This window comes from Odocoileus virginianus, chromosome 15 (genome assembly GCF_023699985.2).
Source record: "Odocoileus virginianus isolate 20LAN1187 ecotype Illinois chromosome 15, Ovbor_1.2, whole genome shotgun sequence".
In the NCBI taxonomy this organism is placed as follows: Eukaryota; Metazoa; Chordata; class Mammalia; order Artiodactyla; family Cervidae; genus Odocoileus; species Odocoileus virginianus.
This window is the reverse complement of record NC_069688.1, coordinates 57464859-57536947: the sequence shown is the minus strand read 5'-3', so window position 1 is coordinate 57536947 and position 72089 is coordinate 57464859. Positions and strand designations below refer to the sequence as shown.

At 39.3% G+C, this 72089-nt stretch overlaps 1 non-coding gene across 1 annotated transcript; it reads right to left on the bottom strand.

The window, feature by feature from the left end:
• Positions 1-36374: 36374 nt before the first annotated feature.
• TRNAY-AUA (transfer RNA tyrosine (anticodon AUA)) lies at positions 36375-36447 on the bottom strand. Its single transcript has one exon. It is a non-coding gene; the product is annotated as a tRNA-Tyr (tRNA).
• Positions 36448-72089: the final 35642 nt, after the last annotated feature.

Here is a 72089-nt window from a genome sequence, read left to right as displayed (position 1 = left end):
ATTGCATTGGTTTTGCCATATGTTGACTTGAATCCTCCATGGGTGTACATGTGTCCCCATCCTGAACCCCCCTCCCACCTCCCTCCCCATCCCATCCCTCTGGGTTATCCCAGTGCACCAGCCCCGAGCACCTGTCTCATGCATCCAACCTGGACTGGTGATTCGTTTTACATATGATAATTTACATGTTTCAAGGCCATTCTCCCATATCATCCCACCCTCGCCCTCTCCCACAGAGTCCAAAAGATTTTCAATTTTTCAATACAACTGTGTCTCTTTTGCTGTCTCGCATACAGGGTTATTGTTACCATCTTTCTAAATTCCATATATATGCATTAGTATACTGTATTGGTGTTTTCCTTTCTGGCTTACTTCACTCTGTATAATACGCTCCAGTTTCATCCACCCCATTAGAACTGATTCAAATGAATTCTTTTTAATGGCTTAGTAATATTCCATGGTGTATATGTACCACAGCTTCCTTATCCATTCATCTGCTGATGGACATCTAGGTTGCTTCCATGTCCTGACAGTGCTGCGATGAACATTGGGATACACATGTCTCTTTCAATTCTGGTTTCCTCAGTGTGTATGCCCAGCAGGGGGATTGCTGGGTCATACGGCAGTTCTATTTCCAGTTTTTTAAGGAATCTCTGCACTGTTCTCCATAGTGGCTGTACTAGTTTGCATTCCCACCAACAGTGTAAGAGGGACCACAATATGTAAGACAAATGCTAACAAGTATGAAAGGGGAAATTAACAATAACACAATAATAGTGGGAGATTTTAACACCCCACTCACACCTATGGATAGATCAACTAAACAGAAAACTAACAAGGAAACACAAAATTTAAATGATACAATAGACCAATTAGACCTAATTGATATCTATAGGACATTTCACCCCAAAACAATGAATTTCACCTTTTTCTCAAGCACACATGGAACCTTCTCCAGGATAGATCACATCCTGGGCCATAAATCTAGCCTTGGTAAACTCAAAAAAGTTGAAATCATTCCAAGCATCTTTTCTGACCACAATGCAGTAAGATTAGATGTCAATTACAGGAGGAAAACTATTAAAAATTCCAACATATGGAGGCTGAACAACACGCTACTGAATAACCAACAAATCACAGAAGAAATCAAAAAAGAAATCAAAATATGTCTACAAATGAATGAAAATGAAAACACAACAACCCAAAACCTATTGGACACTGTAAAAGCAGTGCTAAGGGGAAGGTTTGTAGCAATACAGGCTTACCTCAAGAAACAAGAAAAAAGTCAAATAAATAACTTAATTCTACACCTAAAGAAACTTGAAAAGGAAGAAATTATGAATCCCAGGGTTAGTAGAAGGAAAGAAACCTTAAAAATTAGGGCAGAAATAAATGCAAAAGAAACAAAAGAGACCATAGCAAAAATCAACAAAACCAAAAGCTGGTTCTTTGAGAAGATAAATAAAATTGACAAACCATTAGCCAGACTCATCAAGAAACAAAGGGAGAAAAATCAAATCAAATCAAATCAAACTCACTCCAGTATTCTTGCCTGTAAAATCCCATGGACAGAGGAGCCTAGCAGACCACAGTCCATAGGGTCACAAAGAGTTGGACATGACTTAGTGATGGAGCATGCATGCACTTACTAGTAAGACTTTTTATAAGCAGTGTTATGTTCACAGCAAAATTGAGGGGAAGGTACAGAGATTTTGCACATGCCCTGCCCCCACACACACATAGCCTCCCCCATTACCAATAGCCTCACCAGAGCAGTGCATTTGTAACAGCTGATGAACCTACATTGACACACCATTATCATTCAAAGTCCATAGTTTACATTACCATTCCCTTTTGATGTACATTCTATGGATTTGGATAAATGCAGAATGACATGAATCCATCATTATGGTATCTGCATTTATTTTTAAGGACAACTTGCCCTTTGAAACTGTAAGTTTAATTCTCCCCTCATTTTGGAAGAATTTCTGTAGCTACATTTCAGTGTCAGGCAGTATTCTAAAAATCATCCTTAATATTCCCCATTCTAATCTTTGGAACCTGTGATTATGATGACTTATCTCCTCCATTATTATGTTACATTAAACAGCACAATTTATCTCACAATAAGGAGTTTATCTGAATGAGTCAAATATAATCACATGAACCCTTTAAAAAGCAGAGAATTTTCTCAGTTTGATAGCAAAAGAAAAAGAGAGATTAGAAGCATAGGAATAATCTGATGTGCTATTACTGCTTTGAGATAGAGAGTAACCTAATGAGGAATGCAGGCAGCACTCTAAAAGGTGAGGGTGACAAACAGTTCACAGCCAAAATCTTTGAATTTTGCCATCAACCTGAATAAACTTGGAAGGTTCATCCCCAGATATTTCAGATAACAGTATAGTTGGTCAATGTAATTTCAGCTTCATGAAACCCTAAGCAGAGAATGCAGTCAAGCCATGCTGCATTTCTACTCCACAAAAACTATAAGATAATATACAGGCTATTAAGTTTTAAGCTATTAAATTTGTAGAATTTGGTGTGTGTGTTGTGCGCTCAGTCGTGTCTGACTCTTCGTGACCCCATGGACTGTAGCCCGCCAGGCTGCTCCATCCATGGTATTTTCCAGGCAAGAATATTGGAGCGGGTTGCCACTTCCTCCTCCAGGGGATCTTCCCAACCCAGGGACTGAACCCACGTCTCTTATGTTTCCTGCATTGGGAGGTGGGTTCTTTACCACTAGTGCAATCTGGAAAGCAGAATTTGGTATGCAGCAATAAAAAATGAAGAAAATTTCAAAGTACTTCTCCTATGTTTTATTCTCTTTTTCTTTGTGCTCAGTATCTATCCTTCTATTTTTAATCCTTTGTTCATCACCACTTCATCTCAATCCTGTCCTTATAGTTGGCCAAAATATTCCTTCAATTTTTAAGTTAAAAAAAAAAAACACATTTTTAATTTCACACAAGAACTTTATTGAGCATTGTAGTCAACTTCTGCATTTTCAGGCAACTTAGTAATTCCATCTTCCCAAAACTTTTTATCATTTTGAGCAAAGAACTGTTTCAGGTGCCTTTTGCAGTCTTCCAGGGAATAGAATTTTTTTCCCCACTAGGAGAATGTTATAATGACTGAAATAAATGAAATCCACAATGCAATGTCTGTTGAATACAGTGGATGAATCAGAACTTCCCAGCCAAGCTGTCAAAGTTTTTGCCTGGTCATCAAAGAAGCACATAGACTTGTTTTATCCTGATGGAAGAGTATGCATTTTCTGTTAATTCAGAATTCTTTTCATTAAGTGCTGTTTTCAGTTGGTCTAATTGGGAGCAATACTTGTTGGAATTAATCATTTGGTTTTCCAGAAGGAGCTCATAAAAGAGGACTTTCTTCCAATCTCATAATATACACAATAAGACCTTTTGGATGGGGATTAGCATTTGGTGTGGTTGGTAGTGGTTCATTTTGCTTGGCCTGTGATCTCTCCCATTCCACATTACTGTACAGTATCCACTTTTCATTGCCTATCAAAATTTGTTTAAAAATGGAACATTTTCATTACATTTAAGTAGAGAATCACATGTAGAAATATGATCAAGAAGGTTTCTTTTTGTTTGTTTGTTTAACTTATGGGGAACCCAAACTTCAAAGCGATGAACATAACCAAGATGATGCAAATGATTTTCCATGCTTTATTTGGATATTTTGAGTATATCAGCTCTCTCCCATGTTGTGTAACATTGATTGTTATCATTTAATGTCTCCATTGGATCCCTATCTCTCTCTCTATCTTTAATGGGTCTACCTGACTGTTGAGCGCCATCCAATCAGAAACCTCCAGTATGAAACTTCGCAAACCACTTTTGACACATTCAATCAGTCACAGCACCTTCTCTACACACTGCACAAATCTTCATGTATGTGTATATTGCAGTTGCATTTTTACCTTTCTTGAAATAATAAAGCATAACATGCCATAATGTTTCTTCTTTTCTTCCAATTTCAATATTAAAATGGCTACAAAAATTCACCAATTTTGATAAGCATTTTAATACATGCTGATACAACAGCTATCACAATACAATCTAACAAAATTGTTCAGAATGAAGTTAAAGATGACAAAGTGCTACTACAGTCATCTTGCAGAATAAAACCCAGCGAACTCTTGGGTCAATTCAATACTTTACATTTTCAATAATGCTGAGTTTTCCTTGTGCTACCTACAAGATGGTCTTTATAATGAGAATGCTATTTTTTCCCTTTTTTTAATTCTTGAAATATATCTGCTTCTGTTTATCTCCTCTTATTTTCATAATATCTCTCCTACACTCTGAAATTTCTACTTTGAATTCAAAATATATTTGAATATACTTGCAAAATACATCTGTTTTATAAGTCACAGGAACATATTTGGTCTCATTTTTTTAAACACCTCTTAGTAGCATTTCTCTAGTGGATATTCTTCATCTATCATTTATTTTATGTATTTCTTCTCCCTTTTTACTTTATATTTTTGTATTGATCCTATGCTTTTATGTAGTTTATATCATTTTTGAATGATAACATTTCCCCCTGGACCATAAGTTTGGAAGAGATCTGTGTAGAGAGGGAGACCAGGTCAAAATACCAGGCCAGCAGAAATTCTGTCTGGTACACCTTGTTATTGTTGTTCAACCACTAAGTTGTGTCTGACTCTTTGACTCCAGGGGCTGCAGCAAGCCATTTTCCTCTGTCCTCCACTATATCCCAGAGTTTGCCAAGATCCATGTCCACTGAGTTGGTGATGCTATTTAATCACCTCATCCTCTGCTGCTGCCTTCTCCTTTTGTCTTCAATCTTTCCCAGCATCAGGGTCTTTTCCAAAGAGTTGTCTCTTTGCATCAGGTGACCAAAGTATTGGAGCTTTAGCTTTAGCATCAGTCCTTCCAATGAATATTCAGGGTTGATTTTCTTTAGGATTGACTGTTTTGTTCTCCTTGAAGTCCAAGGGACTCTCCAGGGTCTTCTCCAGGACCACAATTTGAAGGCACTGATTTTTCAGTGCTCAGTCTTCTTTGGTCTGCTCAGTCCAACTCTCTCATCTGTACATGATTACTGAAAACAACATAGTTTTGACCATACACACCTTTCTCGGCAAAGGACGTCTCTGCTTTTTAAAGCACTGCCTAAGTTTGTCATAGTTTTCCTTCCAAAGAGCAAGCGTCCTTTAATTTCATGGCTGCAGTCACCGTCTGCAGTGATTTAGGAGCCCAAGAAAATGAAATCTGTCACTGCTTCCACTTTTTCACTTTCTATTTGTCATGAAGTGATGGAAATGGATGTCAAGATCTTAGTTTTTTTAATATTGCTTCAAGTCAGCTTTTTTAATCTCCTCTTTCACACTCATCAAGAGGCTTTTCATATCCTATTTACTTTCTGCCTTTAGAGTGGTGTCATCTGCATATCTGTGGTTGTTGTTATTTCTCCTGGGAATCTTGATTCCAGCTTGTGATTCATCCAGAACAGCATTTCACATGATGTACTCTGCATACAGGTTTTTTAAATATAAAGTATTGTGTATGTGAGTGAATGGTTTTAGTATTCACAATTCCCTCAGAACAGGTAGTCAGTGTAGGGCTGCTATCACACAAAGATACCCTCTCTCACTTTGCCTTTACTACTGTTCCCTGCAAAGATGGCATGTCTGTATTATTTCCTCACCATCCCCACTACACCATCCCCATTTCCTCATCCCATCATTCCATCTAAATAGAATGGAAGTTCTGGCTATGCTCTTGCATGCCCAGTTATGTATGACTCTTTGCAACCCCATGGACTGTAGCCTGCCAGACTCCTCTATATATGGAATTTTGCAGGTAAGAACACAAGAGTGGACTGCCATTTCCTCCTCCAGGGGATCTTCCTGACCTAGTGATCGATCCAATATCTTCTGCATTGGCAGGTGATCCTTTACCACTGAGATACTTGAGAAACCCTGGTCACTCACCTATATACACTGCTTTTAATTGTTTGAAATATGGGGTTATTTCTTTTTTTCTCTCTCTCCAATTGTGCTTCCTACTTTGTAGAGCTGTTCTCAACTAATTTTTTCTGAGATTTATGTCTTTCAGCATGCTTTCTAAGCATTTTTCTAAGCTCTCCTTGATCTTAACTCAATTAAGCCTGTATTGTGGTTTGATCCAAGCTTATAAGTGGAGAGTGTGTGAACAGAAAGAGATGTTGATCAGCTGTGACAAATTTCAAACTGTTAGAGTCTCATTGAGTTTTTTTTTTTAAGGCAAAAGATGGTTTTAAAAAAAAAGTATTTTTAAGAGGCTAAAACAGTAATGGATAAGGTATGTGGTAAGTGCATATATCTATCAGAAAAAGGGAAAAGATTGAATGATTAGTCTGTCTATTTGATAGGTATAAAATTTTCTAGAAGACAATACACAAATCATGAGCATCAACATTTTCCAAATACATAGTGTGAAGTTTTCCACATGTGAAAACTATGCTATGTAGGGAATAACAGAATATGAATGATATGAAGAACAGTTCAAAATGTACATAAAACCATAGAATATTAATGGACAGAATTTATTGGTAAAAATTGTAGGTGTTATCCAAACTATTCTTATGACCCTTAGAAATTATTAGTCTTGAATGTCAAATTTCAGATAAATCGATAAGACAGTGATGGTGACACTGCTTTCCTAATTACTGTAATCACACTGTGTTATAACAAAGAACCAAGTAACTGGTTTCTTTCCCTTCCCTGCATAAAAGTAAACGAATGGAAAGGAAAGGTTACAGAAACATGCAGAGATCTAAATAACCCAAACTGACTGTCAGATGTGTCACTTGACTTCCAGAAAAATCCTGCAGTAAATTTGTCAAAAGTAGAGTTCCTGTTAAGAACCTAAAGTTTCTGTTTATCTTGTGAACTATTTAGCAAGTAAGATCTCTTGGGAACTTTAGGGAAAAAAATCCTTTAAAGTCTCAAGTATCTGTGTTAGTGACACAAAAACAATTCTGCAGTTAACTCCAGCAGTCACATTGATCCACTCACCAACAGCATGAAAGGCACTTGGAAAGTAATTTTTTTATTCTTTTTAATTTTTGTGATTTTTTATAGAGTTTAAATATTCACTGTAGACTACCCAGATGTTCTTTAGACTATCTATAAGCTCATTTATAATTGTGTCTTAAAATCTTTTTGCTTTCATGTCTTTCTCTAACCAAACAATCTTCTCTTTTCTGTGTTACTTTTTGTCTTGAATGAATATATCAGCAATAATCTCATTCTTAGTTGCATGAGCAGAAGAATTTATTAAATAATTCTTTGGGAAATTTTCAATGACTTCCCACAGGCTTAGAAATAGTATTCTTCCTGACACATCTGCTACAGTATGCTTTAATCACATTTTTTTTTTTCACACCATGAGTGCAATGCAATGTATCTCATGAAGTCAGGAGTTAGTATTAAAACTAGAGTAATGCAATGATCTAGTTTAGCAAAGTGAGGAAAATTTGGGAGAAAAAAGTGAAGAGCAGAGAGTAAGCATGTTTGTTTCAAATAGGCAAATGAACCCATCCTCTCCCTGTCCTTTAGAAAGAAGTCCCTTTAGATTATTTAAAAATTAGAATCAAAGAAGTCAGGAGAGAATAAACTCAGGCCTAAATGAAAAGTCACTGAAAGCTCTAGAATAAGCCTATCTTTTATTTAATAAAGGGTTCACCGACTTCACTTCCCTCTTGGCAGTGTTTTTGTAATCAACGACAGATTAACCATAATAGAGAGACCAGAAATGCTCTGTCTAATGGAGTTCTTTTCCTAAATAGGTCAGAGGTTGAACAAGATAATCTCTTTGGATGTCTTTGGGTTTTGTCATCCCAGAAAATCTATTACTCTTCTGAAGTATGTAATTATTTAATGTCTAAGGCAGATGTAGCACAGATCAAGAAATCAAGGAGGTGACTTTTTCAAATAAATGTTCTCTTTGTCAGTCGTTTGTAGCAAAAGCATGTTAAGAGAATTTGAAATGATACTCACAGTGGTGAGATTATCAAGTATTTAAAAGATAGATGGAGATGGAGGGGGGAGCCTTCAAGATGGCAGAGTAAGACATGGAGATCACCTTCTTCCCCACAAAAATACATCTGCATGTGGAACAACTCCTACAGAACACCTAATGCTGGTAGAAGACCTCAGACTTTCAAAATGCAAGCAAATCTCCATATAGAAGGGCAGGGCAAAAGAAATAAGAAAAACAGAGACAAAGGAATTGGAACATAACCTGTGCCTCTAGGATGGAGCTGTGAAAGAGGAAGATTTTCTGCACACTTTTTACCAGCTAAGCCACAAGGGAAGCCCAAGAATCCTGGAGTGGTTAGCCTATCCCTTCTCCAGCAGATCTTCCCAACCCAGAAATCGAACCAGGGTCTCCTGCATTACAGGTGGATTCTTTACTAGCTGAGTTATCAGGGTAGCCCATGCACACTGGAAAACGCCCCCCAACTGGCAAGGACAGTGGGAAGCTTTGGAGTCTCAGATGAGAGCATAGCAACAATTGTAGTTTTTCTTTATATTGCATTTTCCCATGTTTTTGTTTTTTCCTTTGTTCTGCGTTGTTGCTATCTTATTTTAACTATATCTAATATTTCTCTGTTTTTGCCTTTCCTTTGATGTATTTTTTCATTTCCTTTTCATTTCAATTTAGTCATTATTTTTTTTCTTCTTTCAATGGTATTGGTGTGTTTATTTTTTGTTCTCTTGGCCTTTATTAGCTTGCTTTCTGCATTTGATTTGCTCTCAGTTTTGTGTTTTTGCTAGTTTCATTTTTAGTGTTTGTTTTATTTGTGGGTTTGCTCATTGGATTTACTGCACTTTTTTGTCTCCTCTTTTCTCTACTTTTTTCTTCTTCTTTTCTTTTAATGAGTGTGTGTTTCTTTGCGTGGTCTTCTCTATTTAGTTTTGCTTCAATCATTTGTCGTGGAGTTTTGTCTGTCCATTTTTGTTTGTTTGGCTCGTTGGTTTTTTTCCGCCTTCTCTTTTGTGCTGAGTGGCTTGCAGAGTCCTGGAGCTCCAACCAGGGGATGGGCCTAAACCTCTGAGTGAGAGACCCAAGTCCAGGATGTTGGGCCATCAGAGAACTCCCAATGGATTAATCAATGAGAGATCTCCCTAATGCCTCCAGCTCAACACTGAGACCCGGCGCCGCCCAATGGCCAGCAAGCCTCCGTGCTGGATGCCTCATGCCAAACAAGTAAAGCAGGTACACAGCCCGCTCACTAACAGACAGGCTGCCTTAAGTCACACTAGGCTCACAGTCACTCTAAAACACACCACTCAAGGTGGTACTGCCCAAAAGAGGAGCAAGATCCAGCTACATCCACCAAAGGACAGGGATTAGACTCACCCTACTAGTAAGTCTACACAAAGCACTGGTCCCACTCCACACACTGGGCGCTGACTCTGCAAGTTAGAGGAAAAGCAAGCCTACAGTTCGCAGAGACCACAAACACAGAAAATTAAAGAAAATGAGAGGACAGAGGAACATGCAGCGGATGAAGGAGCAAGATTTACCTGAAAAAAACTCAGAGCAATGAAAGCAAAGATGATCCAAAATGTCAGAAATAGAATGGAGGCACAGATAAATAGAATGAAGCCACAGATTAGGAAAATGGAAGAAAATTTTAACAAAGATATAGTAGAACTAGAGAATAGAAAGCAGAGATGAAAAGCACAATAACTGAGATGAAACAATACACTAGAGGGAATCAATAGCAGAATAACCGATGCAAACAAACAAGCAAAAAAAAAAAAAAAAAAAACAGATCGGTGAGCTGGAATATTGAATGGTGGAAATACCTGAAGCAGAGCAGAATTTGAAAAAGACTGAAAAGAAATGAAAACAGTTTCAGAGACCTCTGGGACAATGTTAAGGGCTCCATATATTTTTGAATTATAGAGGTTCCAGAAGAAGAGAGAAAGAAAGGGCATGAGAAAATATTTGAGAAGACTATAATTGACAACTTCCCAAACAAAGGGAAAATAAATAGGCACCCAAATCCAGGAAGCCCAGAGAGTCCCATACAGGATAAACCAAAAGAAAAGCAAACTAAGACATATTAATTAAACTAATAAAAATTAAACACAATGAAAAAATATTAAAAGGAAAAATAGAAAAGCAACAAATAACATAAGGAATCCCCATAGGGTTATGAGTTATCTTTCAGCAAAAAGTTTACAGGTCAGAAGAGAGTGGCTGAATATACCTTAAAGGATGAAAGGAAAAAACTTACAACAAAGATTATTCTATCCAACAAGGATATCATTCAGAATTGAGAGAGAAATTAAGTTTACAGAGAAGCAAAAGCTAGCAAATTTCAGCACCAATAAACCAGCTTTAAAACAAATGTTAAAGGAACTTCTCTATGCAGGAAATATAAGAGAAGAAAAAGATCTACAAAGCAAACTTGAAACAATAAAGTATTAGGTAATAGGATTATATATGTATATCAATAATTACTTAAAATTTAAGTGGATTAAATGTGCCAGTGAAAAGACACAAAATAGCTGGATGGAAACAAAGCAAGATCCGTATATACGCTGTCTACAAGAGACCAACTTGAGACCTAGGGACACATACAGACTGAAAGTGAGAAGCGGGGGGGATATATTCCGTGAGAACTGAATCCAGAAGAAGCCTGGAGTAGCAGTACTAGTATCAGAATTTTTAAAAAACTTTAAAACTACTCGAAGAGACAAGGAAGGACACTACATAACGGTCAAGGAATCAATCAAAGAAAAAGATATAACAATTGCAAATCTATGTGCATACAACATAGGAGAACCTCAGTACATAAGGCAAATGCTAACAGCTATCAAAGGAAAAACAGACAGAAAAACAGTAATAGTGGGAGATTTAAAAACTCCACTCACACCAATGGACAGATCATCCAGATAGAAAATTAATAAGGAAATGCAACCCTTAAATGACACATTAAGCCAGATGGACCTAATTAGTATATATAGGACATTCCATCCAAAAGCAGCAGAATAAAATTTTTTCTCAAGTGCACAAGGAACATTTCTCCAGGATACATAAAATATTGGGTCACAATTCAAGCCCTGATAAATAAATCATATGATGCATCTTTTCTGACCACACACTATGAGATTAGTTATCAGTTACAAAGACTGTAAAAAACATAAATACATGGTGGCTAAACAATATACTTCTAAATGGCAAAAAAACACATGAAAAGATGCTCAACATCACTCATTATCAGAGAAATGCAAATCAAAACCACAATGAGGTACCATTATACGCCAGTCAGGATGGCTGCTATCCAGAAGTCTACAAGCAATAAATGCTGGAGAGGGTGTGGAGAAAAGGGAACCCTCTTACACTGTTGGTGGGAATGCAAACTAGTACAGCCACTATGGAAAACAATGTGGAGATTTCTTAAAAAGCTGGAAATAGAACTGCCATATGACCCAGCAATCCCACTTCTGGGCATACACACCAAGGAAACCAGATCTGAAAGAGACACCTGCACCCCAATGTTCATTGCAGCACTGTTTATAATAGCCAGGACATGGAAGCAACCCCGATGCCCATCAGCAGACGAATGGATGAGGAAGCTGTGGTACATATACACCATGGAATATTACTCAGCCATTAAAAAGAATTCATTTGAATCAGTTCTAATGAGATGGATGAAACTGGAACCCATTATACAGAGCGAAGTAAGCCAGAAAGATAAAGACCATTACAGTATACTAACACATATATATGGACTTTAGAAAGATGGTAACGATAACCCTATATGCAAAACAGAAAAAGAGACTCAGATGTATAGAACAGACTTGTGGACTCTGGGAGAAGGCGAGGGTGGGATGTTTCAAGAGAACAGCATTGAAACATGTATATTATCTAGGGTGAAACAGATCACCAGCCCAGGTTGGGTGCATGAGACAAGTGCTCGGGCCTGGTGCACTGGGAAGACCCAGAGGGATTGGGTGGAGAGGGAGGTGGGAGGGGGGACCGGGATGGGGAATACATGTAAATCCATGGCTAATTCATTTCAATGTATGACAAAAACTACTGTAATGATGTAAAGTAATTAGCCTCCAACTAATAAAAATAAATGGAAAAAAAAAAAAACAATATACTTCTAAATAACCAAGAGATAACAGAAGCAATAAAAGAGGAAATAAAAACAAATGACAAAGAAATCATGATGACCAAAATCCTATGAGATGCAGCAAAAGCATTGTATTACTAAGAGGGAAGTTTACAGCAGACAAGCCAACATCAAAAAAAAAAAAAGAAAAACATCAAATTAAAAAAAAAAAAAACTGACCATACACCTAATGAAATTAGAAAAAGAAGAACAACAAAAACCTAAAGTTAGTTAGAAGGAAAGATATCATAAAGATCAGAGTAGAAAGAAATGAAGAAGACAATAGCAAAGATCAATAAAACTAAAGACTGGTTCTTTGAGGAGATAGACAAAATCGACACATCATTAGCCAGAACCATCAATTAAAAAAGAGAAAGAAGACTCAAATCAATAAGATTAGAAATGAAAAAGAAGTTACAACAGATGATGCAGAAAAACAAAGGATCACAAGAGACTACTATGAGCAGCCACATGCCAATTAAAAGGAGAGCCTGGAAGAAATGGACTAGTTCTTAGAAAGATACAGTCTTCCAACACTGACTTGGGAAGAAAAAAGTATATGTAAACAGACCAGTCACAATCACTGAGATCGAAACTGTGATCAGATACCTTCCAACAGGACTTCCTTGGTGGTCCAGTGGTCAAGAATCCACCTGATAATGCAAGGAACCTCAGTTTGATGCCTGGCAGAGGAATATTCCACATGACTCAGGGCAACTAAGCCCATGCGCCACAATTGCTGAAGCCCAGGCACCCTTCAGCACATGCTCCGCAGCAAGAGAAGCCACCACAAGCCTCTGCATCACAACTAGAGAGTAGTCCCCACTCACTGCAACCAGAGAAAGGCTATGCGCAGCAAGGAAGACCCAGTGCAGTGAAAAATAAACAACTCTTCCCACAAACAAAAGCACAGGGCCAGATAGCTTCACAGGCAAATTCTATCAAATATTAAGAGAAGAGCTAACATCTCTCCTGTTGAAATTTTTCCCAAAAATTTCAGAGGGAGGAACACTCCTAAACTCATTCTAGGAGGTCACCATTTTCCTAATACCAAAACCAGACAAAGATATCACAGAGAAAGAAAAATTACAGGCCAGTATCATTAACAAGCATGCATGTAAAAATCCTCAACAAAATAGTAGCAAGCAAAATCCAACAACACATTAAAAGAATCATACACCATGATCAAGTGGGTTTATCCCAGGGATGCAAGGATTCTTCAGTATACACAAATCAATCAATGTGGTATACCATTTTAACAAATTGGAAAATAAAAATTCATATGGTAACTTCAATTGGTGCACAAGAATGCTCTGACAAAATTATAAACCCATATGTGATCAAAACTCTAGAGAAAGTGGGCATAAAGGGACTCTACCTCAACATAATAAAGGCCATATATAAGAAACCCATAGCAAACATTATCTTCAATGTTGAAAAACTGAAAGCATTTCATCTATGATCAGGAAAAAAAGTGCCCACTCTCATCACTATCATTCAATAGAGTTGTGAAAGTCCTAGTCATGGCAATCAGAGAAGAAAAAAAAAAGAAATCTAGTTTGAAAAAGAAGAAGTAAAACACTCACTGTTTGTAGATGACAAGATATACACATAGAAAACCCTAAAATACACAAAAATAAACTCAAAATGGATTAAAGATCTAAATGTAAGACCAGAAACTATAAGACTCCTAGAGGAGAACATAGGCAAAACACTCTCCGACATAAATCACAGCAGGATCCTCTATGACCCACATCCCAGAATTTCAGAAATAAAAGCAAAAATAAACAAATGGGACCTAATGAAACTTAAAAGCTTTTGCACAACAAAGGAAACTATAAGCAAGGTGAAAAGACAGCCCTCAGATTGGGAGAAAATAATAGCAAATGAAGCAACAGACAAAGGATTAATCTCAAAAATATACAAGCAACTCCTCCAGCTCAACTCCAGAAAAATAAATGACCCAATCAAAAAATGGGCCAAAGAACTCAACAGACATTTCTCCAAGGAAGACATACAGATGGCTAACAAACACATGAAAAGATGCTCAACATCACTCATTATCAGAGAAATGCAAATCAAAACCACAATGAGGTACCATTACACGCCAGTCAGGATGGCTGCTATCCAAAAGTCTACAAGCAATAAATGCTGGAGAGGGTGTGGAGAAAAGGGAACCCTCTTACACTGTTGGTGGGAATGCAAATTAGTACAGCCACTATGGAAAACAGTGTGGAGATTTCTTAAAAAGCTGGAAATAGAACTGCCATATGACCCAGCAATCCCACTTCTGGGCATACACACCAAGGAAACCAGATCTGAAAGAGACACGTGCACCCCAATGTTCATCGCAGCACTGTTTATAATAGCCAGGACATGGAAGCAACCCAGATGCCCATCAGCAGACGAATGGATGAGGAAGCTGTGGTACATATACACCATGGAATACTACTCAGCCATTAAAAAGAATTCATTTGAATCAGTTCTAATGAGATGGATGAAACTGGAGCCCATTATACAGAGCGAAGTAAGCCAGAAAGATAAAGACCATTACAATATACTAACACATATATATGGACTTTAGAAAGATGGTAACGATAACCCTATATGCAAAACAGAAAAAGAGACTCAGATGTATGGAACAGACTTGTGGACTCTGGGAGAAGGAGAGGGTGGGATGTTTCAGGAGAACAGCATTGAAACATGTATATTATCTAGGGTGAAACGGATAACCAGCTCAGGTTGGGTACATGAGACAAGTGCTCGGGCCTTGTGCACTGGGAAGACCCAGAGGGATCGGGTGGAGAGGGAGGTGGGAGGGGAGACTGGGATGGGGAATACATGTAAATCCAGGGCTAATTCATATCAATGTATAACAAAAACTACTGTAATGATGTAAAGTAATTAGCCTCCAACCAATAAAAATTAAAAAAAAAAAAAAAAAAGAAAACCCTAAAGAGGCCACCAAAAATAACTACAGAGGAACTAAGGAGTCTCTTGATGAAGGTGAAAGAGGAGAGGGAGAAAGCTGGCTTAAATCTCAATGTTCGAGAAATGAAGATCATGGCATCTGGTCCCATCACTTCATGGCAAATAGATGGGGAAACACCGGAAACAGTGACAGATTGTTTCTTGGGCTCCAAAATTATTATGGATGGTGATCACAAACATGAAGTTAAAAGACTTGCTCCTTGGAAGAAAAGCAATGACAAACTTAGACAGCATATTAAAACAATAAAATAGGCTGAGCACTGAAGAATTGATGCCTTCAGACTGTGGTGCTGGAGAAGACTCTTGAGAGTTACTGCAAGGAGATCAAACCACTCAATCCTAAAGGAAATGGACCCTTTGAATAACCATTGGAAGGAATGATGCTAAAGTTGAGTCTCCAATACTTTGGACACCTGGTGTGAAAAGCCAATCCATTGGAAAAGACCCTGATGCTGGGAAAGATTGAAGGCAGGAGGAGAAGGGAACGACAGAGGCTGAGATGGTTGGATGGCATCACTGACTCAAGGGACATGAGTTTGAGCAAACTCCGGGAGAAAGGGAAGGACAGGGAAGCCTGGCGTGCTGCAGTCCACGGCGTCACAAAGAGTCGGACGCAACTGGGTGACTGCACAGCAACAGCAACAACAGTGGAGACACAGACATAGAGGACAGACTGACGGACGAGGGCGGGATGGGGAGGACGGTGGGGGCCCGATGCGTGGAGAGAGCAGCATAGCGTCATATATGCTACTATCTGTAATGTCGACAGCCAATGGAAATTTTCCGTATGACGTGGGGAACTCACACTGGGGCTCTGCAACAGCCTAGAGGGGTAGGATGTTTGGGAGGACGGCGGGAGGTTCAAGAGCGTGGGGACATACGTGCACCCATGACTAATTCATGCTGATGTGTGTGTTAGCCACTCAGTCATGTCCAGCTCTTTGCGACCCCATGGACCTTAGCCCTCCAGGCTCCTCTGTCCCTGGAATTTTCCAGGCAAGGATGCTGGAGTGGGTTGCCATTTCCTTCTCCAGGGGATGTTCCCAACCCAGGAATTGAACCTGGGTCTCCCATGTTGATGTATGGCAGAAATCAAATCAATATTATAAAGCAATTATCCTTCAATTAACAATAAATACATTTTTAAAAAATGCATGGAGAAAAAAAAATGCACGGTAGGAAAGAATCAGCAAGCAGTCTAGTGTTAAAGCAGAAGACAGTTGCTGCTAAAGAGATGAACCATAGCAGGAGGGCCTTATACCCTGTGAGTTATCTAGGAAACCAAGATTGTTGAAGGATCTGACAATATAAGAATTCTTATGGGGAACACAAGACAAAATATTTGAGAAAACAGCTGTTGTGAAAAATCTTGTGAGTGTGTGTGTGTGTGTGTACATTCAGTCATGTTGAACTCTTTGTGACCCCATGGACTGTAGCCTGCCAGGTTCCTCTGTCATGGAATTTTCCAGGCAAAAACACTGGACTGGGTTGCCATCTCCTTCTCCCCAGGATCTTCCCTACCCAGGAATCGAACTTGTGTCTCTTGAGTCTCCTGCGTTGGCAAGTGGATTCTTTACCACTAGCAAAACCTGGGAGAAGGCAATGGCACCCCACTGCAGTCCTCTTGCCTGGACAATCCCATGGACGGAGGAGCCTGGTGGGCTGCAGTCCATGGGGTCGCTAAGAGTTGGACATGACTGAGCGACTTCACTTTCACTTTTCACTTTCCTGCATTGGAGAAGGAAATGGCAGCCCACTCCAGTGTTCTTGCCTGGAGAATCCCAGGGACGGGGGAGCCTGGTGGGCTGCCGTCTATGGGGTCGCACAGAGTCAGACAGGACTGAGCGACTTATCAGCAGCAGCAGCCGCACTACCTGGGAAGCCACATTTTAGATGTGACCATATAGTTGCTCACAAATCTTTTTAAAATTATTCCTTTCATTTTATATCTTTGGTTTTTTTTCTGCCTCTAACATCCTTCCTCTTTGTATTTTTCTTTACCCATTATTTCTGGATTTTTGAAATGCAGCTCAATTGTTGCCTTCTTTTCCTTTCTCTTCTTTCCCTCAGTTTCTGCCCTACATACCACCTTGTTAAAACACTTAATGACATTTCATTGTAATTATTTGTTCACTTACTTTTTCAGTATTTTCTCCCCGACTATGGACATTTTGCAAATCATCATTATCCTTCATTCATTTGTCTACCAGTTTTTGCAGCAAGATAAAGAGTAAATAAATGCTACCTAAGAAATTGATTGTTAATCTGATTTTTAATCAATTTTTAGTTATTGTTATTCTAATTTTGAATTTATAGTTGCTTCACCATGATATTTGTATATAGTCTTGGTAAAAGATATTGAAAATAACTTCCCTATGCTATATCTACCTCAAGACTACCCCCTCTGATATCAAAATATCTATACAGTACAAAATAAAAGTTCAATGTTGAGCAACTATATGGCAACTGCATGGAACATCCTAGTTCAATTTGAACAATTTAGCACAGGAGAAAATAGCCCAGACATCTAAAATTTACTGACCAATCTTTTCTTCTTTTCCAATAAAGGTTTATTTCTTGTTAAGACACTGAAGTTTAAAAACCACCCTTCTTTCTTTCTTTATCTCCCAAACTGAGTTTACTCCTTAGTCCTACTTGGTTCCGTCAGTGAGAAATGTCTCCAATAATCAGAATGATCTCAACTCATGCCCTGTGGTCCTGATATCTCCCTGAGGTCATCCCCAGCCATTTCCCCAGGTTTTATTTGTGTGTTGTCCACATCACTTATTCAGTGTTCAACAAATATTTACTCTCACTGTGTTCAGTTCAGTTCAGTTCAGTTCAGTCACTCAGTCATGTCCAACTCTTTGTGACCCCATGGACTGAAGCACGCCAGGCCTCTCTGTCCATCACCAACTCCTGGAGCTTACCCAAACTCATGTCCATTGAGTTGGCAATGCCATCCAGCCATCTCATCCTCTGTTGTCCCCTTCTCCTCCTGCCGTCAATCTTTCCCAGCATCAGGGTCTTTTCCAATGAGTCAGCTCTTCACATCAGGTGGCCAAATTACTGGAGGTTCAGCTTCAACATCAGTCCTTCCAATGAACACCCAGGACTGATCTCCTTTAGGAGGGACTGGTTGGATCTCCTCGCAGTCCAAGGGACTCTCAAGAATCTTCTCCAACACCACAGTTGAAAAGCATCAGTTCTTCGGCACTCAGCTTTCTTTATAGCCCAACTCTCACATCCATACATGACCACTGGAAAAACCATAACCTTGACTAGATGGACCTTTGTTGGCAAAGTAATGTCTCTGCTTTTTAATATGCTGTCTAGATTGGTCATAACTTTCCTTCCAAGGAGGAAGTGTCTTTTAATTTCATGGCTGCAGTCACCATCTGCAGTGATTTTGGAGCCCCAGAATTAAAGTCAGCCACTGTTTCCACTGTTTCCCCATCTATTTGCCATGATGGGATCTCACTGTGTAGGGATCTGGAGATATGAAGTGAACAAACCAACAGACCCTGCCCTCACAGAATGCCCTGTCTCCAGGGGAACTGCAGACATACCTGGGAGAAACATGGAGTGCCGCAAGGGCAGAGAGAAGGGCATGTTGCCCCATATTTATCTTTGAGGGAAAGTCCCAGCGTCTGAATAATAAATCCAAATGAGTTTGGAAAAGGGAAGGAATGAGATGACAGGTTTTGAAAGAATGTATAAGTGAAAACAGCCAAAGCTTGAAGGTTCAAAGGTCGATAGGGGTTGGTAAACTGAGGACTGCTGCAGTGCCTGGAGCCCAGATGCAGTTAATGAGAAGCGTAGAGAGGCTCAAGAGGTGGCCAGGCCAGAAGACACTGAGCTTTATGCACCAGATTAAGGGATTCGGTCTTGGCTTTATGGTAACCATAGCACAGGATTCAAACTGGGTTTGACAGTTCAATTTTTGTTTAAGAAAAATCACTCTAGCCTCTCTCCAGAGAAGGGACTGGAGAGAGACAAAACTGAGGCAGAGAGAGCAGTGAAGAGCCTGTGGCACTGATACAAATAAAAATTTTTCATTCCCTAAAGTTATGTTCATAAAGATGGACAAAGTATATCAGACGACAGATATTTTGTATATAGAACACATCGGAACCATGAATAGTTGGGAGTGAAGAAAGAGAGAGGGTCTGGGGATGATGTTCTGGACCCCCCCAAAAATCTCTCCTTTCTGGTTACCACAGCCACTCTGAAGTTTTCACTTCTCGGCTTCTGGAAACACCTCACAAACTGTCCTCCTTTGGTTTGTGAGCTGAGTTCCATGCTTCTGCTACGGCTACTTGCTTATGTATATACTGATAATTCTACCCTTAAAATCTGATGAACTATGTATGATAAGGACTGTGGTTGGATTTATTGGTGATGTTTATCTTCTCTCTCGTAAGATATTTAAAAACCTCTCTTTGGGCTGGTCACTTCCTCTGTGAAGTCGGCCCTCATCCCCTGGCAAGACTTTCCTCCAAACTTACTGCATTAGGAACACCTCTTTCCTCACAACAGTTCTTTGCAATTGTCTGAGTCCCCACTAGATTGTAAGGTTTTAAGGGATGATTTCTTTTAGCTTTACATGGCCAGGGCCTACCAGAGAGCTGGAGAATATGGTACAAATTTAATATGCATACATTGAGTTAATATAATACTTTGTTTAACTGATACTGCGATTGCAGTTTAGAAAACCTTTTTTCCTGATACTGTGAGAATCTCTGCTAGAGCAAATAGCTGCTCTGTGTCTCTTAAGTCTATTGAGCATTTGTATCAATTTAAAATGAGTAAAAACTATCCTGGGAAATAATCCTAAATTGTTTCCCCAGCTATTTATTGTGTATGTTGATGGAACCAATAATACAAAGGGCAATGAGTATGAGTAGGTTATGGTTTCCTAATGTACTTCACACCAATCAGATGACTCTCCATGCAAGCCATTTATAATGTCCTTCGCTTTGTGTTCAGGCATTGACAATCAGAAACTAAAGATGAAATGCAATGATTCATTCAAAGTAGACCTGACAACCAAACCTTTCCCGAGGTGCTCATCTGCATAATTGTATGTGTTATTCATTTTCTCTCTCTCTCTCTGTCTCTCTCAGTCACTCCTTACTGTCTACCGTGAAAATGCCACGATAGTGTATTTGTCATCATGGCCCCTAAAGCCTAAAAATCAGAGCTGCAGGGAGAGAAAACAAAAATAAAAACACCCTGATAGCAGCGTTCACACCTTTCCTGCCAGACTGGCCTTCCATTTATGTCTGGGCGCCTGTTCTATCAAACTCCTGTCTTGTATCAATTTTTAGCAGCATGGATAATTTATTGCATCTAGGATGATAGAAAACCAGCTTTATACATCATTCAGCTTGCAAAAGATGTGTAGCTTCAGTTGCTTAATGGTGTCATTTTGGCTGAATGCTATTAACAGATTACCCCTGCCTAGGGCGGTGGAGCATGTGCTGCAGAAAGATAACCTTGTGTTCGTAATTTAATATTAACTGTTTTCTCCATAGTACCTCTTTCCAGTACATTAACAACAAACCAATATGGCCTTGTCCCCTGCGGTCGTATTCTTCACCAAAAAAAAAAATGGATTACATGATAGCAAGTTCCTGAAGATTTCCAATGAAGTATTACAAATCACTCAACACTTGCTCTGCAAAAGTGAAAAATAAACAGGCTTAGATTCAATCAAATTTAATTCCTCCAATTTAGCTTTGCCGCACTTCAAAGGGTGCTCTTATTAATGTCTTGGTGAACAAATTTAACAGTCATTTTTCCTCCTTCTTATACGAAAGCTTTCAGTTGTATTCAACATATACTGAGATCAAGAAACTGTTTTATTTTATTTTTTTTTTTAGTGACTACGCTGTCACAGTTTGATATAAAAGTGTAAGCCATTTACAGAAAACTCTTTATGGAATTTTTATCCTATTCCATTCCCGGGAGCTAAATTTATATCCTGCATTAGCTATCATAGCACTAGAGTATTAGTCTTCTCTCTTTGCAAGCGGTTCAGGGCAGTCAGAGGCCCTATCACTCTCCACCACTCACATCCACAGGCATTATGAGTTTATCTCATCTTCTGCAGCAAGTAGCAGGCCCAATTCATTCCTTTAGGCTACTTTACTAATAACCTATTCCTTATCAGGGCCTCTCCACCTCAGCTTGTGATCAAAGACCCAATTAATGGAATGGAGAAAGGTGAAGCATTCAAATAATGGAGACAGCTGTTTTTCTCTGTTAGAGAAAATCCATTTGTATTGTTATCGCACTCACAAGTTCTGCAGCTCCCATTTAATTCACTCTCCCTCTATTTCTGCTGATGATAAAAAAAAAAAAGTCACAATGAACCCTGAAGAGAATGGCAGAAACATCATCGTGTTTCAACTCAGTCTGGAAGTTATCAACTTGAAAGTGAAAATACAAGCAGATAAGCAGAGAAAATGTCCAACAAAGACCCTATCAAAAAAAAATTTTGTAAGTTTTTTCAAGTAGCGTTCTCTATTCATCATTCTGATTTTTTTTTGTTCCTTTTCTGCCCTCTACTGTATTGCCCAACTGTCTGTCTCAGCAAAGCAGAAGCTGATAATATCTTGAGTTCCACATCAGTTGAAAAGTAATTAAAGTCAGAGAGTAATCATAATTGGTTGGTGGGGACATTTTTATGAACTTCATGCACTTATGGGCCCAGGAACTGACTTGAAGTTGACTATTTCTTCTCTTCGAAAAGTCGCATCATTTTCCCTTAAACTGGATTTTTAAACAGTTGGTTTTTTCCCTTTAAATATTTTAAGCATTTCCTGTGCTCAAAAGTATGCATACTTTTCTCAACTGAGCCCCAACATGAAAAGATTATATCCTTCTTAAACACAAAGTATGACCACGACTCATTTATTCCTATCCTGAGAAATTTTACTTTGCAAATTCTTGTCCCTTCTGCCTGGTAACGGAGCAGAAAAGATCTCTTGCTTTTAGAGTCAATGCTATGCTGCCTATATTTTCTCATAATAAAAGTGGGTCAGTTTTCGAAGCTGGAAGAGAAACAAAGTCCTCTGCTCTTACTTTGTGTGGAACATATTTCCTTGTAAGTGTCTAAATCCAGGATTGTTTTTGGTTTTGTCAAATAAGAAGAGAAACATGTACATTGTTTTTTCCTTCCCTCAAGAGAATTCTCTTGGAAAGCAAGAGCAAGAATCACATATTTGAATTCCTGCCTGAACACATATAACTAGCAAAATAAACATGTACAAAGCAACAGTATATGTGATGAATAGAGACAGCAAAATCTTAAAGGACTATTCTCCCAGGCTGATAGCTCGCAGGGGATTCCAGGACGTATGTGAGACTGAGTAGGAAAAGAAGCGTCGTGTATTTGCATATAAGATGAACATGTAAAAGAGGATTTCATGAAATAAAAACTATGGACTGGTAAACAGATCTAGCTATTTCCAGAATTTTCCCCTGACTTCAATTTTTAGAAACAAAAAATTTTAATTGGCTTTTAACTTCTGTATTAGAATAAAGCAAACATTTTTTTATTTGCATGCCATAGATTCTTATATCTTTTTCTTAATGTTAAACTGAGAATAAATAAGTATGAAATAAAAACAAATCACCTTTCACAAGAACATATAAAATTATAAAGGCAGAACTTTTATAATAATAATCTCCCTTAAACATACTAAAAATATGGAGACACTGTTGGTGTCCCTGTAGTAGAAAAAAGCAAAATAGATTATGAAATGTGGCTTTAATCCTTCAGTCAGAAAAGTAAAGATCTATAAACTTTTCAGCACTTGATGTATTTTAACTTTATGTAAAAGCAATAATATAGTCTTATAATAACTTTTCTCAAACAATCTCATAATTACGGGTGAAAATTCCTTTCTTAAAAGAGGAGGCACTTTGTCAGTCAGGATATCCAGATTATATTGTGCTAACAATCAACCACTAAAATCCCAGTGGTCTAAAACATTTATTTCTCATTCACATTGAATCCAGTAGAGATCAGCCTGGTGTGCTGTCATCACAGGTGTTCAGGGACATAAAATAACACAGGTTCCATCATCTTACAGTTCCACCTTTTCAACATAATGCTTCAAATCTTCTGCAGCAGGGATTAAAGGATGAAGAACATGCCCACCAACCATTACACACTTTAGCCTGGAAGTGATCTTCCTCACTCCCACCCAAATTTCATTGACCAAAGCAAGTCAGAAGTCCACATCTAATTCCAAGGGCATATGTTCCCTGAAGATCCAGGATTCTTGGTGAACACTAATGTCTACCACAGGAACTATTTGTATTTGTTCCCATGTTTAAGAAAGAGGAGAGTGCTTAAGGTAATAAATGTTCTTTGTATAATTCCCTGTCATCAAAGATGCTGCAATAATATGAAGTATGGGAACCATATTCCAAGTTTGCTTTATTTTTTAAGATAGATTATATATATTGTATATGAAACAAGATACTAACTAAAGGATAACTTAGTCAGTAATATAGAAAAAGTCTTTGTGCTGGAGTTTTACCTTATTTTACAATATAAAGTCCTTGAGGGCATATATGAAGAGCTTTTCTGATTCAAATCTTGTATATTTACTGAATAAAAGTACTTCTATGCTCTCTCTGATGTAGATTATGGTTATTTATCCCTGAACAATATGAGTTTGAAACACATGTGTCCACTTATATGCAGATTTTTTTCCCTGTGAATATGGTACTACCTGATCCATGGTGGATGTGGAAGCCCAGATGGGAACTGGGGACTCAGCAGGCAAAGTGTGGGGTCTGAGCATCCACAAATTTTGTTATCTCCAGTGTGTCCTGGAACAAACCCCTCAGAGATACCAAGGGAAGATTGTATATCATCTTGCTAAATAGTCTCCAAGATAAAGTATTCTTGTATAGAATATTTAAATCTGTATTATTTTCATTCCTCCCTTCTGCTATTTCTGGAGAAATATCAATAGCCTCAGATATGCAGATGACACCACTCTTATGGCAGAAAGCGAAGAAGAACTGAAGAGCCTCTTGATGAAAGTGAGAGAGGAGAGTGAAAAAGTTGGCTTAAAACTCAACATTCAGAAAACTAAGATCATGGCATCCGATCCCATCACTTCATGGCACATAGATGGGGAAACAGTGGAACCAGTGACAGACTTTATTTTCTTGGGCTCCAAAATCACTGCAGATTGTGACTGCAGCCATGAAATTAAAAGATACTTGCTCCTTGGAAGAAAAGCTATGACCAACTTAGACAGCTGATTAAAATCATAGACATTACTTTGCTAACAAAGGTCCATCTAGTCAAAGCTATAGCTTTTCCAGTAGTCATGTATGGATGTGAGAGTTGGACCATAAAGAAAGCTGAGAGCCAAAGAATTGATGCTTCTGAACAGTGGTGTTGGAGAAGACTCTTTAGAGTCCCTTGGACTGCAAGGAGATCCAACCAGTCCATCCTAAAGGAGATCAGTCCTGGGTGTTTATTGGAAGGACTGATTCTGAAGGTGAAACTCCAATACTTTGGCCACCTGAGGCGAAGAACTAATTCTTTGGAAAAGACCCTGATGCTGGGAAAGATTGAGGGCAGGAGGAGAAGGGGATGACAGAGGATGAGATGGTTGGATGGCATCACCGACTCGATGGACATGATGACCGAGATTTATCTGTAAGAGAGGGAGATGGATATTTGAACAGAGACGAAGAGGAGACGCAGGGTCGCAGGCCCCGGGACAGAAGAAGCAGAGAGCGAAGTGAGGCTGCTCTAAGGCAAGGACTGCCAGCAGCCACCACAAACTAGGACAAGGGGAGAAAGGATTCTCTCGTGGAGCCTTCAGAGGGGGCACTTTTAAGCCACCAAATTTGTGTTATTTGTTATGATGGCCTAGCTAATATGTTGACCATCACTGTCTTTTCTTCATGACGAAGCTGACAAGTTCATAACCCTTTGCTTGCTTGTACTTCATAAAGCCGCATTGTCTTTAGGGGAATGCTTCTGCGATATTATATTTTTATGAATAAATTCATTTGGAAAACTTCATATATTATAAGTAACTAATAGTATAGATATAAATACATTTGTCAGATGAATTACTTAATCTTTTCATATTAAATGTCATTTTTTAAATCAGTAAGAACTGAGATAGAATTAAGAAATACAGAGATAGTATTTAATTTTTTGAAATCAAACAGTATGATCAAGGTTTAGTAATAATCTACCAGAATAGTGGAAACATACTGAAAAATATTTCTGTAAAATGAAGAAGAACATAAAATAAGCAACAAACAGCATGAGTTTATAACAACCAACCCATGCCAGAAAAATTTGATTGATTTCTTTTCAGTTTCATTAAAAGATTAGAGCAGAAAGGGATTCTTGAAGTAGACACTGTATATTTGAGCAATAAAAAAAAATACTTAATTAGATCTCATGAAATCTCACTTTAAAATTGAAGTAAAATTGGCCTGCACGCAACATATTCACACAAACAGAAAATGAATGAGAGGAATATAAGCAAGGAATAATGATACATAGCAACAGACTGAGTATATAAAAGAGGTATCCAGGGGTGGATCAAAAGAATCAGGCTTAGGTTCTCATTTAACATCAGCTGTAATAATCTAGAGGAAAGGATTGCATTCCATGCGGTCAGCAAAATAGAGGATACTGATTAGTGGAGTCCTTGAATCCTATGGAGACTAATAATCCAATAGGGACACTAGAACACAGAAATGTAAGCTAGATGTAAAATTAATTTTGTATAAAAGGAATGAAAGATGGATAATGGTAGGAGGGGTTAGAATATCCATAGACTAACTATACAATGGTGAGACACACACACCACTATAGTGTTAAAGCCTAAACAAAAGACATCATATTGATTTAGAGAGTGGAGTTTGCTGCATTGTTAGAAAGGCTCACTTGAGTCCAAGACTTTGTAAATAAATGAAGTCAATTAAAAATAAGGATGTACTTTCCCCCCACCAATCTGTGTCATGAAATTAAAAATCAATAAGAGCATTTATCACCTTTCTGGCAGAGATTCTTCAGCAGATGACGGAAATAATTCTTACTTTCATATGCTTTAAAGTAATAGATTTCCCTCCTGGCATGTAAGGGTACTGTTTACAACAAGAGAGACTATGTGAAATGCAAATAAAAATCTATTCATTCCAAAAATATTTACTGAGCACTTACCTGATAGACACTTCATCTAGGTGCATGTCATTTATCAGTGAACAAAAGTAAGGTCTGCTCTCACAAAGTTTATGTTCTAATGGAAATAGCAGAAAACAACAAGGGAGAAGGAAATGGCAACCCGCTCCAGTATTCTTGCCTAGAGAATCCCATGGAGAGATGGGCCTGGCAGGCTGCAGTCCATGGGGTCCCAAGAGTCAGGACACAACTTAGCGACTAAACCACCAGAGAAAATAAGCAAACACAAAGCAGAAAAACAAAGGAGAGAGAGATGGAATATGATGCAACAGAGAACACGTGTTATTTTGGATGCAGTGGTCACGGGTGGCCACTCTGAGAAGGAACTGTTGAAGGAAAAGCAAACTGAGAAGGGAACCATAGAGATAAGTATACGGTAAGAATTTTCCAGGGAGGTGAAGTTATTAACACAAAGGCCATGAGGCAGGAGAGCATTCAGTGTGTTCACGAAGCAGCAAGGAGGTCAGCAGGACAGGAGCAGACAAGCTCGGGGGACTGTGGGTGGTGATGCAGCACAGAAGGAGCCAGAGACTACAGGGTCTTACGGCTGCAGCAGCCACGGAAAGACAGCACTCAGATCTCTGCTTCCTGAAGCACGGTTGCCTGGCAGATGGAGCTGCTATGACTCTGGATGTGTCTGTACCCTCTGGCAAGACAATGCTCCCTACAGGCTGCCCCCAGTCATTGTCTGAGCGAAGCAGGGGTCCGAGGAGAGGCCTATTCCAGCCCAACGCAGGGCTCCTCTGAAAAGCATTTTTGGCTTGCAGACTTGTGAACCTGTCACTACACTTTCTAGAGCTATCTTCCATCTGTGGCCATCCTCCTGGCCTCCAGGAAAAAGGTACCACTCACCTCTCATCCACTTCTTTCCAAGTAAAGACAGGTCATTCCCATGGAGTCATCAAAATTTCTCACAAAATAAATTGGACAGTAGAATCATATCTGCAGTTAACTTGAAAGATGGACCAAATGCCATCACCCAGCAACAAGAAAAAGAGAGAGTAGATGATAAAGAAAAAGAGAGAGTAGATCGAGAAAAAGAGAGAGAATTGAAATAGTGAAGTGTGAGGCCTTCTGCCCACAAATTTTTCAATGGGACTATTCACTAGGGTTTGCTCTCAGGTTTTCAAGTCACTTATTATGAGGAGATCTTACAACTCAAAGTACAATTTCCAGACATATTTTTGGCACATATTATTCAAGCACAATACAAACACAATTGATTGATTGGAGAAAAAACTTGGAGAAAAGCAAAACAACTTATGCATTGCACTGACATTATTCACAGCATAGGTTAGGCATAGGTGGTCATAACACACCATGGCCAGAATTCCAGAAGGAGCCTGCCCAGGCCGGTAGACTAGATGCATGACAGCGAACCTGACAAGAGAACATGAGCCCTGATCGTACATCGCATTGTTTAATTACAGGTGACCCTGAGAAGGGCTAGGGAGCACCTTGCTTATCTGAGCACCCCAAAATACCTCTACAGATCTTCAGGCCCAGGAGCAATGCTAGTAGCTTCCCACACTTAAGGGCAATATGAGCGCCCTCAGATCATTACCTGGCAGTAAAACTGACCAGCTGAGTCAGCCCAGCTGAGCCCGCTCTCTACTAAGCTACCCTCCGAGTCTTTTAAGCTTGTCTCTCATCAATACACAGGACTCCTAAATATGTCAGCTACTACACCTGATAATCAAAGAAACAGCAATTTGATGAACTTTCATTTTTATCCTACACATTTCTTTGTCTTTCCCTGAAATAACTTCCTTAGCTATTAATACTGTGTGTGTGTGTGTGTGTGTGTGTGTGTTAGTTGCTCAGTCTTGTCTGACTCTTTGAGACCTCATGGACTGCAGCCCACCAGGCTCCTCTGTCCATGGGATTCTCCAGGCAAGTGTACTGGAGTGGGCTGCCATGTCCTTCTCCAGGGGATCATTCCAACCCAGGGTCTAAACCTGGGCCTCTCTTATTGCAGGCAAATTCTTTACCATCCAAGCCACCAGGGAAGCCAATACTGTGTATATAAATACTATAACTTTCATAATCCTGATATATATGGGAGGAAAGTGAAAACTTAAGATAAATTGGGTGTCCCTAAATTACTGCACTAATAAGTGATAATGTTTTTAACAGCCACCATTTTAGTCCATACTCGATGTCAAGCTTTGTCGTAAAAAATAATTCATTTAATTATAGGAGTTCTTTTTGTCATTTCTCCAATAACAATTGAAAATAAAGTTATTAAATGTTATGTTCAAGACCTAAGAGACCGGGAGGATTTGAATCCAGTAATGTTTGAACACCAATATCAAGCTTTTTTAAATGAAACCCAAGACACACACACACACACACATACACACACACACACCCAGCCCTTCTCATACCAAGGCCCTCCTCCCTTGTTACCACCAAAAACCTCAATAGTCCACCTAAGATGACAAAAATTTTAGAATTAGGAGGCATTCTTAAACAAAGTCATTTTGTGATCAACTCTCCCAAAGAAGAATTTATGCTGCTATCTTTTGTATTACAGTTTTTAAAATGTATTTATTTAACACTTGGTCAGTGTGTGGTACGTTTAAATATTTTACAGAGATAAACTCATTTAATTCATCTCCCATAATGAACCTATGAGGTATGAATCTTTATCTTGACCTCAGGTCGCATGGCTCCAAGGCTGTGAGCGACGCTCTCACCCCAGGTGAGCTCCAGGTCAATGCTCTGTACTCCAAGTCTGTACAGCCTCCCAGCCCAGCACCAACTTCCTTCTAGACTTCCCTTGGTAGAAAAATGACAGATTTATCCCCGTGAGAGGAAAAAAGAATAGGCAGTTCCTAGCCACTTATTTTCTCAAAGAAGCATTTGCCCCTTTCCTCAGCAAGGCCAGACACACACACATCTCGGGATTCCTTTCCTGCCCCCCACTCGCCAAGGCAGCATCACTGAGAGCTTAAACCCAGCCTCCGGAGCCACACAAGCTGAGTGTGCATCTCTACTCTTCAACTTACCTGGTGATTAAACTGAGGGACAAGTTTAGACTGCGTGGGCCTCAGTTTCTTCATTTGCAAAATGAGGTAACAATAGTCATGGTAATAGTTACAGTAATAGAAATAGTAGAGTTCACAAAAAAGTCTAGGTTTTGTGAAGTTTAAATGAAGATCGAAAAGCATTTGACATGGCAGTAAATGCTCAATAAATATTAGCCTTTTATTAATGTTATCACATATTTTATAATTTCATCTTGTTTAGTTGTGTAGTCGCTAAATCATGTCTGACTCTTTGTGACCCCGTGGACTACAGCATGCCAGGTTTCCCTGTCCTTCACCATCTCCCAGAGTTTGCTCAAACTCCTGTCCACTGAATCAGTGATGCCATCCAACCATCTCACCCTCTGTTGCTCCCTTCTCCTGTGCTCAATCTTTCCCAGCATCAAGATTTTTTTTTTTGACCATCTATATCCCCCTGATACACAATAAACTTCTTACAGCTTTAGTGTTCAACACACAGTAAACATTCAGAAAATATTCATTAAATGATGTCCTTATTCCTCTTTCCAAGAAACTGTTTCTTTTAGAAGCTCATCCTGAACTTCCCTGGTGGCACAGTGTGTAAGAATTTGCCTGCCAATGCAGGAGACACGGGTTCAATCCCTGGTCTGGGAAGACTCCACACATGAGCCACAACTACTGAGCCTCTGCGCCACAACGACCGAAGCCCACGTGACTTCAGCCTGTGCCCTGCATCAAGTCACTGCGATGAGAAGCCCGCCCAGCCAACAAAGAATACCCCCCACTCACCGCAGCTGGAGAAAGTTCACACAAATGCAATGAAGACCCAGCGCAGCCAAAAGAAATTCTTAAATAATCAAAAATAAGTAAATTCGTTAAAAAAGTAAGTTCATCTCGCCCTCTGGGTTCACAGTGCCACTCTTAATGATCCCAGGGGAAACATTGGCACAAAGATGTCCCCAGTATGCACTGATGCTGCGCTGTTACGGGTTACATGGCATGCTCCGTGTCTGCACACGTGTGAACTCCAGACTTGCTTTCTCCACAGTTTCTAACTGCTGAAGTTTCCCATACAATGTGCCTGTTGAGTACAGTCTGAAAATGAAGAGTGAATGGAGATAATTTGGTATATTATTTTGTGGAATATAAAAGATAATTCCTGCATTCCATTCCAGATGTCTACACAATGTGAAGTTCTTTCTTTCTTTTTTTTTTTTTCATGATCTGCCTGTCAATAAATGTAATTTCAGGAAGAAAATGCTATTTTTCTCTGCATATATATTTAAAAGTTTTCAAAGTGAAGTGATATTGCCCCAGGGAAAATCATGGGAGCTACTAGGTCTAGAGTTTTTTCGCAACAAGTTGAGAATAAAGTCACCATCTTAATCAGTATCTTACACTATTTACACGACTATTAAACCAAGTCTCTAAAGCGGGACAAGAAGATCTACAAGAGCGTCCTCTCCTGCCCTCTGATGACCTCTAAAGAGTGACATGAGCAAGCCTCCTAGACTTGACTTGTGTGCCGACTGACTTGCTCTCATCCTGGATCTCCAACAAGCCCTGAAGGAGAATGTGTTTGCTAGAGCACAGATCATTAACTCACCAGTGACCGTTTCTACTGTTTCCTTAGCGTTAAGGTGAAAAATAGTTTTTAAGAAGCCCTATTCCTGCTAGTCATCATAGTATCCCTTTTTTAAACAATTTTAATAGGTAGTATTTGCAAAGGCTCCTTTAAAATTGCATTCTTTCTGACATGCTATCCTTCTTTTTTTTAATTAATTAATTTATTTTAATTGGTGGCTAATTACAATATTGTGGTGGTTATTGCCATACATTGATATGAATCTGCCATGTGTCCCCTCATCCCAAACACCCCTCCCACCTCACTCCCCACCCCATCCCTCTGAGTCATCCCAGTGTACCAGCTTTGAGTGCCCTGTTTCATGCTTTGAACTTGGATGGGTGATCTATTTCACATATGGTAATATACATGTTTCAATGCTATTCTCTCAAATCATCCCAACCTCGCCTTCTCCCACAGAGTCCAAAAGTCTGTTCTTTATATCTGTGTCTCTTGCTATCTTGCACATACGGTCATCATTACCATCCTTCTAAATTCCTTATATATGCATTAATATACTGTATTGGTGTTTTTCTTTCTGACTTACTTCACTCTGTACAATAAGGTCCAGTTTTATCCACCTCATTGTATCCTTCTTTACAAAGTTAGTATAAAACTTAGGTTTGATAGAATCTAATTTAATTATTTCAAAGTTTTGGACCTCTTGTATGGTAAATGGACACAATTACTGGGTGGTTTGATATACTTTTTAGTAGGCAACTTGGCTACAATTCCCTCATCTCTGTTAGGACTAGTTCCAAAGAAAGTTTTGATGTTTATAGGACACTAAAATTCAAAGACAGAAATAACCTGTGGCAGTAATAAACCAAGATATATGTACTTTAGAAAATTAGATTCCAGAAAGACTTTGTAGAAGGTACTAAACATTTAGAACATGAATTTAAAGAAGAACACAAGAGACACAAAGAAATCTGGCAGAAGGAATCCAAACATGTTCAAAAGGGGAAATCTAAGTTTCCTCCTCACATATTCAACTTAGTTAGATAAATAGTTATTTCCACTACATGGACAGTAAAGTCAGTGTCTACTGCTGCTAGTAATTAAAGACGAAGCTAAAACTCTAAGTCACTCCAGGAAAATCTACATACATCTTAAGATTTTTATTATGAATCTAGATCTAAAAGTCAGTACTAGATTCTGTCAGCTCAGGCAGCATACCATCCAAAGCTGCTCCAGCCAAGAAGGCCAACAGTTCCTGAAGAGACGGATGTCAAACAGTTGAGCTGAAGTGGCAGCGGTCTGTTTAAGCAGCTGTAAACCTGCTGAAAGTGATTAGTTTAAAAGAATCCTTGAAAAAGATAAATAAAAGATTCCTTGATTTCACTGACTTGAAATCACCTCAGGACATCTCCTGGCATTACTTCCTCTTCTTAAGACCTCACAATGGCTTCTACGTGGTTCTTTATTGCATCTCATAGCAAATCCATCTGAACCACCAGGGAAGTCCTAGTGGATCAGACAGTAAAGCATCTGCCTACAATGCGGGAGGCCCGGATTCGATCCCTGAGTCAAGAAGAGCCCCTGGAGAAGGAAATGGCAACCCACCCCAGTACGCTCGCCTGGAGAATCCCATGGACGGAGGAGTCTGGTGGGCTACAGTCCATGGGGTCGCAGGGTCGGACACGACTGAGCAACTTCACTTTCACTTTCAATTCGTTGAACACATCAAGTGCTTTCCTTCAGAACAGGTTGTATACATGACCTTTTCTCAGTATATTCCCCATCTCTCCCCAAACACACAGCTGCGCGCCACAACCAGAGCCCACCAAATCAGAGAATCTTTTGCAATCATTCTTTAGTTCTCAGCTTAAATATCCCCCTTTTAGACTTTCCTTATAAAAAGCAGGTCCACTGGATTCTTCATCATAGCATTTGACTTATTTCCTTCAGAGACTTTATCACCATTTGTAATTACATATGCTTTTACTTTCTTTTGCTCCTCCTCCCAACTTAAAGACTATGTTTCTCATTATATCTTCAAAGCTGAATACAGCACATGGCATATAATATACAGTAAATGAATGGTGAAAGTACAACTAAATGAGCAAGTGTGAAATAGGGACAAATGTGAAAGAGAAGCAAAAAGAATGCTGTAACAATGTCTGTTAGTAACCATCTCCCAAACACTTCAGCATCTTACATTCAACGTCATTGTCCCATACCAAGGTACCTCAATCTTCTTAGCTCATTAGCATCACACAGGAAAGTACCAGGTGAATCACAAAGTAATTAAATCTGAATACCTGGGAGATGCAGCTTATGTTTTGATAGTTTTTAAAGTTCTCTAAAGAAAAGAAAAGTAAAAGAAAGTGGAGTTGCTCAGTTGTGTCCGACTCTTTGTGACCCCTTGGACTGTAGCCCACCAGGCTCCTCTGTCCATGGGATTTTCCAGGCAAGAGTACTGGAGGGGGCTGCCATTTCCTTCTCCAGGGGATCTTCCCGACCCAGGGATGGAACCTGGGTCTCCTGCATTGTAGACAGACGCCTTACAGTCTGAGCCAGCAGGGAAGCCCTGAAGTTCTCTAGGTAATTCTAATGTGCAACTGAGACTAGCCTATTCCCGTGGTTCTCAAATGTGACTGCATCAGAACCCTTGAGAGCCTATACGCATGGACTTCCGGGTCCCATCCCCAGGTTTCTATGTGTCTGCATTTCTGCACTCCCAGGTGCTGCTGATGTTGCTGGACTGGGAACCACACTTATACTTTCATGTAGATTGCACTGGACTTCAGTTTGAAAATGGAGGGAAAGCTAGCTAGGATATTTTATGGAGGGGAAACAAGAAGACTTGCACTGAAAATAACGGGATGCTTTAGGCATAGTTTCCCAGTTAATCACTTCCACGTTGAATCACTTGAGACGCCAGAAATCACAAAATGCCATTCAGCTGAGATGGCAGCAGCGGGAGAGCCAACACGCTGGCAAAACGCTCTGTACTCATTGGGCACACAGGATCATGAGAAGAGCCCAGGGCAGGCCGACGAAGAAAGTTTACGCCATGTGTCTCCAAAGACCCTGTAACTTCCCTACCAATGCAATAAAAATTCAATTCTGGTAATAATGCCATCTTTGAATAGACCGACTTCTACATGTGGTTTTAAGACATATCTTTACATCTGCGTGCAGTATGTGCCTATAGGTTTTTAGTAAGTTTACTTGCACTGGGAGTACTGATTAACTGTGCCATTGCTTTAAACTTTTCCTTAACACTTAATATTTATGCTGCTTCCCGAGTGTTCCAGCACTCTAAGAGGGTCAGTTTCCTGGGCAAAGGGAGGGGATACAATGCGTCTTTAAATGCAGCTAGGCTGATCTGCACTCTTAAGAGCCTCAGTACATCATTTTGCAATCACATATCTCAGAATAATTTATACAATCAATTAAAGAGCATTATCAAGGCATGATTTGACAACTGTTGCCATGCCAACCAGTGAAGGAGACAGCGCCTCCATGTTTAAAGGCTGCACCTGGTGATGGATGTGGCAGATTTTGAGGACTTAGACAGAATCACAGATGTCCAAAAGGTGTGGAGAGAACATGATTTAAAGCTTTGATGTTGTGCCATTTTTACTGGCAAAGGGGTGTTGATGGCATGTTGTTCACTTTCTCATTAAAATTCTGTCATTTTTCACAGTGTTCTGCATTCAGAGCTGAAAACTAAAGTGAGAATGCGCTTTACAGACTGATAAAATATGATAGCAAAATGGATGATGTTCATTTGCAGGCTGAATTAATTTAAAAAAAAGTTTGTGTCAGTGCACTTATGAAAAGCCCATTAATCAGACACAACTTTATCAGCCTTAATGGACATATTTTTAAACACTTTTACATTAATAATTAAAATTTTGGATGGCAAATGGCTTCCAGCACATTGAACTAAAACGCATTTGAAATGAATCACAATAAAACACAACAGAAGCAGAAAATACACTTTCCAATGTCCATATGCTGCCTGATTTCTTAATTCCAGTGACCATGATAAAAATCAATAAATCTTAAAGACTTCGCAAGATAGACTGGTCTTTTACCCACTGAGTTATGCCAGAAACCAAGGAGGCTCCCAGGGGCATTTCCAATTAAAGACCCTATATTAATAAGCAGCAGAGATGAGATTAGAGCTTATATCTCTGGGATCAACAAGCCAGTTCTCTTTCAGTATGTAGTTGTTCTTTGCTCTATTAAATTGTGCCTTTCAAACACCAATTGATTATATGCTAATATGTGTGATAGATGCATTGCCCACAATATTATTTAAGTAGTGTGACAGTTATAAACTTAGGCTCTAGAACCAAACTGTTTGAATCTCAGCTCTCCCTCTCGCTAGCTATTAGGCAAATTATTTGATCTCATTCTGCTTCAGTGTCCTCATCTGTAAAATCAGAATAGTGTCACCTCTTATAATTGTTGTGAGGATTAAACAAGTTATATAGAGCACTTAGAACAGTGCCTGAAGTGTTTATCCTCAGGGCTTTTATTATTACCAATATCATTATTATTACTATATTTTATTTTTTAAGGCTCTTAGCCTTTCTATAAACAGTTGTTGCGGCAATCACTCATTTTTGCTTTCCATTCAGAACATGAGTTGATGTAATAAGGTGAGTAATTGCAAAGTCAAACTAATGATTTACTAAATTTAACTATCACAAAGTACATTGAGATAAGACAACTTAACAGAAATAAAGCGAGATAAAATGTGGAAGGTGGAAGATACAGGCATAGGAGGCAAAAATGTGTGATAGTATCATCTTATGTTCTATAGCAAAACTTGGTTTCCTTCTCCCATCAGCTACTTTCTGGGGTGTATCATAATAAATACAAAGCTAGGATAATAGGAGGGGATCATTTGCAGAACAAAAGAAGAAGTACAGATTCCTTAAAGCAAAATAACTCCCAAAGTTGTGTTCAGAGCACAGTTGAGCAATAATAAGATTGCCGTTTAGAGTTTCAGTTTGAGACTGGATCCTGAAAACCTACTGTCCTTTCTCCTCTGCTCTCAGAGGCAACATACCCCTGCTTGTGGGAAACCAGAGGAGGCCAAAGGAGTGATGTAATAGCTTGAGGTCGAGAGAAAAGAAACGGAATCCCGGCAGGCTGGGCCAAAGGAGAGGGCGAACTGTGAGAAACAGCACATGCTGGTCCAAGGAGGACTTTGATGAACATATAGATGACTTAAAGTGAAAGTGGAGTCACTCAGTTGTGTCCGACTCTTTGGGATCTCATGGACTGTAGCCCGCCAGGCTCCTCCGTCCATGGGATTCTCCAGGCAAGAGTACTGGAGTGGGTGCCATTTCCTTCTCCAGGGGATCTTCCCGACCCAGGGATCGAACCCGGGTCTCCTGCACTATAGGCAGATGCTTTGCCATCTGAGCCACCGGGAAAGTTAGGGCAAAGCAAAATGGTTTTTATTCACTCTCCGAATTCTTGATATGTACTTGATCTTCTATGGTAAGGTTTTTTTTTTTTTTAATGATGGACTCTGCCTTCCAATCCTCCCAACATTAAATGCATGAAAAAGGGACAATTTATATAACTAAGAAATATTTGAAGCTGTTTGTCAATGATTACTTTGGCTGATGCAAGACAAAATAATAATGAATTTCAGAATAAACACTAGGTGCTCAGCAAACTTTAGTTTCAGTAGTCTTAGTTCTTAAAAGCTGCTGTCCAAATCCAAAAAAAACAATATATATTGCCATCAGTTGGAAAGACCCAGTTCATAAGTGCCTTAGAAAGACATTGAAACTGTCTTTCACAGTATGTTAATACTACAGTTGGTTTTGAATGCCACTAAATAACTCTCTAAAGTTGGACACAGCCAATCACTTGCGGGTGGATGTGCCCATCTGCAAGTGGACAGGTTTCCATATGTGGCCAATTATGTACTACTAGCTCAGCTAGCATAATCACTTACACAAACCAATGGCATTTACATACATGTTCACACATATTTACAGGTACGATATAAAGCACTGTAAACACGTGTGAACATGCAAGTCAGTGTCATCGATTTGTGTAAGTGACTGTGCCAGCTAAGAATTCACTTGCAGCCTTAGTTCTTGGCTCTTCCTCTTAGTGTTCACCTTTCCTAAAATACGATTCAAAAAGGATGTGAATCTCTGTATACATATGCAGAGAAACATACACAGACACACACGCACATACACTGTATAAAAAGAAGTGCTGCTGCTGCTGAGTCGCTTCAGTCGTGTCCGACTCTACGCGACCCCATAGACGGCAGCCCACCAGGCTTCCCTGTCCCTGGGATTCTCCAGGCAAGAACACTGGAGTGGGAAAAAAAGTGCTATGTATGTGATAAACATACAGTAGTCTCTGTTTTAAGGAACCTACACTACATTTGGAAAGAGAAAAATAAATATATGAAAAGTTAGGTAGGAATGAAGTGAAAGTTGCTTAGTCATGTCTGACTCTTTGCAACCCCATGGACCACACAGTCCACGGAATTCTCCAGGCAAGAATACTGGAGCGGGTAGCCTTTCCCTCCTCCAAGGGATCTTCCCAGCCCAGGGATCCAATCCAGGCTTCCTGCATTGCAGGCAGATTCTTTACCTGGTGAACCACCAGGGAAGCCTAAGTAGAAGACACCAAATCGAAAAGTATCATAAGGTGGTTTATATACATTTGCCAAATGATTGGTATGAAAGATACATAGAATAAGGTTAATATTTCTTTAGACACAAGAGCTTTTTCTCTTGGGCTTTCCATTTATTTAATTTCCCTTTTCTCTTCATCTTGATATTGAGACGTTTCTAAATTATTTTAATTATTTAAGATTCATTCTTGGTCTTAATATAATTAAAAGAAATGTCAATAATGTCATTATTTACACAAGTTTCTCAGCATCTTGGAAATAGCATAAGATTTCCATGTTTAGAGCACTTGGAAGGAAAGTTTGCTTTCTAGATATTGGTTTTAGTTCTATGAAAAATTTCAATACCTTTTGTTGTGGACAAAGAAATTTCACTCATTCATTTAGCAAGCAAGCATTTACTGAAAGCCTACTGTGTGCCAAGTACCAATTACAAAGAGAGAAATATAAGCCATGATTTCTGTTCCTGAAGATTGTTTTAAATGACAGTAAATAAAGAGAGCTGATTATCAGCTGATAATTATTAGTTGTCAATCCCCAGATGCCACTGCATAGCACAAAGCTTTGAAGGTATAAAAGTTTTCCCCAAAACCCCCAAACTGCTTGATCTGTATGTTGACCAAACTCTTTTTTATTTTTGAGATAATTTTTCAGGCTATTGTTGTTTGTTTATTAATATCTCCCCAGATACCTCGGTAACAAGACAAAAGGTTTGCAACGTCCTGGGAATTGGAGGAAGAGCCCTGTGTGCATATTTCTGCATTCCTCTCTGTCTCCTTTCTGCCCGCTCACTGCCTGTCTGTGTGTCCTCTCCTGGAGCCATTAAACTCATCTCTATGGGGGAAAAAAGGGAGAAAAAAGGAGCAAAGAGTCAGAGTAAGATATACAGGCTTACAGGGGCTATACCATGAGAAAGACATGGATGCATCATTGCAAAGAACCGAATATGTTTGAGAAAAATCTTTTAGCTTGCATTGATTACCAGTCACTGTTCAAGATACTGTGTACATATCTCTGCCTAAAAAACAAGTTAGAGGCTGTATGTGGGAAACCTTCCCCAAACAAACATAAAAACTTTAGGCAAAGGGATTTCAAAACCAGTGGTTAAAGGAAAATGAAATGCACATGGAAAGACAGAGAGATAAAATGTAAATTTAGTTCAAAGTTACTTTACGACATACAGATGACTTAAAAAGAGCTGAAACACAAAGTAATTATGAATTTGCTCATAAGACAAAAATATGCTGAAAACACTGCTAAGATTAGCTTTATGTAAAGGCCTTTATCTCTTGGATCTGTCTCCTTCAAACTTCAAGTACACACACTTTAAAAGAAAGATTACAAATGTTGATTCATGGTCAGCCTATGGAACTTTTGTTAAGTTTACCCCTTCAGATTTTCAGTGCCACCAGGGCAAGAAAGAGTAATCCATTTTAAATCCCACAATACTGATTGCATCCAGAGGGCACTAAATGAGTAATTTTTATTTTAAAAAGGGCTCTTAAACATTATGAGTAGAAATCATAACTTCTAAATTTGAATCTTATTTTTAAAATGCATTTTGTATTCTTCATTCTGTCATTATAAAACTAGAGTTTCTCAGCCATTGGTCTTAGGTCTGATGGTTGATTGATGAGTAACTGGAAAAATAGTTTTAATTAGTTTGAATACAAAATATTTTTCATTTTCCAAACTGTCTCAATTGGTTTATTCAGTCTGTCCAAGTCCTCTGAGTTTTACAAATGAATTAGATAGGCACAATGAAGGAAATCAACTAACACATATCAACAATTTTTTAAAAGTGTGCCAAGCCCTATGCTGTCTGATTTACATACGGTGCCTTATTAAATCCTAACATTAAATCTGAAGAAAGTTTGATCTGGTCACTTTCTTGCTCTGTCACTTTATTTGTCTGCAAAATGAGAATAATAACAGTGGGCTTCTCCGGTAGCGCAGCTGATAAAGAATCTGTGTGTAATGCAGGAGATCCCTGTTCGATTCCTGGGTTGGGAAGATCCCCTGGAGAAGGGATAGGCTATCCACTCCAGTATTCTTGGGCATCCCTGGTGTGGCTCAGACATTAAAGAACCCACCTGCAATGTGGGAGACTTGGGTTCAATCCCTGGGTTGGCATGATCCCCCTGGAGGAGGGCACGGCAACCCACTCCACTATTCTTGCCTGGAGATTCCCATGGACGGAGGAGCCTGGCGGGCATCAGTCCACGGGGTCGCAAAGAGTCGGACACGACTGAGTGACTATTCGCAGCACAGCATCTGACTTGGAAGATTTTAACGAGGATTAAATGAGTTAATACATGTAAAGTTTTGAAAGGGGTGGGAACAAGATTGTGCAGTGGGAAACCCTGAGCTCGTGACCTCCCTCAAACACATCAAAACTACAACTACATACAGAGCCACTCTTGCTGAGAACAGCCTGAAGACTAGCAGAACTGTTCTTCTACAAGCAATACTGTAATGAAAGGACCACAGGAAGTCTGGCAGGGAGGACAATAGGCAATCTAGTAGGGACCCACAACCCTAGTGGATGACTCAGACGAGAAGGGGGAATATCACTGGCTTGGACGTCCTCCCTAAGAAGCGAGAGCTTTAAGCCACATATTAGGCACCCCAGCCCTAGGGTCCAACACTAGGGAGAAGCTGGTTGAAACCAGTCGGGCTTACTAGCTTATCAAAAGGCTCTTGATATTTAAAACATAATTAAGGTGGCAAAAGTTAAGGAGAGAATTTTAAAGGTAAAAATAGGAAAATAAAGAGTCACATACAAGAAAACTCCCATAAGGATATTAACTGATTTTACAGCAGAAACCTCACAGGACAGAAGGGAGAGGCATAATACACTTAAAGTAAATGTGTCAGTCACTCAGTCTTGTGTGACTTTTTGCAACCCGAGGGACTGTAGCTCACTAGACTCCTCTGTCCATAGGATTCTCTAAGCAAGAACCCTGGAGTGGGCTGCTATTTCTTTCTCCAGGGGATCTTCCTGACCCAGAAATCAAACCCAGGTCTCCTGCATGGTAGGCAGATTCTTTAATGTCTGAGCTGCCAGGGGAGCTAGTACTGAAACAAAAATACCCCCCAACAATCTAGGACATGCCACTTAACAAAGGTATCACTCATAATTGAAAGAGAGACAAGCGGTTTCCCAGACAAGCAAAAACTAAGAGTTCATCACTGCTAAATTAACCTTACAAGAAATGTTAAAGGGTCACATTTAAGTGAAAAAGAAAGGGCTATAATGAGAATGAAGAAAATATGGGAAGGGAAAAATTCCACGGTAAAGGAAAATATATGGTTAAGGCAGTGAATCAAACACTTAAATAAGTTAGTATGAAAGTTAAAAGACAAAAATTGCAAAAATCAACTATAACTACAATAAACAGTTAAGGAGTTGACATGAAAATATGAAATATGACATCAAAAACAAACTGTGGTTGGAGTGGTAAAGAATATAAATCTCTTAGAATGTATTTGAACTTCAATGAGAGTCAGTTTAAAATAAGTAGATTTAGATCAACATATAAAAACTTTATGATGATCACATTCACAAAACAAAGGATGACAATCACATGATCATCTCAATAGATGCAAAGAAAGCATTTTTGACAAAATCCAACATTTGTTCACAATAAAAGCTCTCAATAAAGTTGGTATAGAGGAAACATTTTTTATTTATGACAAACCCATGGCTAATATTATACTCAATGGTGAAAAGCTGAAATTCTTTCCTCTAAGATCAAATAAGGATGTCCACTCTTGCCATTTCCATTTTACATAGTATTGCAAGCCCTAGTCATAGCAATCAGGTAAGAAAAAGATAAATAGCATCCAAATTGAAAAGGAAGAAGTAAAATTGTCACTGTTTACAGATGACAATAATATATAGAAAATCCAAAAGACTTCACTAAAAGGAATTAGAATTTAGAAATGAATTAGTAAAGTTGCAGGATACAAGATTCATATATAGAAATCTATTGCATTTATATACACTAGTAATGAGCTATCAGAAAGAAAAAGGAAGAAAATAATCTAATTTACAATTTCCTCAAAAAGAATAAAACACCTAAGAATAAGTTTAGTCAAAAAAGTGAAAAATCTATAATCTAAAAATATAATATACTGATAAAGGAAATTGAATATCATATAAATAAATAAAAAAGATGCTCTGTGTTCATGTATTATAAGAATTAATGTTGTTGAAATGACCATACTACCCAAAGCAATTTATTGATTTAATGCAATTCCTATCAAAATACTCATATGACATTTTTCACAGAAGTAAAACAAATAATTCTAAAATTCACATGGAACCACAGAAGACCCTAAATAGCCAAAGTAATCTTGAGAGAAAGAAAAGAAAACAAAACAAAACATGGAGATATAATTCACCCTGATTTCAGACTACAAAGACACAGTATTCAAAGTAGTATGGTTAAAAAAAAAAAAATAGACATAGATCCATGGAGCAAAATATACAGCCCAGAAACAAACCCACACACATATGGTCAATTAATTTACAGCAAAGGAGGTAAGAATATACATTGGGGAAAAGAGTCTCCTCAGAAAGTGGTTTGAAATTTGGAAAGCTGCATGTGAAATGTAAAAGACTGAAATTAGAACATTTCTTCTTACCACATGCAACATTAGACTCAAAATAGATTAAAGACCTGAATGTAAGATCCAAAACCATAAAACTACTAGAAGAAAATATAGGCAATACGTTTTTTGACATAGATCTTAGTAATATTTTGGGGGGGATTTGTCTTCTAAGGCAAAGGAAACAAAAGCAAAAATAAACAAACAGAACATCAACTAAAAAATGGCAAAAACTAAAAACTTCAGCACAGTGAAGAAAACTATCAATAGAACAAAACGGCCACCAACTGAATGGGAGAAGATATTTGTAGATGATATGTCTGATGAGGGGTTAATATCTAAAATATACATAAAGAACTCAGGCAATTAAAAAAAAGAAAGAACTCAGGCAATTCAATATCAATAAACAAACAGTCAAAGCAGAACTAGAAGCCCAGAGGTAGAGCACGAATGTATGGATACCAAGGGGGGGAGGAGCTGGGCAGGAAGAACTGGAGGTTGGGATTGACACATACTGATGCTATGTATAAAACAGACAGTTGATGGGAACACAATGTATCAGTTCAGTTCAGGTCAGTTCAGTTGCTCAGTCCTGTCCAACTCTTTGCGACCCCATGAACCTCAGCACGCCAGGCCTCCCTTTCCATCACCAACTCCCGGAGTTTACTCAAACTCACGTCCATCGAGTCAGTGATGCCATCCAGCCATCTCATCCTCTGTCGCCCCCTTCTCCTCCTGCCCCCAATCCCTCCCAGCATCAGGCTCTTTTCCAATGAGTCAACTCTTCACATGAGGTGGCCAAAGTACCGGAGTTTCAGCTTCAGCATCAGTCCTTCCAATGTACACCCAGGGCTGATCTCCTTTAGGATGGACTGGTTGGATCTCCTTGCAGTCCGAGGGACTCTCAGGAGTCTTCTCCAACACCACAGTTCAAAAGCATCAATTCTTTGGTGCTCATCTTTCTACACAGTCCAGCTCTCACATCCATACATGACCACTGGGAAAACCATAGCCTTGACCAGACGGACCTGGGTAGAGAATCTGAATAGGCTCTTTCCCAAAGAAAGTACCCAGATGGCCAACAGACACTTAAGAGACGCCAATATCACTAGTCATCAGGGAAATGCAAATCAAAGCCACAGTGAAACACCACCTCATGCCGGTCAGAAAGACTGTCATTAGAAAGCAAGAAATAGGAGTGTTGAGAAGAATATAGAGAGAAGGGAACCCATATTGGTTGGAATGTAATTGATATAGCCATTACAGAGATTAGTATGGAGGTTTCTCAAAAAATTAAAAATAGCAATTTCGCTCCTTGGTATACATCTGATAAAAATGAAAACATTAATTTAAAAAGATACACATGTATTCATTGTAGCATTATTTACAAAAGTCAAGATATGGAAGCAACCTGTGTGCCTGTTGATAGATGAATAAAGAATATATGGCCTTTATATACACATATATATGTGTGTGTATATAAACATATACTGGTAAGGAATGCACCTGCTGATGCAGGAGACTCAGGAGAAGGGGGTTGGATCCTGGGTTGGGAAGATCCCCTGGAGGAGGAAATGGCAACCCAGTCCAGTATTCTTGCCTGAAAAATTCCATGGACAGAGGAGACTGGAAGACTACAGTCCATGGCGCCACAAAGAGCAGGATATGACTGAGAATGCACACATCCTCAAGTACACAGTGGAATATTACTCAACCATAAAAAGGAACGAAATCTTGGCTTTCTCAACAACACGGATAAACCTGGAGGGTATTATGCTTAGTGAAACAGAAAGACAAATACAGAATATTTTCACTTAAATGTGGAATATAAAAAATAAAATAAACAAATATAACAAAACAGAAACAAGCTCATTGTGGACTTCCCTGGTGGTCCAGTGGTTGAGACTATGTGCTTCCAAAGCAGCAGGTGCAGGGAAGTTAGATCCCTGCTCAGGGAACTAAGAACCCACATGCCATGCAGCACAGCCAAAAAATTCTTAAATATAAAATTTTAAAAAAAATTTACAATGTATACTTAGAAAGAAAGAAAGAAATAGACTCAGAGATACAGAGAACAAATTAGTGTTTACCAGTGCAGAGAGGGATTGGGAGAGATATAAGATAGGTGAAGGGAATTAAAAGGTGTTATGCATTAAATAAATAAGATACATGCATGTAATGTACAGTGCAGGGCATATAGTTAATATCATATAATAGCTTTATATAGAGTATAATTTATAAAAATATCCAATCACTCTGTCATATATCTATATATCTGGACAATAAAGGAAGGTACAAAAAATAGTCTCTAACTAGACACATCCACAAATGTAAATAGCAATAGCAGCAATACTAAGGAACAGTAAAATGAAATGCATGTCATAGAGAAGGACAAGATTTAATTTCAAAAAAGCAATGGAAACAATAAGTCTTCTGCATTTTGTGTGTACAAAACAGCACCCTGGGTGGAGGTGTTTGGAGACAATGAACTGAATTTATCCAAGAATAATTAAAGTGAATTTTCATTAGCGAAGAGTGAATATATAATCACATTCCTAGGAGAATGTAACCTTAATACAAATATATCAACTAATGTGACTGATCCCAGAGATTGCTAGAAACAAGAATCTTATCAACAATCTAAAACTCAGAGGCAATGATAAAGACCATGGAGAACAGTAAAACAGTAAATTCGTAAAGCGTAAATATCAAGGGCATATAAACCTTTTACAGAAATTGTCATGGGAGGTGGGTATTGATGGCACATCCCACCTCTTATACGCAAAACAAACTCTGCCATCAGATAGGAGTCAATAGCAAACATGGGAACTGTGAGAACGGGGGAGTGAACAATGGGCTTTTAGCAACGGGGTACTCATGGCAAGGACTCAAGGGGCCAGTTCAGTCAGTCAGTTCAGTCGCTCAGTCGTGTCCGACTCTTTGCCACCGCTCATGGACCGCAGCATGCCAGGCCTCGCTGTCCGTCACCAGCTCCCAGAGTTTACTCAAACTCATGACCACTGAGTCGGTGATGCCGTCCAACCACCTCATCCACTGCCATCCCCTTCTAATGGACTTAGCTGGGAAAACAGGGCCAGTTCTGTCTGGAAAGTTTCTTAAAATTCTGTAAAAGAAATATATCTGGTCGGGATGTCTGCTTACCAGTTCTATTTCATTAAGAGCCATACAGCGGGAAACCTGTAAGCTTTGATCAGAAATACATGATTTTGTGCACATGGGTGTCCTCAGGCAGTTCAGATTCACCATACTTTAAACAAAATTCATCAACCTTTTCCCACACTTTCCATATGGAAATTCCATTCTTCTCCTCTTTGACATAATCCTACAATACTCACGTCCTTCCATCTTGCCATTTCGTTCAACAGACAGCAAATTTTGTCACTTCTGCTTCTTAATATTTCCTCTCCAAGTCTGTGGATGCGGCCTTTTATTCAGATGCCAGTAATCTCTCACTCGGATTTTTAGGCAAGTATTTTAGATAAACTTTCCTCTCTTCTTTTTCCCCACTTCCCACCCAATCGGTCTTCCATAAAGCTACCAGAATCATTTTTCTAAAAGGCAAACATCATGTAATCATCTCCACTGTCTCTGGAATAAAGTCCCAAGTCCTTAACAAGGCCTACTGTGCCCTTCACTGAGCCACTTTACATCCATCTCTCACTTACAGTACCAGTCATGCCAAATGCCTGGGCTTTATCCAAACGAGTCAGGAGTTTTCACTTTCATGCCTGCATTCATATGGCTCCCTCAGCCTAAATTTACCTGCTTATGCCTGCGTGGTGACGATCTATTCATTTTGTAAGACCCTGGTCTGACACACAAGTCTTTCCTTGTTGGGGTTGGAAATACCAACTTTCATTCTTCAACATACTCCTATTTTAATGCTTTATTATACTTTTACTAACTTACTTTCTCAACTACTTTGCTTTGAACTTCTTGAAGTCAGAGTTGTTGTCTTTTTCGAGTTTTAAACCCTAGTATCTTGGACAGTTCCTGGGCTACTGCAAGTTTTAGTGTAACAAAAATCTTCTGAAAGATTGAATGAGTAAGAAAATTAGACGTGGCCTATACTCACACAAAGTTATGACCAACCTAGACAGCTTATTAAAAAGCACAAACATTACTCTGCTAACAAAGGTCGATATAGTTAAAGCTATTGTTTTTCTAGTAATCATGAATGGATGTGAGAATTGGACTATAAAGAAAGCTGAGCACCGAAGAATTGATGCTTTTGAACTGTGGTGTTAGAGAAGACTCTTGAGAGACCGTTGGACTGCGAGGAGATCCAACCAGTCCATTCTAAAGGAGACCAGTCCTGAATATTCAGTCCCTGAATATTCATTGGAAGGATTGATGCTGAAGCTACAGTACTTTGGCCACTTGATGCAAAGAGCCGACTCATTTGAAAAGACCCTGATGCTGGGAAAGATTGAAGGTGGGAAGAGAAGAGGGCAACAGAGGATGAGATGGTTGGATGGCATCACCGACTCAATGGATATGAGTTTGAGCAGTCTCCGGTAGTTGGTGATGGACGGGGAACCTGGCAGGCTACAGTCCATGGGGTCATAAAGAGTCGGACATGGCTGAGCAACTGAACAAGAACAATACTGCCTGGGAAACACAGAAGGGCGTTAAGACCTTTTCAAAGATAATGGGAGAAAACTGAAGACCCAACGCCTTTCTATAGGACAGAAACACTTCTGGTCACTAGAGTGATATGTGGGTACTATTATCAGGTCTGGAATGGTTTTTCCTACTTTCTGTCTTAATGAAAGAAGTCCCCTCCAAATTAGGCCATCGTTCCAGAAAAATACTTAAGGAATTAAGTCTCACCTGAAGAAAATGAATCAAGGTTGATCCTGTCTTGTCAGGTAAAATCTGCAGGATTTCCTTGTCCTTTTCCAGTTCTGATTTCTTTGACTTCCCATTTTTAAGATTTAATAAAGCTTTTTTAAAAACTTTTTTAAAGGTTATTTTAAAACGTTTTTTAAAAGTTTAGTTTTAAAAAGGCAAAGATTTCTGGTCATCGAATAGATCTTATGAAACATATTATGATGAGTTGAGTGAAAATTAGAGCCACATGCCTAAAATTTCCCTGAAAAATATACATATATTTTAAAATGAAGGAAGGAAGTGCCAGGAAAAAAATACGTTTTTAATTTGTTTGAGTTTAAAACATTCAAAACATATTTTTAGACATTTGCCAATAATTTTCCAAAAACCACTGGATTTCTCATAACCTCTAAAAGATGTCTTTCTTTTGAGGAATAGCAGGGACCTGGTTCATTTACTAATTCAAAATTCTAGCTTCCAATGCGTTTCTCACACTTCGAAGTTTCTTATTTTGAGTCACAAATAAAATATTCATAATCATGTGTTTAGCGAATGAAGGGAAGACATTTACTTCCCTGTCTTTTCATTTTTAAGGGAAAAGAAAAAAGTTAATGTCCCTAAGGAATCTGACTTGAATGTTGAAGCTCAGGTGGTTAGTGACAGGCCCAATTAATGTCAGAGAGCTTCACCATTGTCCCAGCAGTGATTTTTCATTTTTTCCTATATGATCTGAAATGCATATTGAAACAACTAATGTGATGAGTAAGGATTCAAAGGAAGTTTTACCTAGAGAAATTGCATTTATGATGACTGTGAATGGGTCTTCATCTTCTCAGCTAGTTATCAGAGCAGATTCATTTTTCAAATCTCGTGCTTGATTTGAAGCAGGCCACCCCTGGCCCTGAGAAGAAAGTTATATTATCTTAATGTTACAAATCCACATGGTTCAACCATGCTAGAGAACACACAGGACTCTAGGCATAAGCTCTTTTAAGCTGTGGTCTAGAGCGGGTATGAGAGAGGGAGAGAACGAGAATAAAGGCAGTGGAGGGAGAGACTGTTTGTGTGGGTGCATGTGAGTACTAGCGTATAAATGTGGGTGGGGATGAGGAGAAATGCTTTACGTGACCAAGGGATAGATATTTTTTTACACCTCAGAGGAAGCTGTGATGTGATGAAGAGCCCTGTATGTAAACCCAGGGAGTTAGAATTCAAGTTCCATTTCTATCTAGTTTATATGCAGCCTTGGGAAAGTGCTGGATGTGTCAATCATAATTCCTGCCCCATTCACATTTTCCTCAAAGTGAAGTTGCCCTTAACCAAAGATCTGGTGACTAAGCAGCAATACTAGACTTTGTAAAATTCCTCTCCCTGTGTGCAGATGACTGGACTAGAAGTCTTCACCTGATCCAAGGGCAATGAATCACTAAGAAATCCAGTGACCTGCAAGGGTGCTAGGAGCCATTCCTGGGAGTCATGATATACAAGAAAGAAAGAAAGCCACTCAGTTGTGTCCGACTCTTTGAGACCCCATGCACTGTAGCCTACCAGGCTCCTCCATCCATGGGATTTACCAGGCAAGAGTACTGGAGTGGGTCATTATATATAGGTAGAGCTAAAAAGGACATGATGGCTTAAAATATATGAAATCATGATTTTGAAAGGAAATACCTGAGAGCAAAACAGAAGGAGACGAACAAAGAGTAATCACATCATGTTAGTGACAATGCACTCGGGGTGGTCCATGCCTCTAACAAACCTAGACATTCAGAATGATGCCTTGGTCTCATCTTCATGACACAGCCTTTTGAGTGTTGTCTTCTTGGCTTTTGTCAAGATTTTTCTTTTCCATGTAGATCCCAAACAATAATCACCTTAGGCTGAGTTTTCTTGGAGGGGAATATAAAAAATATTCACCACTCCAAACCATGTGCCTAAATGGGTCTTTTGATGACTGTGAATCTCATCATAGAAAGTCCTTTAGGTGACAAAAATCTGGCTGAGTTTTGATAACATTCCTTGTAAGCAATTAGATAAGGCTCCATCTTCTACATCAGTCTTTGTTGCCAAGGGTTTCTTCTATGTATAATGTTGAACCAGGTTAACCAAAACAGGCAGATCTTGGATGATGTCTTGGAATCATAAATTCAGTTTGGGTGTTTAGCGAGTGGTCTCAGATTCTGTTTCTTCTCATAGGCCTGATCTCCCATATTTTTCTCTTTGGGACCCCTTGTGGGCTCATTTCCTGTGGTTACTGCCAAACACAGAACCTCTGCCTTTTCTTTTATGTTCACAATCACTGTTCGATCAACCCTGAGCATCCTAGCCTTTCTGGATCTGACTCATAGCTCTTCTCTCCATGCACAGGTCCTTTTCAAGCAAACTATTAATAAAAAAGAGAGGAGATGGTCATAAGTATTAAGTATTTACTCACGATTTGCCTGAAAGTACCTATTCAGATATCATATAAAATGAAACATAGCTACACATATTTAAAAATTAGAATTCAGCATAAAAGATTATTATCTCATGCCTCTTTGTGCTAGGTATGGAATCCATGGCCTGAATATGAGAATAAAGATCAGAGAAAACTGTAGAATCGCTTTAATGCAAGAACTTTTAACAGTGACAGCAACAACCACTTTTAATGATCTATGAGTTAATATTCACAAGCCAGTTGACAAATCATTTAGTTTTCACAACATCATTAGAAAAGTATTCTTTCCATACTAATCTTATTCTAAAATAAGAGAGGTAAAAAAAATGCTTAAAGTAACAAGGGTAGAATGTGGCAATCCTGGACTAGTAAACATGATCTAGTCTCAAATTCCTTGGTTATTTGCTTTATACATAATTAACTTTTTAAAAAACCTTACTTCTTCTTTTAAAAATGATCAAACCCACTTCTTTGAGCTTTGTTGACACCGCCTGCTGGTGGCAGAGGTCCTCATAAACAAACTCACTTCATTCACTCAAGCAGAACCCACTGACTCAGCTCCCAGGGTCTGTTTTCAGGAATGAATTTCCGTTTCCCTTGTGCCTCTGCCATTCTGGCAAAATCTGACTACTTTTTCTACAGCTTACCCATGAGTAAAGCTTGAAGTGTCTGGCCTGCGACTAGTAATGATAACTGCTTAATCAATCAGAGATTGGCTCAACAAACACTACACCATGCCCACCTACGACACAAACAAGACTGCTAAGATAACTGAAATTAGATATCCATAAGTCTTCTAATTTTGAACTTCTAGAAACTAAGTTCTTTAAAAAGGTTTGGATAGAAGAGAAAAATCTTACATTGATATAGTCTTTATAGTTTGTATCAGTGGTCCTCAACTTTACTGTGCATTGGAATCACTTGGAAATAGTTTAAAAAATACTGATGCATAGCTCCCAATCATAGAATTGTGGTTTCATTGTCACCTGAATATTAGAATTTTTAAAAGCTTCCCAGGTGATTCTACAATGCAGAAATTTGGGAACCAGTGGTTTATATTGTCTCCATTCCAATGACTAAAAGATGTGAATGCAAGCAGGTAGTACTCCATATTATGATAGAATTAGCCAAGTAAAATCTGCAGTCAGGCAGTCTGCACTTTCTAGATTTATATGTCATTGCAAGATTTCCTATTTGTAAAACAGGAATAATAATGCAGCCATGAAATCAGAGAACAATTGCTTCTTGGCAGGAAAGCCATGACAAACCTAGACAGTGTGTTGAAAAGAAGAGACATTACTCTGCTGACAAAGGTCCATATAGTCAAGGCTCTGGTCTTCCCAAGGTCACATATAGCTGTGAGAGCTGGACCACAAAGAAGGCAGAGCACCAAGATTGATGCCTTTGAACTGTGGTGCTAGAGAAGACTCCTGAGAGTCCCTTGGACTGCAGGAGATCAAACCAGTCAATCTTAAGGGATATCAACCCTGAATACTCATTGGAAGGACTGATGCTGAAGTTGAAACTCCAGTATTTTGGTCATCTGATGAGAACAGATGACTCATTGTAAAAGACGCTGATGCTGGGAAAGATCCAGGGCAGAAGGAGAAAAGGGCATCAGAGGATGAGATGGCTGGACAACATCTCCAATGCAGTAAACATGAACTTGGAGACTTCAGGAGATGGTGAGGGACAGGGAGGCCTGGTGTGCCTGACTGGGAGACTAAACAACAACAACACTGAAAATGTTGCAAAGTTTAAATAAAATCTGACTTTAAAAGCACTTTGAGCAGTGTTTTATAAAGTGCTGCCAACATGTATTTATGTACTTATTTATGTTTGTTTATGTTTATTTATTATGTAACTCATATCACAAATCACATTATGTCATACTTACTTACTGTTGATTATCTACTCTTTTCCTCGTTAGCTTTACAAACTCAGATGGAATCACAGCTTTCATCTTTCTTTCCTAGTGTCTAGTGTAGGGTTTGGCTCACTGAAAACAACCAATCAGAACTGTTGAGTAGACAAATGTAGAGATAAACTTAAACAAAAAGTATAGTGGAGTGGAAAGGACAGTGAAAATGAAAACCAAAAATTAGGATTTGAATTACACCTCTACCCTTCATTAGCTTTGCGGACATGAGGCGATCTCTAACCCTCTGAGGGCCTGACTTCATCTGTAGCCCTCAGGCAGGGGTTTTCCTCACTCACTGTGCCCTGGTCAGTGCTAAGCACTGAGGCTGTGGAGACGAATAAGACACAAACCTCTCTCTGTGAACAACTAATAGTTTTTTAGATCACTTATCACATTCATTTCATCTGAAAAAAATCAGTTTTTAATAACATTCTCTGAAGAATAAGACAAGAATAAGACAAATGAAACCTTTATAGTGCTTTCACATGAAGCATTTCTTTGAGTTCATGGACAGTCTGTGTATTCAAAGTGAAGATTTTTAAATGTCTAAATCTTCAGCCCCAAAACACTTTCATCTGAAATGAATACGTATGACTTATACCTAGATAAAGGTCTAAATTATTGAAGCTACATAAAAGGGGGAAAAAAAAAGTTACCCATGTCTGAACTCTTTGCTGTAAATACTTTAAGATCTTTTCCCTTACGTGTCCTTTGCTTTCCATTAACATGGTCAAAGCAGATAGAAAAATGTTTTCCTCCTTTACTTACCTAGCATAATTTTAGCAGGGTGTTTTAGAAAAAAAAAAAAACCTGCATAGATCCAGGTTCAGATCTAGCCTCCACTACGTACTAGCTTTGTAATCTTGGGCATGACAGCAAGGATATTCTAGATTGACAAGTAGAGCCCTACTGGATTGTTCAAGAACCCAGGCTCCATCTGTGGCTCTGTCCTCCTGAGGTACAAGATACGACTCTATATCCTTTGCATATAGTTGGTTGTGGATGAAAAGAGTTCAGAGCATCTCAAGGGAGGTGTTCACAAGCCCTGCCTGGAAGCAAGGTACATCCTTTCTGCCCACCACGATTGGCTGCAACTTAGACACGTGCCCATCCTAACATCTAAACTGAACTAGATGTGTGGCCAGTAAAAAGAGAACAGTGGTGTTTTGGTGACCAGATGGTAGTGCCTGGCATGATCATCTAAAAGTTGAGGATGCAGACTACAAGGGAGAGAAATAACCAGAAAGTATAAAGCTAGTATTAAGAGTCAAGTAACAAATCTCAGTTAGAAGAGATACTTGGGGCACAATTCATGATCAGGCTGATTCCTTTGCAAAGAAGAGTAAGATTTTACTAAATATTTAAAAAGCAAGTTGCATGTTAATTCATCTAATCTTGGCCATGAACGTCCTCCACTTTACAGATGGGAAAATGAGGCATAGAGATACTAAGTAACTTGCCCAAGTAAGTAGCAGAACAAGATTCAAATTTAGGGTTCCATGTGCTTAACGATCAGGCAACAGTGCCTTGTTCTGGCTGGCCTCATAGGGCCTCATAGGGACCGGGTTCTAAAAGTCTGAGAAGCCATGTTAAATCTGACAAAAGCATTATTTTTACACAGAATTTACACTGAAGTATAGTGTTTAAATCAATAATCAGAGAATGACAAATTATCACCTTGGAAAAATGTGTGCCTTGGTTAGTACATATAGCCCTATCCATGAGATGTCTTTTGGTTGTAAGCAAAAAAAAATAATTCTGATTAATTGAAACAGATAGTAGATTCTTTTAAATGATGCCAGGTAGCTTATGGAATAATAGGAAGGCTAAAAATAATGGAAGCCTCTTAATACTCTCGTGAATCTTGTTTTATGCCATTTCTGTGTCTTAGACTAAATTCTCCTGAAGACAGTCTGGGACAAAGGTGAACGAACAGGTAGAACATTCTGGAGGTGATCTCAGGGAAACAGGGAAACGGGGATAGCCAACACTGGATCAAGTTATTGAGCTGGCCGTCACAACAGACAGCTCTGAGGAATCTTATAAGATGCTCTCAAAGATATTTTCCCAGTAGACACAAGGGTAAAACATCATCTTCTGATTAATCTCAAAAATAAACAAGCAACTCCTGAAGCTCAACTCCAGAAAAATAAATGACCCAATCAAAAAATGGGCCAAATAACTAAACAGACATTTCTCCAAGGAAGACATACAGATGGCAAAAAAAACACATGAAAAGATGCTCAACATCACTCATTATCAGAGAAATGCAAATCAAAACCACAATGAGGTACCATGACACGCCACTCAGGATGGCTGCCATCCAAAGGTCTACAAGCAATAAATGCTGGAGAGGGTGTGGAGAAAAGGGAACCCTCTTACACTGTTGGTGGGAATGCAAATTAGTACAGCCACTATGGAAAACAGTGTGGAGATTTCTTAAAAAGCTGGAAATAGAACTGCCATATGACCCAGCAGTCCCACTTCTGGGTATACACACCGAGGAAACCAGATCTGAAAGAGACACGTGCACCCCAATGTTCATCGCAGCACTGTTTATAATAGCCAGGACATGGAAGCAACCTAGATGCCCATCAGCAGACGAATGGATAAGGAAGCTGTGGTACATATACACCATGGAATATTACTCAGCCATTAAAAAGAATTCATTTGAATCAGTTCTAATGAGATGGATGAAACTGGAACCCATTATACAGAGTGAAGTAAGCCAGAAAGATAAAGACCATTACAGTATACTAAAACATATATATGGAATTTAGAAAGATGGTAATGATAACCCTATATGCAAAACAGAAAAAGAGACACAGATGTATAGAACAGACTTGTGGACTCTGTGGGAGAAGGCGAGGGTGGGATGTTTCAAGAGAACAGCATCGAAACATGTATATTATTTAGGGTGAAACAGATCACCAGCCCAGGTTGGATGAATGAGACAAGTGCTCGGGCCTGGTGCACTGGGAAGACCCAGAGGGATCGGGTGGGGAGGGAGGTGGGAGGGGGGACCGGGATGGGGAACACATGTAAATCCATGGCTGATTCATGTCAATGTATGACAAAAAACACTACAATATTGTAAAGTAATTAGCCTCCAACTAATAAAAATAAATGAAAAAAAACAAAAAACAAAAAACCATCATCTTCTACCTCTTGCTATCCAGGAGTGGTCCCATGGGTATTAACATCTCTTTCACTTTGTAGTGAAAAACCCCACATCAGAGAAATGCCAGGTCAGGAGGCTAGTAGCATGCCCTGCAGGCCTGAGGAGGGGAGTGGTGTCCTATTGCATCTGGTAAGGAAGGTGGATGCCACAAAACTGTCCACTGAGGCAGGGGCTGGAGGAAGGAGATGAGAGCATTCAAAGCAGCTTATACTGTGTGCCACTTGTTCAGCATCTATTGCTCCACCCATAGTGAGTACCACGGAAACTATGGCAGGCCATCATACTGGCTCTAGCTCTACAGAGAGAAGGAAAGAAGACTTCCGGGTTATTCTGCCAGGGCCAGAGGCAGGACGGCGTTTTCAGTAGCGCTGAAGAGCAAGCTAAGTGGTCTGGTCCTTGGAGATGAACCGTGATTTCTTATTACTAAATGCTCTCTCTGATTTCAACTTATGTGAATGTTAATTACTAAAACTTTCATCCTAAAATGATGTAATCAATTAGGCAGTTCCTGGCTCTGAGAGGATGAAATGAATTGCCCTTCTTTCAAAATCACTTATATCCAATCTCTAAAATTTTTCCCTTGATTGGAAGACTCACACGGACTACTGCAAATCATAATGCAAAGCCATACATGTGCATAATGCATGTACTGTAGTCTCTTTAAATGAAGGGTGCTTGATTAAAGGAGGATGATGAGAAAGATGAAAATGGGGCAGGATAATCTCTGGTGCATCTTTTTAAAGTCTGCTGGTCAGATATAATCACCCTGCAACTTTGCATTTCAGGGTAGCAAGACCTTACAAACTGAAATCATGTTGAAAACATATGCTCTTCTTGTTAAACCATCACTGAGTACATCTGGAAATCAAAATTTAGAAGGAGGAAGACCAGGCATTTTCTCTTAACAGTGATCATCAAAAAGTTTCTTCAAACAAGCTAGAGGAGAAAAGGGGTAAGTAAAAGTTATTTTTTTATCAATTTTCATGGTTTTTCCTCTGGATCATCTGAAGCTGCTTTCTTGCTCTCCTCACCTTTCCCAACTTGGTGTGTTTGACCATAAGACAGACTGTTTCTGATCCTAGGAGTCCAGATTTTCGGAGAATTTGTTTTGAAATCAGAAGGGAAACTGAAAAATAACCACTTCAGGGCTTGATATGGATTTTTTTTTTTTTTTTTTGCGATGAAGAATATTGGTAAGGAAAAACAGTTGTGAATTCAAATGGTTTCAATAATTTGAATCTCAATGCCTCACTTTGGAAAACTAGACATTATCTGGTTTCGGTAATCAACTGGGTGGTTCACCTCTCACCGGGCTGCCAGAGAGAGGACTGTTTCAACAGGCGCTTGCTGTATTAGCTACAGAAACATAAAGGCTATAACAATTTCAAACTACTTTTCTCAGGGATTGAAATAGTTTAATGATGTAATTCAATTATATTCTTGAAGGGAAAGGCAACCTCCTCACAAACAATACATGTGTCCTGCCATTGGGAAGAATACAGGGAGATGCCAAGGGTAAAACTGTCTACTTCTCTGTAATCTTCCTCAACTGGATAATTTAGACATTTGCTGTATCCAATTTTAGCATTTGGTCTAGTATGAAATATGAATAAAGTAGCAGATCTAACAAATGACTAGATTAATAGAAACCACTGTATAGATAGAGGCAGTGGCCATTTACCACATTTTTGTGCACCACTCCCCCAAAATAGAAATGGTAAATCTTAGCCTTAGAAAGATGAGCTGTCGGCTAGAAATAGTTGTTCCTATTTTCTTGAACTAATATGGGTGGCAGCGCCTGGCAAAATACTACCAACAGACTATTTGTTCTTATGTTCTCATGCCTTGGAATATGAGAAGAGGTCAGAAAAGTAGAGAGGACCAGATGTAGGGGAAGAAAACATCATGGAGCCAGACCTTTAGGCCTTACAGGGCTTCTGAGATCTTTTTTTTTAGATGCTATTAAAAAAAAAAAAAACTTGAATTTTAAGTAGAGAAGTAACAGAACCTACTTAATCTTCTTTAAAATGTTCTGTTTATTGTGTGGAGAATGGATTTTGGGGAGCAAAGATTGGAAGCTGGAAGAAGCTAGGGTGAGCATGATGATGGACAACATTGAAACCTGTATGTTATGCGTTACTTTGCTCAACATTTTGTTTCAAGGGATTTCATTTGTCTGGAATTAGTGAATCAAGTTACAAATGCATTTATATCTGTTGCTTCTGAGATTATTTATATATATACATATACATGTATGCATTATAATTGTTGAGTAGCTTAAAGAAAAGGTTTATTTGCCTCATATTGCAAGCAAGACCTCGATGATATCACTGACTTGATGAACATGAGTTTGAGCAAGCTCCGGGAGTTGGTGATGGACAGGGAAGCCTGGCGTGCTGCGGTCCATGGGTTCACAAAGAGTCGGACACGACTGAGCGACTGAACTGACTGCACAAAAGTCCAGATGCACCTTACAATGCTGCTCAATGTCTGCTGTACTTTCAGTTCTAGCAATAGCATTCCAGTGAGGAGAAAAGACAGGGAAAAGAGGGGAAGGATTTTCTTATCGCAAGGGTTTTATTAATAACTTTAATCCAGGAAGGTCAAGAAAGTATTTCTCAAAAATATCATTTGAGGAACTGTGTCACATGGGCAACCCTAACTGTAAGAAAAACTGAGAGGTTACATATTTTTCTCCTGACACTTTGCCATTCTGTACAAAATCAGAAATCTCTTGGCACAAAAAAAGAAGTAGTGGCTAACAGATCGGGACAAATAGGGTCTACCACTCTACTAGTGGTGCTTTCTAGCCGATGTGCTTGCCTAAAACACAGCAATCAGCTACAATATTAAAACTGTTAACAAAAAAAAAAAAAAAACCTGTTAACACCTTTGAAGACAGGACTTTACAATCCTGCCAGTAAAGATATTCCCATCATCTGTAAAATGATGTGCTTAGTGAATCATTGCAGTAAATAATCTGTAGTACATGTTTGTTTGTTTGTTTGTTTTTTTCAAAAAAAGAGAAGGACAAGGCTTCAAGGATACTTCGTGGATCCTCATGGGTCATAGCCGTATTGTGGTGAAGGGGCTTGTGTAACTCAGTGAAGCTATGAGCTATGCCATTCAGGAATCACACAAGATGGACAGCTCAGAGTAGACCGTCTGACATCCTGCTGTATGAAGTCAAGTAAGCCTTATTCCAGCTGAGCTATTTAAAATCCTAAAAGATGGTGCTGTTAAAGTGCTGGACTCAATATGTCAGCAAATTTGGAAAGCCCAGAAGTGGCCAGAGAACTGGAAAAGGTCAGTTTTCATTCCAATCCCAAAGAAAGGCAATGTCAAAGACTGTTCAAACTACCTCACAATTGAACTTACTACTCATGCTACTAAGATTATGCTTACAACCCTTCAAGCAAGTCTTCAGCAGTACGAAAACTGAGAACTTCCACATGTACAAGATATATTTAGAAAATGCAGAGAAACCAGAGATCAAATTGCCAACATCCACTGGATTATAGAGAAAGTAAGGGAATTCCAGAGAAATATCTACTTCAGCTTTATTGACTAAGGAAAGCCTTTGACTGTGTGGATCACAGCAAACTGTGGAAAATTCTTTTTTTTTTTTTTTTTTTTTGTTGAAAATTCTTAAAGAGATGGGAATACCAGATGAACTTATCTGCTTTCTAAGAAGCCTGTATGTGGGTTGAGAAGCAACAGTTAGAACCTTACATGGAACAACTGACTGGTTCCAAATTGGAAAAGGAGTATGACAAGGATGTGTATTGTCACCCTGCTTATTTAACTTATATGCAGAATACATCATGAGAAATGCCAGGCTGGATGAAGCACAAGCTGGAATCAAGATTGCCAGGAGAAATATCAACAACCTCAGATATGAAGATGATACTACTCTAATGGCAGAAAGTAGAGAGGAACTAAAGGGCCTCTTGATGAAGGTGAAAGACGAGAGTGAAAAAGTTGGCTTAAAACTCAACATTCAAAAAACGAAGATCATGACATCCAGTCCCATCACTTCATGGAAAATAGATGGGGAAAAAATGGAAGCAGTGACAAGATTTATTTTCTTGGGCTCCAAAATCATTGTGGATGGTGACTGCAGCTGTGAAATTAGAAGACATTTGCTCCTTGGATGGAACATTATGACAAACCTAGACAGTAATTAAAAAGCAAAGATATTACTTTGCTGACAAAGGCCCATATAGTCAAAGTTATGATTTTTCCACTAGTCATGTACAGATGTGAGAGTTGGATAATAAAAGAAAGCTGAGTGCCAATCAATCTGGAGAATTCTCTTGAAAGTCCCTTGGACTGCAAGGAGATCAACACATTCAACCCTAAAAAAACTAACCCTGAATATTCGTTGGAAGGACTGATGCTCAATCTGAGTCTCCCATACTTTGGTCAACTGATGCAAAAATCTGATTAAATGGAAAAGACCCTGCTGCTGGGAAAGATTGAAGGCAGACAGAGAAGAGAGCAGTGAAGGAGGAAAGGTTAGACAGTATCACCTACTCAATCCACATGAATCTGAGCAAACTCCAGAAGATAGTGAAGGACAGGGAAGTCTGGTGTGCTGTCGTCCATGCGGTCACAAAGAGTTGGACACGATTTACCAACTGAACAACAACCAGAACAAATATATATTTAATTTGAGAAAAGAATTCAAATTAATATCAAACTAATATCCTTTTGATATTAAACTTGGAGATTACTTTCCTCCTCTCAGGCAGTGTAGTATCTCAGCATCAATTATATTGTGTTATTTAGTCAGCTGGCAAATGGGATCACCATCGCCAATCCAGATGTAGACATTTTGGTTCCTTGCATCTGGTACTATTATTTCCTTCTATCCTAGAATTCTGTTGTTAACAACAAGCTTATGCTGAACTTCCCTTGTGGTACAGTGGATAAGAATCGGGTGGAGAGGGAGGTGGGAGGGGGGACCAGGATGGGGAATACATGTAAATCCATGGCTAATTCATTTCAATGTATGACAAAAACCACTGCAATGATGTAATTAGCCTCCAACTAATAAAAATAAATGGAAAAAAAAAAAGAAAGAATCTGCCAGTTAATGCAGGGGACCTGGGTTCCATCTCTGGTCCAAGAAGAGTCTACATGCCATGGAGCAGCCTGCAAGCTGCAAGAACTGAGTCCACAGGCTCCAACTACTGAGACCTATGCACCTGGAGCTGGTGACCCACAGCAAGAGAAGACATCACAACGGGAGGCTCACAGACCACAACCAAGAGTAGTCCTTGCTTGCTGCCACTAGAGAAAACCCAAGTGTGGCAACAGAGACCTAGTGCAACCAAAAATAAATAAACAAGAGTATACCAGTAAAGCCACCCAGAAAAACCCTAGGAGGCTCAAATTATAAGTCGTACAAAAGTTAAAATGACAGCCGAAAATGTAAAGTTAGCGCACCATGGTGGTCTGGGGGTTAAGGCTTTGTACTTCTAATGTGAGGCACAGAGATTTTATCCCTGTTTGGAGAGCTAAGATTGCACATGTTATGAGACATGGACCAAAAAAAAAAAAAAAAACCAAAAAAAACCTAAAATGTTAAGTTAGATTTAAGTTAATTTAGAACTGGTGAAAAGCATTCACTTTTCTAAGTCTTGCTAAGTCTAAGATTGCAACAATAAGTAAACAGACCAAGATTTATTTGGAGGACTAGAATAGTTCTTAAATTACAATTGATGCTATTGCTAAATGCTCAGTTCAGTTCAGTTCAGCCACTCAGTTGTGTTGGCCTCTTTGCAACCCCATGGATTGCAGCACGCCAGGGTTCCCTGTCCATCACCAACTCCCAGAGCTTGCTCAAACTCATGTCCATTGAGTCAGTGATGCCATCCAACCATCTCATCCTCTGTAGTCCCCTGCTCCTCCCATCTTCAATCTTTCCCAGCATCAGGGTCTTTTCCAATGAGTTGGTTCTTCGCATTAGGTGGCCAAAGTTTTGGAGTTTCAGCTTTACCATTAGCCCTTCCAATGAACACTCAGGACTGATCTCCGTTATGACGGACTGGTTTGATCTCCTTGCAGTCCAAGGGACTCTCAAGAGTCTTCTCCAACACCACAGTTCAAAACCATCAATTCTGTGGCTCTCAGCTTTGTTCGTGGTCCAACTCTCACATCCATACATGACCACTGGAAAAACCATAGCTTTGACAAGATGGACCTGTGTTGGTAAAGTAATGTCTCTGCTTTTCAATATGCTGTTTATGTTTGTCATAGCTTTTCTTCCAAGGAGCAACCATCTTTTAATTTCATGGCTGCAATTACCATTTGCAGTGATTTTGGAACCCAAGAATATAAAGTCTTTTACCTTTTCCATCATTTCCCTATCTATTTACCATGAAGTGATGAGACTGGATACCATGATCTTAGTTTTTTGAATGTTGAGTTTTATGCCAACTTTTTCACTCTCCTCTTTCACTTTCAACAAGAGGCTCTTTAATTCCTCTTCACTTTCTGCCATAAGAGTGGTGTCATCTGCTTATCTCAGGTTATTGTTATTTCTCCTGGCAATCTTGATTCCAGCTTGTGCTTCAACCAGACCGATATTTTGTATGATGTACTCTGCACATAAGTTAAATAAGCAAGGTGACAATATACAGCCTTGACATGCTGCTTTCCCAATTTGGAACCAGTCCATTGTTCCATGTCCAGTTCTAACTGTTGCTTTTTGACCTGCTTACAGGTTTCTCAGGAGGCAGGTAAGGTGGTCTGTTAGTCCCATCTCTTTAAGAATTTTCCACAGTTTGTTGTGATCCACACAGTCAAAAGCTGTAGTCTAGTCAATGAAGCAGAAGTAGATGTTTTCCTGGAATTCTCTTGCTTTTTCTATGACCCAATGGATGTTGGCAATTTGATATCTGGTTTCTCTGCCTTTTCTAAATCCAGCTTGAACATCTGGAAGTTTTCATACTGGAAGTTTGAGAACATCTGGAACATCTGGAAGTTTATATACTGTGGAAGCCTAGCTTGGAGAATTTTGAGCATTACTCACATTAGCATGTGAGATGAGTGCAATTGTGTGGTAGTTTGAGCATTCTTTGGCATTGCCTTTCTTTGAGATTGGAATGAAAACTGACCTTTCCCAGTCCTATGGCCACTGCTGAGTTTTCCAAACTTGCTGGAATATTGAGTGTAGCACTTTAACAGCATCATCTTTTAGGATTTGAAATAGTTCAGCTGGAATTCCATCACCTCCACTAGCTTTGTTTGTAGTGATGCTTCCTAAGGCCCACTTGACTTCACACTCTAGGATGTCTGGCTCTAGGTGAATGATCACACCATTGTGGTTAACTGGGTCAGTAAGACCTTTTTTGTATAGTTCTTCTGTATATTCTTGCCACCTCTTCTTAAAATCTTCTGCTTTTCAAGGTCCATACCATTTCTGTCTTTTATTGTGCCCATCTTTGCATGTAATACAAGGCATCTGCTGCTGCTGCTGCTAAGTCACTGCAGTTGTGTCCGACTCTGTGCGACCCCGTAGACGGCAGCCCACCAGGCTCCTCCGTCCCTGGGATTCTCCAGGCAAGCACACTGGAGTGGGCTGCCATTTCCTTTTCCAATGCATGAAAGTGAAAAGTCAAAGTGAAGTCGTTCAGTCGTGTCTGACTCTTCACGACCCCATGGATTGCAGCCCACCAGGCTCCTCCATCCATGGGATTTTCCAGGCAAGAGTACTGGAGTGGGATGCCAGTGCCTTCCCCGAATACAAGGCATAGTCTAGCTTTATTACATATTTAGCCTCATTCAATAAGAACAAGAGTTAGGGAGTATTCTTTATCTCACTTAACAGATGAAGAAAATGAGGCCAGAGAGTGCTAGGATTTGAACCGTGGCTCCAAAGTCCATGTTCTTAAACAGCAAATAAGGGTGGTTTTGTATTCCTAGCAGTTAGGCTACTACTCTTAACTAAATCTTCATGTTTTGTTCTTATTTTCAATTTTTGCCTTTCCCCAGAGAAAGACATGCATGAGTCCTTTGCGGGTATTTATCTTATCATGTGCTCAGACTTGTAATAAGTTCTTCATTTATTTGTTCAACAAATGCTTACAGTGTGGCATACTCCTGGGTAGATTCTGAGGAAATAAAATGATTGGATATTGCCTTGCCTAAAACAATTATAGTCCAAAGGCCAGGAAAAATAAACAAATATTGTTGATATAGGATGAAACTGTACTTCGGTTCTAAGGAGGCAAACCAGAAGACTTAAGAACAGAGTAAAGACTTAAGAACAGAGTAAAGAAAGAAGGACAAGTCAGGATTCAGGATGAGGGGGCATCTGAACTAAGTCTTAGAAGAGGAAATAACACAGTTTTGTGGGTGAAAAGAGTTTACAGAGGCAGTTGAAGCACAGGAGGAGTTTATGAAAAAGCAGCTCTAGAATTGAAAACTATTGGTGTATGGGTGGACTGATCCATCATTGAGAGTTTGTGGGGCAGGGGAAGGGAAAAGATAAGGGAAGTAGTGTGCTGGCCATAAAGAGAGAAAGGTGGTAGGTACTTGTGAGTGAAGCACTGAGAAGTCTTGAAAGAAAGACTTTGTAGATTGGTACTTTGTGACTTAAGATTTTTAGAGTTGTAGAAGTGATGGCAACTTTTCTAGTGGAGAAAGATTATGACATGACCAAATAAAACTCTATTGGCTCATTCTCATGCAGTTGGCAAAAAGCTGAGTGATTTTTAGAGAAAGATACGTAAAACCCATGTGATAGTCTTTGTTTCCTACAAGGCTATCCTAAAAAGTGGCATCTGCGATCAACTGACAAGTGCAATTTCTGCTGGTTCCAGCTTTTTGATGCAGAACTATGTACTAGTAACCTCCCCTAGAAGTACTGAAAAGATAAAATCCATCCATGAGATATGTTAATCAATAATGTAATTTGTTCTTTCACTCACCAGATGGAAAGTACAGTAGAGTATACCATTTCCCAGATGTATTGGATATTTTTTTTTCTGTTTCATTTTTCTCTTCCAGAAGGGTATTCTGACACATCCTTTAAAGGCATCATCTCTCAGTTAGGCCCTGTCCCTGTTGGGTCAGACCCTCATGTCCCTAAAGACAGATCTTGGGCAAGATATATTCACCCCTTGAGACTGCCCTAAGGAGATGCAGAATGTGAGAGCTTTGCCAAACAGTAGCTGAAAGACAAATAGTTGATCTACCCCAACATTTTTAATACAAAACAGTTCTCTCTGAGACACCAGATTTGAATGAAAATCAACTCATTGAAAACTCACGTAATAATTGCATTGAGAGCAAGTTCAAGGAAAATACTGATTATGAAAATAAAGATAAACTACCAAATGAGATCAAGCTGTATCATAGGAAATATAAAACCAGTTATTGGTACATTGTACTTGGAACTTTGGGTGAAATTATTACAGTTATATCATAAACAGAAATAGATAATCATGTAGGCCAGCAGAAAACTGATACCGTTCATTATTGCAAAGAGAAAACATATGTAACTTAACAATATTTTCTCCTTAAATGTCTATGGTCTAATACTCCTTATTTAAATTTATTACTTGAAGGTTTTTACAAACCATAAACTACTAAGACAGCAAAAGCCTTAACATTGAATTTTAATGAAGTAATTATTAATAAATGGGCTTCCCTGATGGCTCAGATGGTAAAGAATCTGCCTGCAATGCAGGAGACCTGGGTTCAACCCCTAGGTTGGGACAATCCCCTGGAGGAGGGCATGGCAACCCACTCCAGTATTCTTGCCTGGAGAATCGCCATGGACAGAGGAGACTAAATTAATAAATGCTTTCTTATTTTAAAGAGACAACATTAGAAAAGGCTTATATATACTAAATTTGGTAAACATTATTCCCATTCTCCCACCTTCAGTTTCCTCATCTGTAAAATGTAATAATATATGTGAAATATCTTATACAAAGACCTTAAATGATGGAACACAAAATAAATCTATGGTACCTTTCTTTGAGTCCCCTCCTGGTGGGCCAACACTACAGATCAAATTATAGTTATCCTGTTTGCTTCCCAACAGATTTAGGATGGCTTTTGAAGGTCAAGTAGAGCACAATAGTGGCCCCTTCCCTAATCCTTAAGAAAGTTATATCGTACTGTTTTGTTAACAAGACTGGAATGGTAAGACCTCAAATGTTAGAAAAATGGAATGAAAAAAATTTTTCAGACTCCGTTAGTGAGTGACCTTTTAAGACCTTTTAAGTGTGTGTGTGTGTGTGTGTGTGTGCTCAGTAGTGTCCAGCTTTGCAACCCCAAAGACTGTAGCCCACCAGGCTCCTCTGTCCATGGGGTTTCTCAGTTAAGAATATTGGAGTGGGTTGCCATTTCTACATTGGCAGGTGGGTTCTTTACCACTAGTGCCACCCAGGAAGCCACGTTTGAAGACTGGGAACTTTTAAAAACTTCCATCACTGATGTCTCAGTGTCTTAGTCCATTCAGGCTACTATAACAGAATACCATAGACTTAGACTTAGGTGACTTAGAAACAACAGAAATTTATTTTTCACTGTTCTGGGGGCTGAAAATTCCAAGTTCAGGTACTGCTAAATTCAGTGTCTGGTGACAGTCCATTTTCTGGTTCATAGATTACTGTCTTTTTGCAGTGTCCTCTCATGACAGAATGTAACAAGGGAGTTCTCTGAGATCCCTTTTAAAGAACACTAATCCCATTCATGAGGGCTCTAACCTCATGACCTAATTACCTCCCAAAGGCCTCACCTTTTAATACCATCACTGGGGATTAGATTTCAACATTTGAATTTGGTGGGGAGAGGGACAACACACAAATATTCAGCCAGTATAAAACTAAAACAGTATATAAAACTAAAACTGTACATATGCTATGAGTGTAGTTGATCATGGGACTCACTCTGCTAGTCCTTTGTTTGAAGAAGACCACCAAGAAGCTAAACTAGCCATTGGCCAGGTTGCAGGGGTACTGTAGGAAACAGAATCTGGAAATAGTCATTTAGGTTTCTATGTCATTGAAACTGTACTAGGCTCTTTACAGACCTTATAAAATGTAAATATAACAATCCTGATAGTAAGATATGATTTTGGCAGTTAGAAAAGAATATATTTTCTCTTGTCATGAATTTGGCAAATAAAAACAATTATATCAACAATCTGGTTGGTATCTAAAAAGGCTTTTTTTTTTTAAAATCAGGAAAGAAATGGCAGAATTTTATAGAATCTCTGTCTCTTTACCACTGGAATTTTATTAGGTTAATTATTTTTCTTGAGTCTTTAGCATTGACTCCTCAGTTTTTGTTATTAACTCTATGAGTATGACCCCAGTTTTACCTTGGAAGGATCCAAAGTAGAAAGAAAGAAAGAAAATAAGAAAATCCTATCCAGCAATTCCACTTCAGGACATATACATCTGAATAAAATGAAATTATCATGTCAAAAAATATCTGCACCTCCACGTATACTGCAGCATTGTTTCCGATAGCCATTGACATGGAAACAGCCTAAGTGTCCATCAAACAGATGAATGGAAAAAGGGAGTGTGAGATATATATGTATATATACACACACACAATAAACCCATACATATGGACCTTCAAGTTGCAAACTTTCAAAGATGCAAACTTGTGTTTGCACGTCCAGTCACGTACGTTAGTTCATATGGCCCTGTACATTGTCTCAGGCTAGCATCCTCTCCAGGAGGTTCTGCTTTTGTGTACTTTGCTGTACATTTCTGCGTGGAGTACAGTAGTACGGTATCTTTATTTCAAGCACAGGAAGTCTGGAAGCAAACGTAAAAGCAGCAGGAATGTAGCTGGTACTGCTAAGAAGCACCATGCAGTAATGACAGAACCAAACGCGAAAAGAGAGAGTGGAGCAGAAGTGGGTAGATATTACTTGTTCTTATAACATAAATAGTTCAACCACCGGCACAACTCTGAAGGACAAAGTCACGGAACACTTGAGTTCTGCTATGCTGATGACATCAACAATAATATAAAGAAGCATCAGCATGCAAAAGTGATAAAGGGGATGGAGGAACTTCTCAGAGTGTGGATGCAGGGTCAGCATCAGCACCAAGCCCCACGTAGAAAGCTGAACAGCTTTATGAAGACTTGAAGTATCAGAGGGTGCATCTTCTAAAGCCAACCGTGGCTGGTTCCATTGGTTCAAGGTCAGAGCCAATCTTAACAGCATAAAAGTAAGTGGCGAGGCAAATACAGTAAGTGGAAATGCAGATACAATAGCTGCCCGGGAATTTCCTGAGGCTCTTTGAGAAATTATTGATGAAGGCACATATTTACCCAAGAAGGTTTTTAATGGGGATGAGATAGGACTGTACTGGAAGAGGATGCCAGACTAAAGTTACATCAGTAAGGAGGAAAAGTTGATGCCAGCCTATAAAGCAGCCAAGAATAGGCTAACCTTGTTGTTTGGTGGCAACGCTTTCAGAGATGAGAAGCTGAAGCCTTTCTTAGTTTATCATTCAGAGAACCCAGGAGCCCTTGAAAATATAGCCAAGGGCTCTATTCCTGTTGTGTGGAAGAGTAGCCCCAAAGCCCGGATTACACGGGCCATTATACAAGACTAGTTTTTCCACCACTTTAATCCCAAAGACAGGGAAATATTGTTTGGAGAAGGAAATCCCATTCAATATATTTTGCTGCTCAAAAATGCTCCAGGCTGCATTCACGAATGACTTTAACCCCAACATCAAAATAGTGCATCTGTGTGGGGAGAGGGCAAATTGGCCAAGACGGGTGTTCAGGATCTCTCGCCCCATGTTTTGTAAATAATCACTACGTAGCAGCTGAGATCATTTGTAGCACTGCGCATGTGCGTCATGAGGTGCGTGCTCGGTCACAGGCTGCCCTGTGCCGTAGGGATATATGAGCTCCACCTAGAAAGCAGCGGCATTGCTGCTGCATCATGGCTGTGCACGTGGGGTCAGCCACAAGAGCAGAAAATATAGGTGTCTACGGCTGCGGCGGCTGCATTAGCCAGGAGAGAGGTGGTGTTGTGTTAGGTTACGATACGGCTGCAGCTACGGCGGCTGCACCAGCCAGGAGAGAACGAACGTGTCTGCAGTTCCTACGCTCCTCAAGTCTGCTTCCAGCCTCAGCTCGCACCATGCCTACCCTGGGTCAATGAACAGTGAACATCGTGAGATACAGCAATGCAACTGGCATCGCGAACAGGATCAGCAATACAACTGGCGCATCAAGAAGGGTGAAGAGTGATACAATCTGCCACTGGATACTCAGCTGCCCATCCAGCCTATGGAACAGGGAGTTATAGTGACCTTCAAGCATTATTATTTATGTCACATTTTGCGTCAAGGCAGTGTGATTGGAAGGACTGATGCTGAAGCTGAAACTCCAATACTTTGGCCACCTGATGCGAAGAGCTGACTCATTTGAGAAGACCCTGATGCTGGGAAAGATTGAAGGTGGGAGGAGAAGGGAATGACAGAGGATGAGATGATTGATGGCATCACCGACTCAATGGACATGAGTTTGGGTAGACTCTGGGAGTTGCTGATGGACAGGGAGGCCTGGCGTGCTGCAGTCCATGAGGTCACAGAGTTGGACATGACTGAGAGACTGAACTGAACTGAGAATTAGGAACAACCTTGAAACAATTTTGGAAGAACTGTAACATCTACAAGGCTATGAAGACATTGATTTTTCCTTGGCTTCAAGTTACAGCTGTCACCATGAATGGAGTGTGGAAGAACAATTGCCCACAGTTTGTTCACGATTTTCGTGGATTTGAGAAGGTGGATGAGGAGTTCAGAGATCTTCAGCAACTTCATGACCATCAAGGAGAAGTTGGAACTAGGTCTGCACGAGGACAACTTCATTGAGCTTCTTGCTGGGCAGCACAGGAAGCTTATGAGTGAAGAGCTGGTAGAACTGGAGGCCCAGAGAAAGGACAGAGAGAGACAACAGGGAGAATAAGTGACCGAAGGACCAAAGAGGTTCACAATGCAAGAAATGGCAAGAGGATGTTCTTTACTTGAGGAGGCCCATTTTTGAGGCCTGGAACCCAAATGTAGAACGGTACTCGAAGGTTGCAGCCGCCGGTCACAATGCAGTTCAGCACTGCTATGTCAAATATGATGCGAGAAAAAGAACTGCTGCCCAGGCATCACTGGATCAATTTTTCAAGAAGGCAGATAGAATTGAATCTAGCGAGGACCCAAAACCCCTGTCATCAGTGTCAGGGGCGAGTGAAATTGTAGCTTGCCCTCTGTTCCCCGTTGCTGGTGATTCTCCTCCGGCTCTTCCGTCTCCTGCCTCCTCTCCCTCCTACAGTCAGTATCTCTTCTTGCCTGTTCCCTTGAACCCCTGGCACACCCTGTGTGCCAGCTGTCATTCAGTACTACTGTACTTTTCAGAAAACTTTACTATAAGGTTAGAAATGTTTTCTTTATTTTCTGCATTTGTTTTTCATGGATTATTTGTATGAAAAGTATTAAACACCTACATAGTACTACATCACCAGTTGTGTTCGTTGGGTACCTAGGCTAACTTTGTTGGACTTTCCAAACAAATTGAACTTAGGAACATGCTCTTGGAACAGAACTCATTCATAGGTAGGGGACTTACTGTATGTATATATATGTATAAGTGTATATATATATGGATATATGGATAATATTTGGCTGTAAGAAAGGAAGGAAATCTTGCCATTTGCAACAACATGGATGTATCTTAAGGAACTATGCTAAATGAAATAAGACCAATAGATAAATACTGTTTGATTTCACTTATAGGTGAAATCTAAGAAACAAACAAACAAAACTCATAGAAAAAGAGATAGGGTTTGTTCTTATCAACAGCTGGGAGTGGAGAGAGGGGGAATTGACTAAAGGTGGTTGAGAGGTACAAAGATAAAGTTGTAAGAAAAAAAAAACCTTACAACTTTAGTTGTAAGCTGTAATATAAATTGTAAGATAAATACTGTAAGTTGTAAGAAATAAATACTGGGCATATACAGTACAAAATTCTGACTATAGTTAACATTGCTATAGACAGTGCTTCAGATGATCTTTATTTTGACTAACTAGTCTACTTTTCCTTTGACCTATTTATCTGTTTATTGTATACAGTTGCAGGTTTTCTGTTTTTTTTTTCAACCCATGACCTCAAACACTTTTGTACAAAGTGAGTTATAATAAAAATGATAATAAAAATAATAATAGCTACAAATAACAACAATAAAGTTATAGCTTAGACTTTTGAAAGAGGCCCCCAGAGTTCACCCAGTGTAATAGCTGAGATCCAGGGGAGGCAACTTAAGTTTGTGGCAGGCTCAGGAGAAAATCTACAATTTTGATTCTCTGTTTAATTCTCTCTCCCCTATTCTAGGATGTCCCTTGGGTCAGGTGCCTTTGATTTTTCAGGGCAATGGTTCCTGCTATCATCCCAACATCTGGAACCCTTCTATCCTCTGTCAGAAAATCACTGGAAACCATGAAAACACCCTGACCTTTACACAAACATGAAAATTTTCTAAGCAGAGATTCCCATGTGATCCTATTCAGGTAAACACAAAAGTCCAAATTTGGAGTTTCAAGACTGAATAATAGCAAAGATATCTTATAATGTAGCGAACTGTTCACACTTTATTCAGAGTTTGCAGTTACACTCTCATACACCTTAGAAATCTGGGAATTGTTTTAAGTATTTGTAGCTGGCAAAAGAGAACAGGGGGAATCCGAAATTAAAGGATTAGCTCTATCCAACAGGCCATTATCAAAAGGAAATTCCTCGTATTCTCTGATAAAGATTTCCAAAGTGAACAGCCGCCAAGAAGGCTTTTCCTCCCCCCACCTCCTATCAAAGATTGCATCTCTATTTTAAAAGTCTAATGATGCTGGCCTCTTTCTGGATCCATCTGTGCTATATCTGGAATCTCTGTGCCAAAGAGACTCACGGTCTGGTTTTATTCAATTGTACTTGCTCTGTGCTTTCTTTTTATGTACCATTTAAATGGTTGTTTTGACCATAGTTCTCATCAAACGAAAGATGTCTATCTTTTATCATTGGGAGATATTGAAAGGAATGTTCCTTCTCTCCCTGCCTCCCAAAGCATTTAGAGTCATTATATAATGAGAGAAATTCCACAGGGACCAACTACCATAAACATGTGCAGGTTAAGATATGTGAGTGTATTTTATATTTGATATATTCAATTCAATATCTAAAAGGGCTCAAGTAAATTTATGATGCTCTATTGCAAGCAATGTGATTTTTATAGACTCCAGGGAAAATATACTCTAAGTTTTGCTTCTTCATATCAAATGTATATTGAGGAAAAGGCAGCTCATCTTCTCAAGGCACCTGGTCAGACTAAAAGTTTAAGTATTTAAGCTCTATTTGAAGTATACGTCGATGTTTGAAAATGCATTTTGTTTTTTTCTCTTTTTTTCCATTTATTTTTATTAGTTGGAGGCTAATTACTTTACAACATTGCAGTGGTTTTTGTCATACATTGAAATGAATTAGCCATGGGTTTACATGTATTCCCCATCCCGGTCCCCCCTCCCACCTCCCTCTCCACCCGATCCCTCTGGGTCTTCCCAGTGTACCAGGCCCAAGCACTTGTCTCAAATGCATTCGTTTTGCATAGGTCTTTTCTGTCACAAGGGCAAACATAGGTAGAAGTACCATCCAACAGTTTTAATATTAGTCCTAAAGTATAATGATTATGTGATTTGAAAATGCAGCTTGCCACGATCTGGAATCTAGGAATGGTGAAATGAGTGAGCCTGCAGCCCGTGTAGTCAGATGTACACATGTGAGCTCATCCTAGGATGGGGTGGAGACAGCAATGCCAAGGGCAAAAGGAGGAGGCAAGCAGAAGACCACAGGGATGCAGTCTCTGCTGACCCTGGTTGATCAGAAGCATTGGAGGTATTGCAAGGAGGTGAAGGTAGTTATTTCTGGTCAACGTGTGTGAGTTTGGATCCCACCTCCAGAAATGTACAGATGTGTTCTCTCTAAGCTCTTAGAGAGAACTCTTTTAAGTTCTTTAACCTCTCTAAGCTTTCTTAGCCTCATCCATAAAGTAGGAAAACAATAGTACTTCATAGTATTGTCAAGATTTAATAAGACGATATAGATAAAGTGCTTATTCAGAGACACCCCTATAAAATAATGGTTAATTACACAGACACCAGCCTCAGTATAAGTTTTAAACATAAACCCATCACTTAACTTTTTGTGAAATTCTCTTTTGGTCTCAGTTTCCTCTTTGGGAATATGGAGATAATAAATATGAGGAGCATTTCTGTGTGCAGATTATATTAGATAATTATAAAAAGTGCCTAATGTATGATAAATGCTCAAAAATATGAGATGTGATTATATTTTTAGCGTTCCTAAAAA